The sequence below is a fragment of the Phoenix dactylifera genome, chromosome 3 (assembly GCF_009389715.1).
Source record: "Phoenix dactylifera cultivar Barhee BC4 chromosome 3, palm_55x_up_171113_PBpolish2nd_filt_p, whole genome shotgun sequence".
NCBI lineage: Eukaryota > Viridiplantae > Streptophyta > Magnoliopsida > Arecales > Arecaceae > Phoenix > Phoenix dactylifera.
The window spans coordinates 10,653,333-10,725,421 of record NC_052394.1 but is presented as its reverse complement, the minus strand read 5'-3'; the positions used below and the strand labels follow the sequence as shown (position 1 = coordinate 10,725,421).

At 41.6% G+C, this 72,089-nt stretch overlaps 3 protein-coding genes across 5 annotated transcripts; 2 read left to right on the top strand and 1 right to left on the bottom strand.

The window, feature by feature from the left end:
• Positions 1–25,585: 25,585 nt before the first annotated feature.
• Positions 25,586–36,369, top strand: LOC103698244 (GTP-binding protein OBGC, chloroplastic). Of its 3 annotated transcripts, XR_602698.4 has the most exons (8): positions 25,588–26,690; positions 27,368–27,641; positions 32,246–32,537; positions 33,404–33,563; positions 34,419–34,527; positions 34,763–34,887; positions 35,728–35,870; positions 35,958–36,369. XR_602698.4 is itself a non-coding variant. In XM_008780237.4 (7 exons), exons 1-6 carry the CDS (start codon positions 25,642–25,644, stop codon positions 34,856–34,858), a joined length of 1,980 nt encoding a protein of 659 aa, XP_008778459.1. In that variant the 5' UTR covers positions 25,588–25,641; the 3' UTR covers positions 34,859–34,887; positions 35,728–36,355. The 3 variants fall into 3 exon arrangements, 1 of the variants encoding a protein (XP_008778459.1); XM_008780237.4 differs by having other exon boundaries at positions 35,728–36,355; XR_602699.3 differs by lacking the exons at positions 34,763–34,887; positions 35,728–35,870; positions 35,958–36,369 and having other exon boundaries at positions 25,586–26,690; positions 32,246–32,555; positions 34,419–34,523.
• Positions 36,291–43,787, bottom strand: LOC103698243 (BTB/POZ domain-containing protein At1g03010). The gene is made up of 4 exons (XM_039124615.1): positions 42,366–43,787; positions 41,040–41,106; positions 39,690–40,880; positions 36,291–38,998 (listed from the first exon to the last, which is right to left on the bottom strand). The coding sequence occupies exons 1-4, from the start codon at positions 42,455–42,457 to the stop codon at positions 38,459–38,461; spliced, it is 1,890 nt and encodes a 629-aa protein (XP_038980543.1). The 5' UTR covers positions 42,458–43,787; the 3' UTR covers positions 36,291–38,458.
• Positions 43,788–63,819: 20,032 nt separating this feature from the next.
• LOC103716042 (bidirectional sugar transporter SWEET14-like) lies at positions 63,820–67,699 on the top strand. Its single transcript, XM_008803887.3, has 6 exons — positions 63,820–63,977; positions 64,444–64,480; positions 64,592–64,799; positions 66,171–66,332; positions 66,997–67,116; positions 67,212–67,699. The coding sequence occupies exons 1-6, from the start codon at positions 63,926–63,928 to the stop codon at positions 67,443–67,445; spliced, it is 813 nt and encodes a 270-aa protein (XP_008802109.1). The 5' UTR covers positions 63,820–63,925; the 3' UTR covers positions 67,446–67,699.
• Positions 67,700–72,089: the final 4,390 nt, after the last annotated feature.

The window sequence follows — 72,089 nt, the reverse complement described above, 5'->3', positions numbered from 1 at the left end:
GGTAACATTACTGCAAACCCTCACGAGACAACACTCGTCCACTAGGATAACCTAGGGGTTTAACGGCTTGTTGCACGTGCTAAGTGCAATCGTGATGCCCTATGAAAGTGGGTACATATCTTAGTTTTGTATCTTTAGCTTCAATAAAAAGTCATAGTTTAAACCACACCTTTTGCACTCTCATTTTTTTCATTTGTCCGTTAATTGCTAAGAGACTAGCAATAAGCTAGTTGGGGGGTGTGATGAGAGCACAAAAGTGCGATTTACACATCACTTAAATTAATATTATTGCTAATAAATAATGATTAAAAGTGTTGCATTAATATTATATTTTTGTGGTGCAAAGGTTATTGTAAATCAAGAGTTTAAATGCGCATTTTGTATAGTTTGGGATAAGGCATGGCTCCAAGCCTAATGATGTTAGGAGCATAATTGAATCTGGTCAAGCACATTTGCACCGGAGCTACACATGTCTACATGCCATAGCCTCTTCCCGTGACACATGCCAAAGATCCTGCTGCAGCCCTCATCCGTTACCATCTTCAGCATACCGCGAGCTCCCGGATTCGTGATTTGATCTCAGAGGCTTCCAAGCGTCCGCTCCTCCTCGAGTCCATTCACAACCCGATCAACGCTCCCATGCTTCAGCCCGTAATCATCTCCTCCTTTCACCAGCATCGGATCCGGCCGTTTCCAGCATTCCGTGAATCCTCCCAGCGGCCGTCCGGAAGAGATCACGCGCCTTCCTTCCGCGTGCGCCTCCTTCTGATCTCACGAGACAAACCTTGGGAGTCCACTGCAGCTGTGAGAAATTGCACTTACAGTGAAAGTTCAGCAAGAGCATGCCGATGGGAGACGCTAAGATCAGCAATGACCTTCTGATGCTCCTCTTGTTGTTTCTCTTGAGGGAGTTTGACTGAGGCTAGAGCCTCTACCAATTGAAAAAAGGACGTACCTTCGACCATGGGGACTGACCGACTCTGATACCAAATGTTATGATCCAGAGATGAAAATAATGATAAGCTGGGTTACTTCGAGGGAACCCAAGTCCTCCAAGTTGACAATCTAATTTTTTGGCTGAATAATTCTACCAATTTCTCATTGATAATGCATATAAATAAAAGAACAAAATAGAACAATAATAGAGGGCATAACTACCACACACACAAACTAAACATACGGCCTGGAACATGCTCCTAATCTGAAGCCATACAACTAAACACATAACCTATATAATTAGCTACTATCCCACGACATTGACCTACCTGTCTAACTGAAATTGACTAAATCAATAGCTGACTCGGAACACATAAACTTCTATTGCTTCATGAGTAATAACAAACATAACAACATAACAAAAGCTGAAGGTAGTGAGCTGAGGTGGATTGGCCCTGTTACGGGGGAACTTAGCCACCATGCCCCACGTGACCGGCACGCGCGCCCAGGAAGACTACGGCTGCCCCTTGATCCAGCAATCCGACCTCGGGTCGGATATCTTCGGCTCCGCAGCCCGACCTCGAGTCGGCTGCCCCTTGATCCAGCGATCCGACCCCAAGTCGGCAAACTCCTGACAACAACAGACTGTTCCCCTGAGGCACGCCGCGGCCCCCTGCTCCACTACTCCCTGCAACGGCCGTATCCGGCGCTGTCCCACGATCCCCTGTAACAGCCGTACAAAGCGGAGCTCCACTACGCCCTGCCATAGCCGTACCCAGCGCTGCCCCACGACGCCCTGTAACGACCATGTCAGTGGCAACCCCATCGCGCCACACGATGACCAATCCCCGGAAAAACCCTCCAGCCTGATATATATGCGGCTGGGGGGGAAGGGGGAGGGTAAGCAAGATTTTCCAGAGTATCATCTTACCTGCTACATCTCCTTCTCCTTCGATCTCCCCTAACTTGATCGTCGGAGGGCCCCCACTACCCCGGTGGTGGTGCGAGGCTTGCTTGCAGGTTTTCCGGCGGAAGGTGGAGCGCAACCGAAGTAATTCCAAGGGAACCCCGTTCACACCGCTGTGCCAATCGTTCTTGGTTTGGACCCCCAGCAACAGTTGGCGCTAGAAGGAGGGGCACCGGATCTCAGAGCGATCGTAATGGCACGGCGAGGTGGTCGTGGAGCTTCCAATGCTTCCGGTCGCGGGGCCTCTCGCGCCTCTGGCCGGAGGGCCGCTGCATCTCCAACACACTCTCAGCAACACTCTACCTCCCCACCGCCCGTTCAGACGGTCGAAGCCGCCCAGTTCGACCAGCTAACCCAGCAGGTTCGCACCCTCACGGAGGCGGTGCAGAATCTGCAGGGTGCGATGTCCCGGGCGCCGCAGCGGGTTCAGGAGCCGCCGCTGCCTGAGCGTTCGCCTGTCCTCCTCAACCCGCGCTCCTTCCTCTCCCATGGGGAAGAGCGCCGGCGCGAGGAGGATTCTCGAGCACGCTCCATTCTGCCGGGACCTTCCTGCCGGAGCTGCGCGGGGTCCGAGAGGCGGGCCCGGGCGCGTTCCCAGACCCCCCAGTCCTCGAGGAACCCGCGCTCCAGTCGGTCCCCCTCTCGCCGCCCCTTGTCTCCCACCCACCGGTCGCGCTCCCTGGACCGGCGGGTAGACGATCTCCACCGACAACTCCAGGTCCTGAAGGGCCATTCCAAAGATCCCTTCGCCCACTTAGAGATCTCCTCCCAGCCGGCGCTTGCCTCGAGGATCCTGCGGACCCCGAATCCGCCGGGGTTCAAAATGCCGGCGATCGAACCCTATGACGGGGCGGCGCACCCGCGGGATCACGTCGAGAGTTTCAGGACCCTTATGCTCCTCCACGGAGCATCAGATCCCCTTCTCTGCAAGGCTTTCCCGGCAACCCTCCGTGGCCCGGCGAGGGCATGGTTCGCCGGGCTGGAGGCTGACTCAATCCGGTCCTTCGACCAGTTCACTCGCCTCTTCGTCACTCATTTCGCCGTCAGTAGCCGGCGGCGACTGGTCTCCGACTCCCTCTTTGATGTCTGGCAAAACGAGGGAGAAAGCCTGCGGGATTATCTTACCCGCTTCAACAGGGCTACGCTGGAGGTCCGGAACCTGAGTCAGGAAGTAGCTCTTTCAGCCCTGAAGCGTGGCTTCCGGAAGGGCAGACTCACCTTCTCCCTGGACAAACGCCTGCCGCGGAGCTTCCCAGAGCTGTTGTCCCGGGCGAACCAGTATGCGGACGCCGAGGAGGCGGCCGCCCACGCCGAGGAGGCGGCCGCCCACCGGAGCAAGGAGGCCGCCGAGATCCCTCCAAAGCTTGGGAAGAAAAGGTGAAAAGAGGCACGCCAGAGGAGGAGCCCGACGCCCCAGCGTCGGCGCAGAAGCCCGTCGCCGGCGAAGAACCACGGCGCCCCACGCCCTCGTTCTCCGCCCCGACGTTTCAACCGGTACACCCCTCTCCTGACTCCCCGGGCCCAGATCCTTATGGAGATCAAGGGGCGGGAGGACCTCCCGGCCCCTAGACAGATGCGGAAGATCCCTGGGAAGAGGCCCTCCCGGGCGTACTGTGAGTACCACCGAGACCACGGCCACGACACAGAAGACTGCTTCCAGCTTCGGGACGAGATCGAGGCTCTCATCCGCCGGGGGCGTCTCGGTCGATATGTGAGCGACCGACGTCCCCCCGCAGACCCGCGTCCGGCCGACCCGGCTCCTCCGGAGCCTCGGGAGCAGAATCGACCCGTCGCGGGTGTGATCCACACTATCACTGGGGGCTGCCCCCGGCCCGTGAGGAACGCAGGGGGCTCGACGGAGGCGTCAGGTGCGGCCGTCGCAAAGAAGCAGAGGGTCGGCAATGTAATCACCTTTTGTGATGAGGACGTAAAGGGGGTTCAGACCCCCCACGATGACGCCATGGTGATCTCCCTCACTATGGCAAACTATGATGTAAGGCGTGTTCTTGTGGATAGTGGAAGCTCAGCTGATATCTTGTTTTACGAGGCCTTCCAAAAGCTGGGCTTGCCCAGACAATTGTTGCACAAAATATCCACCCCCCTCATAGGATTCACCGGTGACGCTGTCCCGGTGGAAGGTGTCGTTGAGCTGCCTGTGACTGCGGGCGTCGCACCCGCAGAAGCCACGGTGCGACTCGGGTTCTTGGTCGTCCGTGTTCCCTCGGCCTACAACGCTATCCTCGGACGACCCGGGCTGAACGCCCTTCGCGCGGTGGTCTCCACGTACCACTTGCTCATGCGGTTCCCCACGACGGCCGGGATCGGGGAGGTCCGAGGTGACCAACCGACCGCACGGCAATGTTTCCTAGCGACCCTCAAAGGGAAGAAGCCCGCAGAAGCCCTAAGCGTCGAGTCCCTTGATGCCAGAGACGAGGTGGCCTTGCGGCAGGGGGAGCCGGCCGAGGGAGTGATCGAAGTTCCCCTCGAGGAAGGCCACCGGGACCGGGCGGTCCGGGTCGGCGCCAATCTCGACCCGGGAGCTCGGGCCCGGTTGGTGGAATTCCTCCGAGCCAATGCCGATGTATTTGCCTGGTCGGCGGCCGATGTACCTGGGATCGACCCGGAGGTCATTTCTCACGCCCTCAACGTCGACCCGACCCACCGGCCAGTGAAGCAGAAGAAGAGACACTGTGCCCCGGATCGGATCCGGGTGGTCGACCAGGAGGTAGACAAGCTATTGGAGGCAGGATTCATAAGGGAGGTGAGTTACCCCGAGTGGCTGGTAAATGTCGTACTTGTCCGGAAGGCGAGCGGGAAGTGGAGGATGTGCGTCGACTATACCGACCTGAACAAGGCGTGCCCTAAGGATAGCTTTCCGCTTCCGCGGATAGACCAACTGGTCGACGCGACTTCCGGATATCAGCTGCTGTCTTTCATGGATGCCTTCTCCGGTTACAACCAGATAATGATGGCCCCACAGGACGAGGAGAAAACTGCCTTTATAACAGACCGGGGGCTGTACTGCTACAAGGTAATGCCCTTCGGTCTGAAGAATGCTGGCGCCACTTACCAGCGCCTCGTCAACAAAATCTTCAAAGAGCAAATCGGCCGGAACATGGAGGTGTACGTGGACGATATGCTGGTAAAGAGCCGCCAGGCAGACCAGCACATCGTGGATCTGGAGGAAACTTTCACCACCTTGCGGAAGTTTCGCATGAAGCTGAACCCAGCGAAGTGCGCCTTTGGCGCTTCGGCCGGGAGGTTCCTCGGTTTCATTGTCAACCAGCGGGGTATCGAAGCCAACCCGGACAAAATCAAGGCTATCCAAGGTATGTCCCCTCCGACCAAAGTGAAGGAGGTTCAGGAGCTCGCTGGAAGGGTCGCCGCGCTCGGACGATTTGTGGCAAAATCGGCCGAACGCTGCCAACCATTCTTCAAGGTGTTGAAACGCCCGAAAGACTTCCTCTGGACGGCCGAATGTCAAGCAGCGTTCGACCAGCTCAAGGAATACCTGGCGTCTCCTCCCCTGCTGTCCAAGCCGCAAGAAGGGGAGATGCTCTACCTCTATCTGGCGGTCTCCCCAACCGCGGTCAGTGCGGTGCTGGTTCGGAAAGAGGCAAAGCTCCAGAAGCCCGTGTACTACATCAGCCGGATCCTACGGGATGCCGAGGCGCGGTATACGAAGGCTGAAAAGATCGCCTTCGCGCTGCTGACCGCGACCAGGAGGCTCCGCCCCTATTTCCAGGCCCATTCTGTCACCCTCTTAACTGATCAACCACTACGACAGATCCTCAGCAACCCCGAGAATGCGGGACGGCTGGTGAAGTGGGCAGTAGAACTCGGTGAGTTCGACATCCGCTACCAGCCTCGACCCGCCATTAAGGCCCAGGTGCTCGCGGACTTCCTCGCTGAGTACACGGTGCAGGAGGCGGAACCTAGACCGCCGGAAACGCCCAGCCTCGACCTCCCGACCTGGACGCTTCACATCGATGGGTCGTCGAACCCCGAGGGTGGAGGGGCCGGGCTGGTCCTTACCAGTCCTGATGGAGTGATAGCCGAGTATGCCTTGAGGTTTGGATTTTCAGTGACCAACAACGAGGCGGAGTACGAGGCCCTAGTCGCGGGACTCAAACTCACCGGGGAGCTCGGCATCCGGCGTTTGAAGGTCTTCACCGACTCCCAGCTGGTGGTCGGGCAGGTCCGTGGGGAGTTCGAGACCCGGAGCCCAACCATGCGGAACTACGTCCGGAAGGTGCAAGCACTCATTCCCGACCTCGGCAGCGTCGACCTCCAGCAGGTCCCCAGAAGCGAAAATGCCAGGGCCGACAGGTTGTCCCGCTTGGTGGGCGCAGAGGCGCACAACTTGTCGAGGGCAATCTACCTGGAGACCCTGGATGCCCCAAGCATCGGCGAGGCTGGAGCGGTGATGGCGATTGATCCGGAGCCGTCTTGGATGGACCCGCTCGTCGCCTACCTCGCCGAAGGGATCCTCCCTGAAGACGAAGATCAAGCTCGGCGACTTGTCAGGAAGTCCGCCCACTACGTACTCTATGAAGGGAGGCTGTATCGGACCTCGTTTACCGCCCCCCTCTTAAGGTGCCTCCGCCCCTCGGAGGCGGCCTACGTCCTCGGCGAAGTCCATGAGGGCGTCTGCGGATCGCACTCGGGGGCTAGGTCCTTGGCGCACAAGATCATGAGGCAAGGCTATTATTGGCCTACCTTGTTGGAGGACTCAAAGGATCACGTACGGAAATGCGACGCCTGCCAGTGCCACGCCAACGTCCAGAGAGTCCCTTCTGTCCCCTTGGCACCAATCACCGCACCCTGGCCCTTCGCACAGTGGGGAATGGAAATCCTCGGACCATTCCCCGTCGCTTCCGCCCAGCAGAAATTCTTGATTGTTGCAATCGACTACTTCACCAAGTGGGTGGAGGCAGAGCCGCTGGCCACTATCACGGAGGCGCAAGTCCGGAAGTTCGTGAAGAAAAACATCATTGTCCGATTTGGGGTACCCCGGGTCCTCATCTCGGATAATGGTCGACAGTTCGACAACAAGCATTTCCGTGACTTCTGCGAGGAGTTCGGGATCGAGCATCGGTTCACATCTGTGTCGCATCCCCAAACCAACGGCGAGGCCGAGGTGACAAATCGGACAATCCTCCAAGGAATTAAGGCGCGAATCGGTCGGACGAGGCAAGCTTGGGTCGAAGAACTCGAGAACGTCCTTTGGGCGTATCGGACCGCGCATCGGACCCCTACCGGGGAGACGCCTTTCAGCCTAACCTATGGCACGGAAGCGGTTGTCCCCGTGGAGCTCGGACTCCCCTCGCCCCGGGTGGCCGCGCACCGACCCGAGGCCAATTCGGAGCAACTCCGAGGGAACCTGGACCTCTTGGAAGAAGCGAGGGAAATGGTGCAGGTTCGGATGGCGATGTATCAGCGGAGGGTGGCCCGATATTATAACTCCAAGGTCCGACCAAAACTTTTCAGAATCGGAGATCTGGTGCTAAGGCGAGCCAAAGCATCTCAACCCACGAAAGGTGGAAAGCTGGCGCCAAATTGGGAAGGCCCGTATAGGGTTCGCTGGGTAAACCGACCTGGCTCCTACCAGTTGGAGGCCCTAGATAGTCGAGAAATTCCAAGGAGCTGGAATTCCGCTAACCTGCGGGTATATTACCAGTAGAAAGACAAAGCCAGAAAGACAGTTCAAAAAAAATATATAGTTCTTTTCATTTCAATAATTTCTGGTTACAATGGCGTGTTCGTGTGATTACAAAGAATTCCCAGAGGGGGATTGGGGAGTAAAGAAAGTAAGGAAGAGGTGGGGACTCCGTGGAGCTGAAGATCCGGGATCCCGAACCCTCCACCCGAAGCAGCTGCAATCCCACCGGACGTGGGTGCTTCCCCCCGGAGGCGCCATCGACGCCTCACGCAAAAGACGAAAAGCCGGCGCGGACGAAGAAGAAGTTCACACTGCTCCTAGAGGAACGCCACCTCCAAGGGATATTCCGGTCCTCCCCAGGAGAAGGGGAGGAAAGGAATACAAGGAAGAAGAGCGCGAGGAGGCGTGATCCCGGATGAAACGCCTAGAGCGGAGTTCCACCGGGGAGAATCTTCCCGTTGATCCCAGATGAAACGGCTAGTTGGTGGAAGTCGCGAGGGGCGCGCCTCCCGTTCCTCCGGCAGGGATTTCTCAGCCACGCGCCGGAGAGGAGGTCCACGATCCATGGCAACCTGAACAGCTCCGGCTTGGCAGGCTCCACCGCACCTGCGCTTATATTTATAGCCAAACTGTGGCCCCCCGGTCGTTCCCATGCGGGTGGCTCCAATAAATGCGGGCACATCGAATCCGGAGCCGTTCCGGCTCTCGAGGCTTATCCCCCCACGATCTCCTAAGCGTCGTTCTCCTTAATTGCATTCTTCGTGCAGGACACTCCGGGCGGCGTGTATCCCGCGGCCCACGTATCTCCGCACGCGCCCAGGCCGCATCCGCCTCGAAGAACGCGCGTATCGCAGCCGCTTAACTGGCACTCCTCGCAAGCAGCAACTGGCCGGTCCGATTTCCTAGGTAACGCCTCAATTAGCATTTAATGGCCTTCTGGTGTTCTCCAGGCGACGCTTCGAGAGGAGGAGAAACACGATCGCAGCTGGCCACGGAGAAACCCCGTCGAGCGGCAAGTGATAGGCGCGCGACCAACGAGCGGAATTCCCCGAGGCTCGGCCCTCAGATGCCAGGCTAACCCGATGATCATTCCAGGAGCAGACTAGCCTGAAGCCCCGACCGGTCGCTTCGGCTTGCGCCAGCCTTGGCCGACCAACGAGCGGAATTCTCCGAGGCTCGGCCCTCGGATGCCAGGCTAACCCGATGACCATCCCGGGAGCAGACTAGCCTGAAGCCCCGACCGGTCGCCTCGGCTTGCGCCAGCCTTGGCCGACCAACGAGCGAAATTCTCCGAGGCTCGGCCCTCGGATGCCAGGCTAACCCGATGACCATCCCGGGAGCAGACTAGCCTGAAGCCCCGACCGGTCGCCTCGGCTTGCGCCAGCCTTGGCCGACCAACGAGCGGAATTTCTCGAGGCTCGGCCCTCGGATGCCAGGCTAACCCGATGACCATCCCGGGAGCAGACTAACCTGAAGCCCCGACCGGTCGCCTCGGCTTGCGCCAGCCTTGGCCGACCAACGAGCGAAACTCCCCGAGGCTCGGCCCTCGGATGCCAGGCTAACCCGATGACCATCCCGGGAGCAGACTAGCCTGAAGCCCCGACCGGTCGCCTCGGCTTGCGCCAGCCTTGGCCGACCAACGAGCGGAATTCCCCGAGGCTCGGCCCTCGGATGCCAGGCTAACCCGATGACCATCCCGGGAGCAGACTAGCCTGAAGCCCCGACCGGTCGCCTCGGCTTGCGCCAGCCTTGGCCGACCAACGAGCGGAATTCTCCGAGGCTCGACCCTCGGATGCCAGGCTAACCCGATGACCATCCCGGGAGCAGACTAGCCTGAAGCCCCGACCGGTCGCCTCGGCTTGCGCCAGCCTTGGCCGACCAACGAGCGGAATTCCCCGAGGCTCGGCCCTCAGATGCCAGGCTAACCCGATGACCATCCCGGGAGCAGACTAGCCTGAAGCCCCGACCGGTCGCCTCGGCTTGCGCCAGCCTTGGCCGACCAACGAGCGGAATTTCCTGAGGCTCGGCCCTCGGATGCCAGGCTAACCCGATGATCATCCCGGGAGCAGACTAGCCTGAAGCCCCGACCGGTCGCCTCGGCTTGCGCCAGCCTTGGCCGACCAGCGGAGGAACTTCAAGAGTCAGGAGTCGGCGAGACGCTACCAGGAGTTAAAAAGAGGAAGGACGAAAGTGAAATGAGGAAACACTTTGTTTGCATTAACTTTCGTTGCATCAGGGCCGAGACCCATACAACATGGCAAAACGCCAACATACAAAGAAAAGAACAAAGAAAAGTACAGAGAGTCAGCTTGGAGGAACCCCTGGGTCTGGAACGGCGAGCACGTCCGCGAAGGGTAGGGAGACGGTTGGAGAATCGGCAGGCAATGGCATCGGAGGGGAGTCGAGCAGGGAGACCCCACTCAGGTCAATTCCGGGGTATTTAGCGGACACCCTTGCCAGGCCTTCATCGAAGCCTAAGGCAAAGGAGTCGGACCCCGCGTCCGACATGTCACGGATGAACTCGGCGGACTGACGATAGGCCTGTACCGCCTGACGCCCGATTTCCGCGCTCTTCTCGGCCAGCGCCGCCTCCGCTCGCTCCGTAATCTGAGCCTTCGCTTCCATGACCTTCGCCACAATCCAGTCGTCCGCCTCGGAGAAGACCCTCAGCAGAACGGCTCCGAGAGCGTCAAAGGAGGAGCGAACGAACAGTCCGACGGCAACGGCAGCAGCACAAGGGAGAAACTCGAGGATGCCTGTAAAGAGAAAGGCGGACGGGGGAAGGGCCCCCGGTTAAATAGGCGGAAAGGCGGGTGACGCCTCGGTGACGCCAGAGGACGCCTGGCTGCCGAAGGATCGTTCACGCCCCAAAGGCGAATCGACGCCATTAAGGAAGGATGTCCGCCGAAATCCGCAGACCGCCAGATCAGCGACAACCGCCATACGCCATAAAGAAGGTGGGGAGCTCGGAGCGCGCGCGCCTTTCCGAGGGATGGCGGCAATCTCGAAGCGTCACTCCCTTCACCCGTTCCCCTCCTGGTTCCAGGCTCGGAAGTGGGGGGCTACTGTTACGGGGGAACTTAGCCACCATGCCCCACGTAACCGGCACGCGTGCCCAAGAAGACTACGGCTGCCCCTTGATCCAGCAATTCGACCTCGGGTCGGATATCTTCGGCTCCGCAGCCCGACCCCGAGTCGGCTGCCCCTTGATCCAGCAATCCGACCTCGGGTCGGATATCTTCGGCTCCGCAGCCCGACCCCGAGTCGGCTGCCCCTTGATCCAGCAATCCGACCTCGGGTCGGATATCTTCGGCTCCGCAGCCCGACCCCGAGTCGGCTGCCCCTTGATCCAGCGATCCGACCCCGAGTCGGCAAACTCCTGACAACAACAGACTGTTCCCCTGAGGCACGCCGCGGCCCCCTGCTCCACTACTCCCTGCAACGGCCGTATCCGGCGCTGTCCCACGATCCCCTGTAACAGCCGTACAAAGCGGAGCTCCACTACGCCCTGCCATAGCCGTACCCAGCGCTGCCCCACGACGCCCTGTAACGACCATGTCAGTGGCAACCCCATCGCGCCACACGATGACCAATCCCCGGAAAAACCCTCCAGCCTGATATATATGCGGCTGGGGGGGGAAGGGGGAGGGTAAGCAAGATTTTCCAGAGTATCATCTTACCTGCTACCTCTCCTTCTCCTTCGATCTCCCCTAACTTGATCGTCGGAGGGCCCCCACTACCCCGGTGGTGGTGCGAGGCTTGCTTGCAGGTTTTCCGGCGGAAGGTGGAGCGCAACCGAAGTAATTCCAAGGGAACCCCGTTCACACCGCTGTGCCAATCGTTCTTGGTTTGGACCCCCAGCAACAGGCCCATAACGCAATCATGGCCAAGATCACCTCTAATCATCTCGACCAACACCTGCACGGACACAGGCGATCCACCCGATCGAAGCTCGCCCAATCCGGTAGTCGATGGCGGCAAAATCACAGAGAAAGAGACCGCTATTTCGGTCAAATTTTTGGTGATTTGCTGGCCTAATAGAGTATGAACAATGGCTAGAAGATCGAAAAAGAAAGAGAAGAAGGCATAGAACTCTCTCTCCTCAGTCCGGCGAGGCGGTCTGGTAGCTTCTCCAACGAGAATCCAAGGTAGATAGTTCTGAAAGAGGAGCTTGGAACCGACGACAATTCTCGAGGGTTTTTTATCTGTTTAATAGAGGAGGAGGGGAAGACTTAAATGGATGGAAAACTTATCTCTTGAGGTCTTTGGATCACCCTAAAACGCTGGGGTTCCGACACGTCAGGGAAGGTTGGGGTCTTCTTTTCCACCACTCTCACATTTGGTCGACGACGATCGGTCGACCCTGATCACTGGTTAATGGACCTAGCCTCTTCAGGCCAGCCTAATAGCCCATGTAAAAGTTGAGCCTTTACATTAACCCTCTTTTTTTTCTCTTCTCAATGCAAGCATGTATTTGTAGGCTACAACAAGGAGACAACTGGACCATTTGATGATGTGGTACAGTTTCGATTGTTCGATGGAGCCAAGTCGCATAACATATAGACTGACAAAATTGGTAGATCTAGCTAGGCTAAAATCTCCAAGTTTTCCAATGTATGATGCTGCTACGACAAATTAAGCTATTAATTATTTTCTCCTAGTTCACTAGTACATGAATGAAAGTCTCTCTAATGGTTGAAGTTATTCAATGTGGTAGAGTCTAAATTCTACAACAAATTATACCTTATACCACGTGCACCACATCAGAGGTGTTCCACAATAACAAAACAAGATAAGGCTAGCGGGACGGTAATCCGAGATGAGCATGTAATGAATGGAGCCCACAGAAATGAGACGAGATGATTGGTGTGGTGCCACGGTCATGTGTTACATGTGGTGTAGGGTATAAGTAGAAAGATATCATAGCCTTAATAGTCATAATGGTCAAAACATCAGAAATCAAATGTATGATCGCGTCTGAGTTCACCAAATTTATAATAGATGTTGACCTAATCTTTTCAATTTATGCATGTTTTATTTGCTGAAAACTTACAAAGGTAGCGACTCAAGATGAATCAGTTATAGCGAAGGCAACACTTCTTCGGTGTGACTATGGCTTATATATCAACTATGTCCGTATCATTTCTACTCTGGAGCAATGGTCAAAATAAATCAGGCCCAATGGACTTAGATCTCCTGGCTGGTACCTCGCTTCTTTGTGCTTGTGCTTGAAAGTTCTCCCAAGTTCTTATTGAGATTTAACAAGTTTTGAAGTTTATAGAATTTTCTTCTTGATTGTTCTTCTCTTTCTTGTTGATCTTTTCTTATTTTGGAATGGGCAGCAGAAGGGAGTAGGGGAGGCTGGATCTTCTCTGCTGGTGCTCCATGACAGCAGTTCGTCGAAGATGTAATAACTGCTTTGTGCTCTTCTTTTCATATCTGACACTGAATCATCCTTTTTCTTGTTCCTTGACTCTCATTTTCTTCATCCTTCTTTATTTCATTTGAGAAAGATCATGGAACTTATGTTTACTTTTAAAATTACTCAATAAGATCCATATCCACTTTTTTTTGACAATGTTGACATACATTGTGAGCAAAAGCTTAATTTTAATACCATATGATGTAATGTTGAGGTCTTGCTATTATAGAAGGCCACAGAAAAAAGTTTTTTTTTCCTTTTCTTTTCTCTTTTTCTTTTAGAAAGATGAGTTAGATATGAAATTAAATATGGAAACTTTTGTCACAAATATATGAGCACAACATGGCTGTGTTGGAAACTGAAATTGTCTGATTTGCAGTATTATCGCTTATCAAGAACTGTAAAAATTTGCAAGTCATACATCAAATTCTTTGTTGAAAAAAAAAGGATCATATCAAACATCAAAAAAAAAAAAAAAGAAAGAAAAGAAGGAAACAAATGTTTCAAATATAGGTACTCGGACCTTCGAAGTGCGACAACTCAACTTTATATGATTGCACAAGCATACTAAGAGAGTTGGAACAAGAAAAAATGGAGGAAAAACTTCAAATATAGACTCAAAACAAATGACGATGACTCAATAGCTAAAAAGATGCTGATAATGCTAAAGAAATGGAGCATAACACTCTATAATATTCTGATCCAACTATCCAAGCCACCAGGCAAATAGATCATGCCCACCTGCATGCCATACTTTGCGAGATCTAGCAACACGACGGCCGCATGGGTGGAGTTGCAGCTGGTGATCCTACAGATGGTGTAGGCCACATAGAACATCGACGAGTACATCTTGATCCTCCCAGGCTCGTACTGGGCCTGGGTGAGCAATGGCCTCGATGAAGAGCCACCATTCAACAGCAGAGTTGTTGGCAAAAAAACTAAGGTTTCGACTCGCGATCTTCTCAACTCTCAAGTCTAAGGCTCCTGGTTGCTGATGAGGAGAGAGGGAGGCAGCGTAGGAAAGGAGTTACTGGGGGAGGCAGTAGTAGAAGAGAGAGGGAAGGGGAAGGAGAGAGTAGAGAAAGGATAGAGAGAGCAGGGAAGGGAGAGTGAGGGAGAGGGGAAAGAGAGAGAGGGGGAGGGAGAGTGGCAAGATTTCACCTCTCTTTTCCTTTTTTTTTTATTTCTAACTTTTATTTTTCTGTAGCAAAATGAGGTAGAGAAGGGTTCATGAGGGACGCTAGATACTTTAAGATGTGAGCTCATCCTGTGGTTGGGGAGGTGACCAGACCAATCCCCTAATCTCGTGATCGGCATACATATACGTACATATGTGCATGTCTATATGTATGTGTGTGTGTCTATATATATATATATATATATATATATATATATATATATATATATATATATATGTATGTATGTATGTATGTCTGTCTGTCTGTATGTGTATATTTATATGTGTCTATATAATAAATGAATAGGAGAGAGAAACTATACTCTCCTAAAATCAAATGTTAATTAAATGAAAAGGAGAAAAAAAAAGGGTCTTCGACCTACTTTTTCACTCAATTTTTGATGCTTAATTTAGATTGATGTAAGCAAGGAGCAACCATGCTTGCCTAAGTGCCAACCATCAAAATACCCAACTTTAAGTTGTTTTGACCCCTTAATTAAATTAAATTATTGAATTAGAATCCCACCATTGTCCAGAAATTTCAAATATGAACACAAATTTGATCATGTGAAATTAGGTTGGCCAAGTAATACTTTCTCAAGTGAAAACTAACATTGATTAAACTGGGACCAATTCTAATCTAAATTTTTAAACCTAAGAATAATTCATATAGATCAAAATTAGATTAGATGAGTTAATTTAACTTGACCGAGTTTCTAGTTGAAAAGCAACCTATATTTATAAAAAGGTCAAACTTTATACTCTATATGACCCAAAATATTCAAGTTTAGAAACTGCCATTTTTAATTTCTTTCTAAGTAACTCATGCAATAGACATGCTCATAAGATAAATTTGATGATTGGTTATAACATATTTCGTGTGACTTTTCTTATTAAATTACGTTCTTGCAAATTATTCACATACACAATTTTTTTTGAAATCACAAATAATATTACACAGTCTAAAAAATATTTTAGTTGATATATCAATATTTCTTGAGATGTTGGAAGAAACTGAAATCTTCAATTAGTTTCGCTCATTTTTGTAAATAAACTACAATAACCACGAAACGGAAGAGTAGAGGAGGAAGCTATAAGAGAGGGAAAAGGATGAGGGTAGGCATCATTGGGTGTTTGGCGGAAGGAGTGCAAGAGGGGAGGTGAGTATATTTCTCTCTTTTCTTTCCATTCTGTATGCGTTTGCCCTCTTGACATTTGGCCATTTCCACTGGGCAATATCTAGCGGGCTTACAAGGTATTCTCCAACAAAGCTTAGAGGAGGCCACCAAGGTGGTAGCCTAGTGGTACTGGGCAGCAATTCTAACCACAAGGTCTCAAGTTCGAATCGCTGCGGCGACGATTAAATTGTGGACCGGAGCTCACTACTTTGGCCACTGCTTGGACTTCTGGTGTAGGACCGCTCTTGAACCCTAGTAGCCGGAGTGGTGCCGGGTGTGACGTACTCACACGTGGGACTCGAGCCAGAGCTCAGAGGAGTAGCTGAGCCGGGCCCACGGGTGGAGAGGGTATGAGTAAATCCGGTCGGGGTGCCCAACACACGGCCATTTCTGCCCGCATCGAACATTCTCCTGGTGGGGCGGGGGCCCAGTGGGGGCTGCTACGCGGGGGTGGGCTTGTCCCTTCCTCCCCCCTACCCCTTTTCTTTAGCAAAAAAAAAAAAAAAACAAAGCTTAGAGGAGAAGAGGGGCGATTATGTCCACCAGCAAATCCAAGAAGGGAGTGAAGCAACACGGCAGGGCAAAGCTCCTTGTTTTTTCATATTGTGTCACATCTTTTTCTTAAATAAATATTTATTTAAATTTCACAATACCAAACCTCTGGCATTAATTTTATTAACCAAGAAGCAATTCAAATGGGGAACATATCTGTAATTATTGGGTCCAGATGGGCCGACCTGGATCGTAGTCGGTGGCCCATCTGGAGATCCAAGCGATGGTAACCTCGGGAGAGAAGCTGTTGAGACAGTTATAACCGCTCAATAGTGGCCAATCTCCCTCCGCCTTCCTTCCAATGAGGCTATAAATGCCATGGATTCCTCAGTGAGGGACTTCATTAACCACCCTTCACTGCCTCTTACCCTCTCTTCCTTCTTTGCAAAGGAGCTGGATCGGGAGCAGCGGCGCCGGAGGAGGAGGGATCTCTAGCTCGTCACCGCACTGCGCCGCCGGAGCAGACACAATAGTTGGCTAGGAAAGCTTCACAGCTCCTCGGAGATAGGTAAACCCTTAACCTTTCCTTCCATTCATGATTTACATGCCGTTAGCTTAGATCTAATCTAGCTAGGAGATAATTAACAGAGAAAGAAGGGTAGGAAGAAGATGTAGTGGAGGGAAGGGAAAGATCTCACCCATGAGCGGCCGTCATCTCGAAGAGCCTTCCCTTCCACTCGATTATGTATTTGCCTTCTATTAAAACCCTAGATCTAAAAATCCTAAAATGCATACCTACCTTCTGATTCATGGAAGGGTCCTCGGCTCGTGCAAATCCGATTCCCATGGGTGGAACCGGTTTGATCTTAGCAGGAGGTGATCGGAGAAGGAGAAGAAGAGGATCTCTATCCTCTGGCTGTGGATGCCGCCGGCTCGGGGCACTGTGGACACCATCGGGCCGACCGCGAGCGTCGGCCGCGTGCTACACGAGCACCACCGGCTTCGGCCGGTTCCTTCTTCTCGGTGGATGCCCCGAGCTCTCATCTCCTCATTGGCCAGTCGGGCCGTGGCTACTGCAGGCCGAACCGTGGCCGCCGTAGGCGCCGCCGATCACCCGCAACGTCGTCGGCTTTGGTTCGACCCCTTCCGAGCTCACCTCCTTGCTTCATGGGAGAAGAGGAGAAGAGGAGGAGGAGATTGGGAAGGGAAGAAGAAAGGAGAAGAGAAGAAGAAAAAGAAGAAGAGAGAAGAGGGCTCGCGAAAGAAGAGGAAAGAAGAAAAGAAAACGAAGAAAAGATGGAAAAGAAAAGAAGAAAGAAGAAAAGAAAAAGAAAATGTTGTGGGTTGAAATGGGCCAGATTCCGGGGTGGGCTTCAAATAAATTTGGCTTTAGAAGCCTGAGGCTGGGTTGGGCCCTGGTCCGAGCCTAGTGTTCTTAAAACTAAACTATCTGGGCCTGAAGAGCTCAAATTTTAATATAGGGACTAAATTGAATATAGTTTGAGGCTAGGTTTCTTTTAAATTAATTAGAATTGATAAGGTTTAATTATAAATTAACTAATTATGTTTCTGGGCCTGAATACAAATGGGCCCAGTATTGAATCAGGCCAAGGGCCTGATCCAGAAACTAATTAAACATCAGGCCTGAAAGCAAATGGGCCCAGACCTGAACCAGAGGACAATTGGGTCTAAACTAGAAATAGAATTGGCTCAGACCTGAACTAGAAGCTAAACCAGACCTGAACCAATAATTGAATCAAATCTGAGCCAGAAAATTGATTAGACCTAAACCAGAAGTTGGGTCAGACCCGAACCAGAAGGTGAACCAGACCCGAACCGAAAATTTAATTAAATCCGAACTAGGAAGTAGATTAGACCAGAACAAGAAATTGAATTGGGCCATGGGCCTGAACCAGAAATTGAATTAGGCTATGGATCCGATAATAAAATTGAGTCCTATGGATGGGCTATAAATGACTTTAAGATTATAAATAAATAGAAATTAATTGTGCAAGTGACATGTAATTTAATGATCATGCTAGGTATTAGAGAATTGGTATTTGGTGAGCAAATTAAGGTAAGTAACCCTAATATAATCTTATATTTTATCAAATACATATGACTATTTGATTATGACATGGTATATGATTATTTATGTTCACACAAAATTAGGATCAAGCATGTGTTAGCAAGTGTTGCATGATTTTAAATAAATGACATTCATCATGATTATCATGCTATGTATATAAATTTATGATGATATAGAAGTTGCACGAAAATTATATCTTTCAGCATGATCATGAATTTTATTCATCATGATGTCATTATTCACTTTCTAATGTATCTATAAGATAAAATTTATGAAAAGCATGATATGGTTTATGAACCCTCAGATTGCTATGTACGGCCTTTGCCAGCGGGTTATAATAACTCGGCATACGGCCCTCGCCAGCGGGTTATAATAGCTCGACATACAGCCCTCGCTAGTGGGTTATAATAGCTTGGTATAGACCTTGCCAACGAAAAATAATAGTTAGCAAAGATTATGGCCCTCGCCAGCAGGTTATAGTAGCTCGGCATATGGCCCTCGCCAATGGGTTATAATAGTGACTATAGTTGCACTATCATCTGAGGACACGGATTTTAAAGCATGAATAATGACAAGGACGGATTTCCAAGCATGAATAATGACAAGTACGGATTTCAAAGCATGAATAATGACAAGTACGGATTTCAAAGTATGAATAATGACAAGTACAGATTTCAAAACATGAATAATGACGAGTACGGTTTCAAAGTATGGGATAATGATAAAAATTTTATGATGCATAATCATATTTATGAAGTTGCATGAATGAACATGCATAGTTTTATGACTGGTTTAATTATATATTGTATGAAGTACTTACTTTGTTACAACTGTTAGTTTCTTAAAATAATGCATTAGCATGCAAAACATTATGCTTGATCTGATAAGATTGTGCATGGTTACTTACTGAACTTTATAGCTCACACCAATTTATTTATGTTCTTACAGATAAATAGAAGTTGCTAGGAGCAAGAAGTGTGACATGATTTAGGGTTATGGAAAAAATGAAATATTAAATGTTGATATTTTTAGACGCTCTGTAATCAATCCTTAATGATGAAATATTTGATGAGATTCATTAATGAAATTATTCATAATTGATTTGAAATTTTGAAGTGACTGCGTGTTATTGTATGCTTAAGTTTGCAATAACACGGTCATGTCATGATTCGAATTTAGGGCGTGACAATATCCTTGCTGAGGAATCAAGAATCTCTGATAAATGAAAACACCTAAAAATCACGGAAGCTTCTTAACAAAAGTAATAACTAATAAAACTCAGTATGAATGACCTCTTCCAGCCCACTTGATGGTCGGCCTAGCTTAAGTGACCCAAAATCCAGCCCAAATTTAGTCCGGATCTGACATCCATGCCAAGCCTCATTTATTGGGCTGGAGGGTGCCTTGGCATGGTATATGGGGTAGAGGCCAGACACTCCAACTTTGAAAAAGGGATGAAGAAAAGTCACAACATCCAATTGCATCCTCTCAGAATGCCCGAAATAGGCCCCTGCACCCAGTCTATTTGGGTAGAGCGTATGATGTCGATGGCCCGAGGTAGAGCACTCAATGGGCTAGGGTTGCCCCCATTTCACTTTACCAACCCCAGGGAAACTCCGAATAAAAACGAGTTTCGTTCTAATGCTTCGAAATAATATTCCAAAGCCTTTGTATGCTCCCCGTTGCTTGTGTATTTCTAGTACTATCAAATTTTCTCTTGTTTTTCAACTCCAAACTTCACTTTGATATGCTAAATTCAACCAAATACTCTCAAATAACCAAAATTAGAATTAGTCAATTTATTTTTTCAAGCTTATGATAATTGAGATTTTGCTTCAGGCTGAATGATGCTAAACCATCTAAGATAACTTATATTAGAAGATTAGTGCCAGAGAAAAGGATCGTGATGCTTAGCAAGGACACTTGCCTTGGCAACTTAATGAGAACTAGAAAATTTATTATCATTCACAAAAGGACTGGAAGGTAAGTAGCTATCAAAACATAGATAGCTGCTATAGAGGCATCCCAACTAGGAAGTTAAACAAATCTTGCGCCCCTCTTTTATAGAGGACCGAGGATAAATAAAGGATTTTTGCAAATTTATTTCATAGCAGTTGATCCTGCCTAATTGAAAATAATTACCTTGTTAGCAAATCAATCCTCTTTGAAAGTTAAGCCTTCAGGCTACAAATGTGTATTTTTAGTATTAGAAACAAAATCACTAGATTCGCCAAAATGAAGAGAAGATAGTGTTGAATACTCGAATCATGGGTTTCCAATGGACAGATACCTACTTTCTGCCATGTCTACTCTATGTAAACCATGGATATTGCCCATGCATGTCCAATTTACAGAGATCGATGCCTAGCCAATGCTGGTGATAATCTTGGATTTGTCTGAGCTACACCTTAGCACGCGAGATAGCACTGATACATGGAATTCTATGAAAATATCTCCAAAAACATGGGTCATTCTATTGACCTAAATATTTTAGGCATGTCATAAAAATGTAATAATTAAGAAATACTGCCAATTTTATCACCATAATTTTTAGCAAACTATATCTTTGCTAATGATAGCATCTAAAAAAACAAAATTTGGTGCTTTTATAAGAGCACTGGATCTCAAGTCTATCCAAATATTATGAACTCCATCCAAATATTCGGCACTGGATTTTGACTTATTTATCCAATCTTGTCTATTCTATTAGAATACTGATTGAACTGCAACTTATCTAAAAAAAATAAACAAAATTAGGATATGAAAACATCATCAATCTTTATTACTTTTTACCGATTAATTAATCAAGATTAGAACTTCTTGCTCAAAAAGATATTAAAAATACAGAAGAAAAGCCAAGATTATTTCTCCTCGGCGGAATAATAGCTATCATTAATTAAATAAAGCATCATATATAGAGTCATTTGATGAGGATTATCTTCAGAATTGAAAAATTAAAGAAACAGTTAGATTACCATCCCTAAGACCAAAAGCAGTAAAATAATATATATTAATACAACGCAACAATGAAAGAAATAATGGATAAAAAATAGCCATTAAGCATGATAACTAACATGCAACTTGTCTCCAATCAATTAAGCTACAAAAAGCAATAGAAATAATAATTCTTTGTAGATTCTCATTATTAGAATAGTTGGTTTGTCTTCATAGTTCATGCCAACAAATATTACACAGGTAGGTACATCGATCTACAAGAGAAGTTACTTGCGAAAGCAATAACAAAAAAAATTAAATTTAGCATCCTTGACAGTCAAGTGGCTTGATGTGACTATAAAAACTTCCTTCAAAAATCCTACATAGAGAAGAATTAATATTCTGGCTAGTTAGACCACAACACTGCAGATATCCTAACATAAGTGCCCTTTTGTGATTGAATATACTTCTTTCAAACATCCTACGCAGGGTAGAGCTAATATCATAGTTAGATCAATAAATGAGTAACAAACATGCATCTAATGACTATGACAGCAACATACCACCTATTACAACTAATAGGTAAATTCAGCTTCAGATGGTACTCACGATCCCTAAATTGCATAATAATACTTTATTGGATAACAAAATTCAATTTTCAACATATGAAATGAAAGAAACCTCGGGCGGAGGCAGAGCTCGATCGGAAGTTGGGGTCAGTCGGTCGACGCTTGAGAGGGGGGAGGAGGAGAAAGATACCTCGGGCGGAGGTGGAGCTTGATCAGGGCTTAGGGACGGTAGGTCAGCGCCAAAGAGGAGGGATGAGGAGAAAGATACCTCCGGGCGAGGCGGAGCTCGATCAGGGGATGAGTTGGTCAGTCGGCGCTAAAGAGGAGGGATGAGGAGATCAATCGGGGCTTGGGGTCGGTCGGTGGGCGCCCGAGAGAAGGAAAAGAGGGCTAGAGCTGTGGGAAATGAGAGCTTTAGGTCTGGCGCTAGGGTTTTGTTTCTAAGGAGAGTTGGCCTCTGACAACGCTTATAAGCGTCATCTTAGGTCTAGACCTCTGACGACACTTATAAGCGTTGTCTTAGGCACCACTTTCGGCTTCCAACAATGCTTGAAAGCATCATCTAAAGTGGAGGCCTCCGATGACATTTATAAGCGTCGTCTTAGGGTGGAGGCCTCCGACGATGCTTATAAACATCGTCTTAGGTCCCAAGGCTGCAGGGCTAACGACGCTTTTAAGCGTCGTTTGCTCCATTCCCTTCTTTGTTCTTGGTCTCCGATGATGCTAATAAGCGTTGTGCTTTCCACGATGCTTTCTAGCATCGTCATATTTTCATATCTGCCGACGCTACTTTGAAGCGTCGGCAAATTTTGGCATCGGAGCCAAATTTACCGACGCTTCTAACTAGCGTTGGCATCTATATATCGGCATTCCCTACTTTTGCTATAGTATTATTGGAATACCAAATAGATACACCATATTCAAAGAGGAGTTTTTTTTATATAATTTTGAATAGTGGAGAATGCTAAGACTCGTTGGAGTTTTAACCTTCCACCTTTATTTTTCTAAACATCACTAAGATTAATTTCCTTGCAGAAGTATAGGATAGTTGCTGAATGTTATTGCAGTTCACTTTATGGAAGAACAGCTTTCACCTCCTTTCTATACCAAATACTTGAAATATTATAAGTTCAACTTAGTCATAACATATCGATAGTTCCATACATAATGCAGAAATAAACATTATTGCTTGCCCTCCCAACATCCCAACCCATAAACTTATACTCATTCGGCAAGGAAAATTTTTAGGCAGCTAAAGTTTACCCAAAGTACCAACAAGCAACACCACAAGATATGCAACACTTAATTTCCAATCACAATGACCATGTAACCAGGAGTGGCCTAATGCATTTGGGGGCTTAAGGCAAACTTACTAAAAGAAGCATTTTTTCTTTCTATTTTGTCTTTAAGGCCTTCTTTGCAGTGGGCTGAGGAGGACTTTTTTTCTTTCTATTTTGTCTTTGAGGCCTTCCCTACGGTGAGCCTTCTTTGGATCGGGGCCTTAGGCGACCGTCTCAGTTGCCTAAGGGTTGAGCCGGCCCTGCATATAACAAGCTTGTTATTGGAAGTTACTATACAGGAGAAGGCATGAACTGATCTATATGTGCTAACTCAATATGAGAGGACCACAAATGGAAGGTCTAGAATCTCACACAAGGAAGAACTAGATGGCTCATACTAGGGTTTTCCACAAGGCTGTCAGACTGCCAAGGCAAACCAGGCGGAACCATGGAACAACGGCAGGTAGATGGGAGCTTGGTTGCATAGATTCATTTTCTTAGTGGTGTCGGACAATGTACAATGACATGATATCTAAACCGTTAGTATAATTGGACCACACTTCTCTTCTTCTAATGTACGTCAATATAAATTTGGGACTCCATGACGATGTGAAGGCTTGAAAATCATCATGACTTGCACAACTTTTCAGTGATCTGTACTTACTGGCAATCAAAGAAAATGTATCAATGGCTTCTTAGTGGAGTTGGAAAAACTTCAATGGCATATTCGAGTGCAAGGTCTGCTCTCTGTTCAGCAAATGGAACAATTGCAAAGTTTGACTACTCTCTTCTCCCACACCCGCCCTACTAGAATTGTAGACACTCCAATGTGAAATCTTACCGGCAATGGTACCTTCTCAGTAGATTCCTTTTATAAATTCATTAATAAAGATGGGCTTCTTTGTCCTTATTATAAAGTCATTTGGAGAGCTGCTATCCCTAAGAAGATTAAAGTTTTCCTTTGGCTAGCTTTGAAGAACAAATTGCATAGAGAGGAGGTACTTGCAAGACAAGGATGGCCAATGAGCTCAAGTTGCCCGCTTTGTGGAGGTAATGAGAAATCTATCTTATTATCTCTTTCTTTGATGCCCTTTCACCTAAAGCATTTGGACCACCTTCAAATCTTGCCTCAAAATTAGAGGATGGCCAACCGACGTGCATCCATTTTGGGTCACTTGGAGGAGGAAAACAATCCAGCCGGCATGGAGAAGAGCTTGGGACCAACATTTGATCGCCTTGTTTGACATATTTGGTTGGAGAGGAATGGTAGGATTTTTCTTTGGTGTCAGGACTCTTATCTCCTCGATCATGCAATGAACCTTACATACCTTCCTTTTTTAGGCACACCTTGGATTTGACAAGATTAAAGGGCATAGCAAGATTTGAAGAAGTCTTTCTTCCTTAGTGGCTAATCATTAAGTTTACATCCTCCTAATCAGGATGCATCTTTGTACATTCTTTTCCTCTTCCTTGTATTCGTAAATTTGGAGGGAAGTGCTCCTCTTCCTTCTTTTCCCCTAAAAAAAAAGGAACAATATTAATGAATTAAGATGTTTCAAATGCCATGCTCTAAACTAGAATAGTAATAATAGAGAGGGGGACCTAACCAAAAATAATATGCATGTTCCAAAGTTTTTTTTTTTTTTCCTAGCAACAAAAAAAGAAACCATATATACTGCCAATATTGAACAATACAAACAAAACTTAATTTCCAATCAAAATGACTACATGACAAGCTTGGTGCCGGAAGTTACCTTAAAAAAAAAGGCTCGCATTAATTTATCAGTGTTAATACAATATGAGAGGACTCCAAAAAAAAGAAACCCACATGAAACGACTAAGAGGACGATAGCAAGTAGGGACGGAGGAGAGTAGCAGAGAGAGTGGCGGACAGTGAGGATGGAGGAGGGCAATGGCCGATAGGGATGGAGAAGGGCCAATTCCCCCATGGCACACCCAGAATATGGAGCCAGAAATTGCAGAGGAGCAGGATCCGAAGCGGTGGCTGCTACAAGAATGGAATATTCCAAAGCATTCGCTTCTGGAAGAATTTGAACTAATTGTGCCACAGTCGAGCGTTTCTGTCCAATCGCTACATAGACACAAGTGGGCTTGTTTGTTCTATTGAAATACTGAATCGAGTGAAGCCGTGTTGCGTAACAAGACACGACTATAGGTCGCCAACGCCTAGAAGTACAAGTGGTCGCCCTACCGGTCACTCTCAAACTCACTACTTGGGTGACGGTTCCTATCCCACTCGTCGGTTTATTTATTTATGATTGAGCTAACTGACTGAAACCTTTCCACTGCGGCAAGGTTAGACTAAACAGTTGGTCAGGCAGAAAGATCAGACTCAGTTCGGTATTCCTGACCAATAGGGTCCTTGACTCTGAGGATGTTGGTAACCCGCAAGGATGGAGGGCTACGAGGATGGCGGCTGCTACAAGGACTGAGAAGAGGACTTAAGATTCAAAATCAGTCTCTTACTCAAAATAACTAGCAGTGGACTTTATATATATATATATATATATATATATATATAAAGATGCAGGGACTGACGCTCTTCAGAGAAATGATTGTATTTTTTATGCGAAAGAAGGATCCATCATCCTCCATAAGAATCCACTGTTGGATCGTGCAATGGCCGCTTCAACATACATGAAGGGGGATGGTTGAAGTAGGTTGGAGCTTGTTTAATTCTTTTAATTGTTTTATTTGGCAGACATGAGATAAGCTATAATTGGCCCAGTCCGTATGGTACTGACGGACCGGGTCTGGGAATAATTCCTCGTTTGCTCGACCCATCCCAATTCCCAAATCCACTTTTAGCCTAGACCATTTGTGCAGGCCACGTAGCATTAGTCCCTCAAAATAAAATTCCAAACGACTTCCACGATCCCATCCTCCCACACTCTCTCTCCCACTTCTAAGGGATATGGCGTCTGCCGCCTTATCTCTCTCCGCTCTCTGCCCTCTCTCCGCCGGTGCACGCCCGAAACCCCAAAACCCTAGAAAATCCACCGTCCCCAATAACTCAAAATCGAGCCCCAATCTCAAATCCCGGCCCGGCTCCGGCCGCTCCTCCCTCCCGCCGGTCTATCGCTCCGGCGGCGGCGAGGCCACGACCTACACCCGCCTCCCTCCCAAGGACGACTTCTCCCTCGATCCCTCGCTCGTTCTCTCCCCTGGAACTTCCGGCGAGATCAAGCTCTATGAGTCCTCCGTTCCGGCGTTAGAATCGGCAAATAAGAAGCCTTTAATAGATCACAGCGACGGAGGCATAAAAAGGAACAAGAAAGGTTGGAGCTATATTGAAGATATTGATGAAGAAGATGAAGAATTCTCGGATTTTGATTCGGAGGACGATGAGATCGTTCTGGACTCGGGGTTTGATGGTAGCGAAGAGGGAAAGGCCTCATCTTTAGAGTTTGAGGCTGAGTCGGATGGGGAATTGGAGGGTTATTTTGATGGAGACGAGGAAGTTAAGGAAGGGGAGATGAAGGAGAAGGGGGTTCCGGCTGTAATGAGGTGCTTTGATAGGGCGAAGATATATGTGAAGGCTGGGAATGGAGGGAATGGGGTTGTGGCGTTCCGGCGAGAGAAATATGTTCCCTACGGCGGTCCATCCGGTGGAGATGGAGGGAGGGGAGGAGATGTCTATGTGGTGGTTGATGGGGCGATGAATTCTTTGCTCCCGTTTCGGAAAACTGTGCACTTTAGGGCAGGGAGAGGTGGGCATGGGCAGGGGAGGAAGCAGGCCGGAGCCAAGGGGGAGGATGTGGTGGTGATGGTGGCTCCTGGGACTGTGATAAGAAAGGCGATGAAAGGAGGGGTGGAGGGGGAACTGTTGCTGGAGTTGGTGCACCCTGGGCAGAGGGCACTGCTCTTGCCTGGTGGGCGAGGCGGGAGAGGAAATGCCTCCTTCAAGTCGGGGACTAACAAGGTTCCAAAGATCGCGGAGAATGGAGAAGAGGGTGCTGAAATGTGAGTTCCTTTTCTTTTGCCACCAAATACTATTTGACTTTTTCATGGTTTATTCGATTTGCTTTTGTTTTTTATGATCACATTTGTGTACTAGTGGTCTTTGTTAAATGTTAGGATTTTGATGTAGTTTTTGTTGAATCATATAATTTGGCCAACTAAATAAAACTGTTATGTCTCATGATTGATAATGGGGCCATATTTGTTAGGTTGATGGCATGCAGCTCGTGCTGTGTACCAATGTCAAATTGGTCCCATGTGCCATTGTTTGATATAAGAATTTGAAATTGGATAAGAGGAAGCCAAATTATGGCATTGTATGCAGCAAAAATATAAAACAGCAAATGACTGTTAAAAGGCATTCTTTGGTTTCTAAAAAGGAATTTCAGAACCAAATTCCTTAAATCTTCTTCTTCTTCTTCTTCTTCTTCTTCTTGATCTTTATATGGTTTGATATTTCTGTATCTTACCTTTGCAACTGATAAAAATTAATCTCCTTTTATATCTTCTTAGATCAAATTCTGGCAAGTAAGGTTGAAAGAGTAATTCAAATATTTCTTCTAGTTGTGGTTACAATATTATCAATCCATTATTTTTAGTCTATAAGAGACCCTTATTTGATATCAGTAATTATTCATTTCAGATAATTTGATTAATCAATCAAAAGTTTGTTTTGTCAGGTGGTTGGATTTGGAGCTAAAGCTGGTTGCTGATGTTGGAATTGTGGGTGCTCCAAATGCTGGGAAAAGCACTCTTTTGAGTGCTATAAGCGCTGCTCAGCCAACAATAGCAAATTATCCTTTTACAACTTTACTTCCAAATCTGGGAGTTGTTTCATTGGATTATGATGCCACCATGGTTGTTGCAGATCTGCCAGGTTTGCTTGAAGGTGCACATCGGGGCTTTGGTTTAGGTCACGAGTTTTTAAGACATACCGAACGATGTTCCGTCTTGGTACATAATCTTTCATGTCAAATCAATACCTTTGATACAATATTGCATATTCAAATGAATAAGAATTGTTACAATGACTAGTTGAGTTCCTAAATATTATGTGAGTCATTATGTTAGCTTTTTTGGCATCCATCTGTCCTATCTTGTAGGCTTATTCTCCTTTAATTATGTGTAGATTTGCTGCTGCATTTGCTGGGATTGTACAAGCCAAGTCATCACTTATAGATATTGGTTACCCTAACTACATGGCAAAGCTTATGATTGTGAGCTTACCATATGCATGGCAACATTGGTTTCAAAAATGACATTGTTTCCTTTACCTCAGAAATTTTAACATTTAGTGAAACTGTGGACCTTTCGCATTAGGTGCTAGTTTTGTATGGTGAGAATTCTTGTTTTTCAGCTTCTGGTCCATTAGTAGCCTGGAAAGCCTAATTTCGAAAGCCTCAGCCTAGAAGCGTCTTCCTAAAACCTCAAATAGTCCAGGAAGCGATGTGCCTATCTCGAAAGCCCAAAAGCTCACCTTCTTTGGAATTTTTGGTTACCTTCTTCACCTTGAATTTGGTTATTCAAGTTATAATTTTTGTCATCAGATACAAACTTATTTAACACAGTGAAACTATAATGTTTCTCATTAGTACTAGTTTTTCATGTTGAGAACTCTTATTACTCTTGCTTTTGTGTGTATACCATTTGGAATTTCCGTTACTTTCTGCTACCTTGATTTGGTTCTACTTTCTGTTTGTCATCAGATAAATTTAGCCAACATGATGTATAAAATATTCCATTTAATGAATAAAATGTTATCTAGTAATTCAGGTTTTACAAGAGGCCTTGTCTGGTCTTAGATGGACATAGTGAAAATTATGCGATAGATTGAGCTACCAGCATTATTTTGTACTGACAATTATCTTTATCTGATGGCCCTTACATATTTTTATTAAACTAGCGAGTTGGGCACATCACAGTCAAGGAAGACAGATGGTAAATAAATTAAGAATATAATTATAAATAATCAAATTATATTAAATATGATATAAATATAAAATAAGAAAGCAATAAATTTCATGCACAAAATCAAAGTTAAGGAGGAAGTTGAGAGATATGGGCTTGGATTGGAGAGAAAGTATCTCCAGAAAAAATAAATTTGAAATTAGTGTAGTAGTAGACATATTTGGAGAGAGAGTGCTCCTAAATGGTTTAAATTTAAAATTAATAGGAGGACCAATTGAATTGGAGAGATAATAATCTTGTAGTTAACTAACAGAAAGAAAAATATAACATATTGTTTTTTATATTTACTCATTCTGATCACTTTTTAATCTAGGACTTGTTGTTGATTGTTCCTCTTTTACTTTGCCATTCCTTATGAATTAGGATAGATTCTAGAAACCCATGGAGGTTTGAAGATTGGCTGAGACTCTGAAATCAAAACACCAAGCTATCTGAATTCTGGTCCAGTAGTAGATGAGCATTTTACCCACCTTAAACTTAGATTCTGGTAGTGAATATATTTGTAAACATTGCAACAAATATATTCCAAAGAAATTTAGAGGCAAATAAACTTTTTGACATAAGTTGGAGTATTCATAAACTTCAAATCTTATAGGCATCAAAATCATATGTTAAATTGCCATCGAAATATTATATAATATATTAGGCTATAGGAATTTTTTTTTTTTGCATCATATTTTTTTTTGAAGAATGCAACTTGATGGTCTCAATGCATAGTCATCAAGACGATACATTTAAACCCACATAGTACAAAATGATTTGAAATAATGCCTAATTTTTCACCATTTCATTTATTTCCTATGTTTTCTAATTTTTTTCCTCCTTGAACTGTTTGTCACTGAGGCATTATCAACCAGCTTAGAAATGAGCGTTCAGGCCTTCCTTCTAAACTAAAAAGCAGATTGAAAAGGCCTTTACAGTATCGTAATTCTGTGTGAGAATTGTTAAATTTGGTTGTTATAATTTCAACAGGAACTAAAACCATCAAAATTGTTGAAACCAAAATCAAACTGAAAATATTTTTTGAACCTTGCCCATGAAATTTAATTGGGTTTGGAGCTGAAGAATTATATCCATCCATCATTACAAGAAATTTCACTGTAGGTTACTAAAAAACAAGAGGAGATATATATGGGGATGATAGATCATGTGCATAGAAGGTGCAAAACCTGCTAACTAGAGAGAATGGATAAATTTGAATGGAGGTATCATGAGGTGATTGTATCATATATAAGATCATCATTTATGGGCCACATGAAAAGGGAAAAAAGGAGCGAGAAAGAGAGAGAAAAGGAGATGCTAATTGGATTGTTTCTTCAGTTTTCTTTATTCGTAGGGACTCCTGAGTTCTGTAGGAGATGTGAAAGAGGAAAAATCAGGAAGGCTTTGGAGGCTGGTTGATCTGTTATGTACACTTCCCATAGCCTCCTCCTCCCTTAATTAAAGACTCCAGATACGGAAGGGATTTTGGCTGCAAAAGCCTCTCCCTTATATATACAGATACATATACATGTATAGATGCATGCATACATGCACCAATATGTAAAGCAGAGGATACATGTTAACAATTTTCGATATCACAGCTGTTGGAGTGAATCATCGGAAGATTGGAAATTAGGTGGTTCACATCTAGCTTAAGGTAAAACTTGTCCAAAATAACCCTATGTGTTTATTCAGGCCCTTGGTCCTACAATGTGCTAGAATTGTCAAATTTGAGCGCAGTGGATATGGTTTTTTAGGAATTCAATGAATTGATATGAGGTTGTAAAAACTTGAATATTAAGTGATTTTCTTTTAGAGTAGATTCCCTAAACCAGAGCTATGCAATTAGTGAACTAGCGGGTGGTATGGCTATAAAGCCTTGTGACTATGGTCATTGATATAAAGGACACCAGGTAAAGAGGTAGTCTCTCTCTCTCTCTCTTACGTGCACACACAAAGATAGAGGAAGAGAGAAACATATACTTTCACCAGAAAGCCCTACAGGCTACAGCTGCTACACCCTCTAAAAGGGAAGCTTGTCCTTTCATTTAGTGCCAAAGATCTATCCTATAGGACTGAAAATGTCAAAATATCATAATTAAAGAAGTGTCAGATTTTCAGTTAAAAGTACCATTTAGACTGCCATGTGTAATGACTCCGCAGACATCACTTAAATGCCATATCAAGCTTAGGTAATTGCTAGATACAATCTATGATACAATGAATGGAATCAGATATGCTTCATCTTCTTTATGTGTGCAAAGCTTGAGGGGAGCATTTGTCACCATCCGCTTTGGCTAAGTTAAAATTTGATGAGCTTTTTCCCAAGTTAGGTGGAAGGAGAGGCTTAAAAGCCCATGTAATTGAACTTTCACATTTCTATGCACCACTTAGACTTGGAAATAATGATATATTGTCATGCTTAGACCCACTAGCCAGAATTGTCAAATTGCAATTATAGGTACCCAGTCAAAGACCCAGTTACTGACTGTAATTATGAAGGCATCCAGCTGGAAGTCTTAGTTCGAAATTCTGATACTTAAAATTAAAAGATGAAACTATCATTTCTTATGCAGAGTTTTTTTTTTTTTTTTTGAAAAAATATTTCTTATGCAGATTTGCCTGCTTGGAAGTCCACCCATGATCATTTTCCTGGGCTTTGTTATTGGAGTTGGTATTGTGTAATCATTTTTGGATAAATAGATTTAAAACTATCTAAACATGAATGTGAGGTTGAACAGGGAACCATAGACATTAATGTGTGGGGTTGACATTAGATAGGTTGTGTGATCTCTCAGTCAATCCAAAATTTTGAAGGATGATGTGGTTGAGCATTTTATCTTTTGAAAGAGTTATAGGGAATTTAGTCTTTTTTAGTAGTTATTTTGCTGGTGTACTTGGCATCTTTGCTGAAGTTATTGAATGTGGTCTATTCATCTCATTAAAATTCTATCACTTGAAACATGGTATCAGATAGTCCTGCTCTGAAAGATAAACTGAAAACATATAAGTATAAGAAGAAAGAAAGAAGAAGGTTTTTTTGTTCATTGAAAATCAAGAAACCCTGTGAAATTTGTTAAATGATTGTTAGTGCGGTAGCATGAATCTTATACTGTAGGAAAACTGCAGAAAATAGCAGATAGTGTTGTTCTGCATGAATTAAGCTTAATTTATTATAGATAAACGAGTACATAAGCTGACTGCAAGGCCTTGGTGTTATATCTGTTATCCATTTCTGTCATTCTGCTTTATGCCTATTCTTGTGCGCTTTGCTTTTGCTGGGTTACTTATTCCGAGTCTGCATGTAAACCAGATAGAATTTTTGCATAAAAGTTTTATTGCATCCTGTCTTGTTTCCAATGTTTCAGTTTAACACTCTTAAATATTGCCCTCTTCTAGTGACATGCCTTGTGAGGTCATTCAATACTGTCAATCATCTTATTGGAACTCCTTGTGCCCATTTTTTGAGGAACCTGAATTTCCTAAATTGAATTCTAAATGCAGGATAAATAATGTATTAAGATAATTCTTTTTTTGTTTTTGTAATTCTTTTTAGCTTATCATACCTTTGTAAGTGATCTAAGAAAACTTTACGTGTTGGAACTTAGGTGCATGTTGTTGATGGTTCTGGGCAGCAGCCAGAGTATGAATTTGATGCAGTTCGGTTGGAACTGGAACTATTTAGCCCAGAGCTGGCAGAAAAGCCTTACATTGTTGTATACAATAAAATGGATCTTCCAGAAGCATATGAGAGATGGAATTTGTTCGAGGAACATCTACAAGCTTGTGGCATTCATCCTTTCTGCATCAGTGCTATGAACAGACAGGGGACACATGATGTTGTTCATGCTGCGTATGAACTTTTACAGAAAGAAAGGGAGGCAAGGAAGAAACCTGAAGGTCATTGATCTGTAATAAGTAAATTGACTTAATCTTATAATTTATTTGCATAATTACCTGTCAATCATGTAGGCAGCTTGATTTGCATACTTTATTAGCTAGCTACAATGCTGATGAGACTTATTTGTTTCTCTTGTCAATATCCATATTATTAAATTCATGCTCTACCGTTTTAATAAGTCTAGATTTGGAACACTGTTTCACTCAAGCTACTAAATCTAATTGAAAACTTGCAGGCCAGCTAGGTTGTTGGCTTAAGAATATCAGAACAAGTTTTATCTTGGGCCTCTTTTCAACTAATTTAATGACTCTCATAAATCTCTTTATGCACAAGAGGAAAAAGAATTAGTGCATGAGTTTTTTCCCCTTCTGGTTTGTGGAAAGGATTTTTTTTTTGTGTGTGTGTTGTGGGGGCTGGTGGTAAGGGTGAAAGGCAGTTGTTCATTGGCCTCGTCATAAACTGCTTCATTACTTAAGGTGCTGTTGTTCTTGTATTTGTTCTTGAAAGTACAATCCACATATCAAATGCTGGAATCTTATGCCCTACCTTGGACTATTCAATATCAGTATTTTCTGCCATTTAGTAGTTGAATTTAGTTAAGAACAAATGCTAAAACCTGAGGTTTTAAATAAATGCTGAGATGATACATAAGTTACTTATTTGAAGTATGTTATACTTTTTGCTGCTCTTTGTCAGAGAGCTTTGTATGGCAGCTTCTAGAATTTGATTTGTTATTTATTTCTTCATGTTTTTTCTGTAAATTTAAGGTCAAGTTGCTCCTTAGAAGTTGGTTGGTGATCTTATTCATAATTTGTGATTTTTTGTCTAATCATTTTATTGATAGTTCCATATATCCCTGCTGCAGAGTGGATGAATGCGGTAAATCTGAATCATGTTGCGGACACGATACAAAAGCAACGACGCTCTTCAATGAATGATTTTGAAATCTTTCATGATAGCAGTTCCAATGCATGGCATGTAGTTGGAGCTGGAATACAACGTTTTGTTCAAATGACAAATTGGCAGTATGTCTTCTCCTCCTTCACACTTATATTTTGTTCTATTTCTATTGTTGCAATTTTAGCCATTTTTTTATCTATTATTGTGCCTATTATCTTCTGTATTAGAATTAATTCTTTTCATGGTATTGTATCTACAATATTGTATCTATTGCTTCCAAGAGATACATAATGAACAATTAATCATTGAAATTATCCTTCAATTTCTTTGTCCAGAATGTTTGTTATTATTGTTCTTATTAGCAAATCAAATTTGACTCGAAAATGAATTGTCTATGTATGTTGAGCATATTCATGTTATGATGCTCATCAGAAAATACTGGTATCTGTTTAAGCATTTTACCACATGGTGATGGACTCATTTTCTTATAACGAACATGCTGGTCATATAGCTGTGTTTTATATGTTCTGCAGATAATATAAGGAAAATGTGAAAAATTAGATATGAAAATTTAAAAAAAAAAGATAAAGAACGCAATGAGGATTGATCAACTTAGAGAAACAGTTAATAAAAGGAACAAATTTGATAAATTGTTTAAAATAACCTTCATGAACCAAAAACGTAGATGAGGACAAAGATCTCTGGTAGGGCTTGTCAACCTGCTCTTCTTTTGCAAGTGCACTATCTTGCTCCATGGCTGGCTCCTATTAATATTTTTGTAGGCAAATTGTGTATGTTTCTGCTTTGGCTATAGATTATGATCAGGTCAACTATAACATGTTAAATTTGGTTGGATTTGCTTATTTATCAAACCTGGATCTTTATGCAAGAAATAATGCTGGCTTTATATTCATTTTATTTTATTTTTTTCTACTTGATTGATATTTTTTTTATACTGAACTGAAAACTTGTTGGAGTAGGTATACAGAATCTTTGAGAAGGTTCCAACATGCTTTGGAGGCATGTGGTGTGAACAAATCTTTAATTAAGCATGGAGTTAAAGAGGGTGACACAGTGATTGTGGGGGAGGTATGCTTGTAGTCCCTATTGTACTTGTTCTTAAGCTAAGCAGTAGTTGTTCACAACAGCTAATTATCTTTTCTTGTCGTATAGTTCTTTCCTTTATTTCAGGTTGCATTTACATTTCACCACTTTTTGGATTTTGGAGTCTTCTGAAGTCAGCAAATTTATATTTAATCCACATTAGTACCATAGTTCCTATGAAAATTGTACTGTCTAAGAAATGTCATTTAATTTCTACCAGATGGAGATGGTGTGGCATGATGAAAATGAAAATATTGGCTCATCAAGCACAAGAAAACAGACAACTGGGTCTATCAAATGGCCGGACCTAGGTTAGAAGAAGGGTGTTCAAGAAAATTCAAACCGGTGAGAAAAGATATCTTCTTTTCAATTGATTATTATCCTATAAACTTGAGCATGGATTGATCTTCAAAATAAGCAACTAATTCAATCCACTGCATGTGACGAATTTTATATATCTACGTAGTTCTTTATAGTACATGACAATGAGACCCATCATTAGTTGATTTTTGAACCAAGCAACCTAGATCATTTTGTGGTTTTATGTTTGAACTTTTTATTACTCCCCCTCCTAAAGTCGTGCAACTTTTCGTGCTAGACAAAGCCCCTTTGCTTTGTTAAACAAATTAACAGATTCTCCTTAATTTCCATGAGCCTGACTGGATCTTCTTCTAACTCCATGCGGCACCATACAAGCGATATCCTCATGTAATAAACTAAAGAAGTTTCCTCTTTTTTTTTTCAATTATCTCAACCTTTTTATGATTATTTTCTATTATCCTTATTTGTGGGGCATTGTGATCCAAAACTTTTCTATTTGCTAATTTATAAATACTAAGGTAGTGACACGCGCAAAAATGAATTAAATTGGAATGTCTTGCTTCATGTTGGATTCATGGAAAAGGAAGTGTGGTTGGAAGAAATCATCATCAAGAAATACTGGATCACTGGATTTGTTTCCAGGTTTTTTGGATTATGGAGATGTAAATATACATGCATAAGATTCTTGCTGTTATACGATAGTCCGAAAGTATGATCATTTTCCATTGATTATCTCATTTCTGGATAAAAATTGAAATCTGCAGTTGCCAAAATTTTTAATTTGAAAATCATCCGAAACACAAAAGAGTACTGTATAATGATTTCTTTTGATTATTAAAATGAGAAGAGATGTTCCTTTTTTAGCTTGCCTGGATCAATGGGCTTCAGATGTAGGGAGCTGGTGAATCGAACCAAGACAGGTATATCAGTTGTGGATGGCTGCTTTCAGATCTTGAGTAAACCTGCAAGACAGCATGTTATCAATTGAAACTGCACTCAAACTCCAGGTAAATCAGATGCTTTCTCTTAGTCTTAATCCACAGCACCTAGAGATGTCTAAACTGTTGAACGGCTCACTTGTTTTGTATTTAAAGTTATATTTGAGGCAGGCTCAGTAGTGTGACATTTGCTTGCTAAAGTTGATGGCTTCAAGATTGGCTATTTAGTCTGAGGGGTTGAATTACGAGTGGACAGTAACAGATAAATGTGTCTTGATGCATCTTGAATTGGCTGTTTGATCATCATGCCAAGCTTTACCCTTCATCGCTAGTTTGCTGGCTCTATTTTTTTTATATATACTGAGAAGACAACTTGGTTCTTTTGCTCCGTGTTTCCTTTGGAGGTAATCTAATTATCCTCAACTTATATGTGTAATTGTGTAAATAATTTTCTTTCGCTTGTTTAGCTTTTAGTATTGATCCTTTGTATTTTTTGTACTTCTCTTTTAATTAATTGGGTGGGCTTTGCCCTCACCTCTCATCAAAGAGAAAAATGTTATATTTGTAATCGTCAATCCATAACATTATGAAGTAGCATGACAAAAATGGCTGGGACGAAAATGGTCATGGTTCTAAAGTAATTCTGCTCGTCCGGGACCTCCTTTTTAGCTTTTCTTCCTTCTCTTCATAATTCTCTCTGTTCTACTTGAATTTCTTGACAACCAAAGAATTGTGAACCTAGAAAAAATAATCTTGCATATGCAATTGGGATACTAGGCTCCGGATTCTGTGTACATTTTCAGTGAGATGTCTCTTTTGAAAAGTCTTGAAAAAAAAAGTTTCATATGCAAATAAACAACTCTATACAGTATGAAGGTGCCCAAAGGCAGACACGCTGAGGAGCATGGCCAACTTCCTGCGAAAATTGTCAGATCTGACGCTGTATCTCGATTTCTTTGGAAAAAAATATTTGGGTTCGAGGTTCTAAAATCTAAAGTTTGAAGGCACCAAGTGCAGATAAAACTACTCGAGTGCCTCACCAAGCTTTGCCTCGTAATCTCATTGGCCCCACCATCTCTATCTTCTCCGGTATCCCACCTGCCTCGTTCCTAACCTTGCTGGCTCCATACCCAGCGCCTTATCTCTGTCCCATCTCTCTTCTCTCTCTGCTCCACCTAGCCTCGCCTCCTAATCTTGGCAACCTAGTACGACCACCTATCTCCTCTTTGGCGTCCCATGCAACCTCATTTCCTACTGGCACCACTCTTGCATCATTATCTCCCTTCTCTTCTTTTTTTTGATAAACCAGATTTATTAAACCAATCTTGTATAAATATATATGTGGGAATTGAAAACTAAAATATTCAAAAACTCAGAGAGAACATCTATCGCAGCCATCCACAAAGTAGATCCAGTATGAAGATGGTTCATGAGATTCAAAGATGTTGAGAGCATGGTGAGGCTAGTCGATCAACGCTCAATCAGGACAACAATCTAATGGTGAAGATTCCAACCCTCGACTTCAACTCTCACCCTATTCCCTAAGTCAGCCTGCACCCTAATCTAGCCCTCATGCACCATCTTAACTAGTGAGTTGATCCTGCACAACTCAACCCATCTGCAATTCTCTCTGTATGAATTTTGAACTGCAGGTTGAGTGGCATCCACCAAATAGTCCCTGAAAGTGATCTTTAGTAGACCTTTCTTTTTATGCAATAACATTAAATTGTTGATTGCAAGTTTTATCTTTCCCAATGCTAGATTAGCTCAGCTGGTTAGACCTTAACCACAAGGTCGAAGGTTTAAACCCTTCACCGTCCAAATACTCGTTTGTTTTTAGTTCTTTTTTTTTTTTGTCGCATGTTTTCCCTTTCTATTTCTTATAACTGACATTTTTTTGTTAAGAACATGAAAAAAAGAGGATTTTCAAATTCAAGCAAGTCCGAATGCCTCTGCCTCAGCATCACTTGGGAGGTCGTTTATTGTTGAGGTAAGACTTCAGTCTTGAAGAAGGATATGAGTGTGATGATTATAGCATGCTTCAGAATTCGTGAAAGATTAGTGCCGAAAATGTAATTCTGTTATACCTATGTTATCACTCAGAAAGAGGAATTCAAAAGGTTAGAGGGATAAGCTGGAATAAACAAATAAAGAATGTTACATAGCTTGATATTTTTTTTATCACATATAGGACCAGAAATGCACTTTATCTTCTGTATCTCATCATAGCTGGATCCCTTCAACAATTACTTAACCAAAATTACTGCGAATTACCCTGATTCCGTTTCGTTACATATGTTCTTTCCTGAAACAATTGATGTCCATTTCATGAATATCTTTGATCAGCTAGCATTTTCTTCGTCAGAGTTAGGGATGTTTCATATTTGCAGCAAACTAAATCTGTTTTTCCAAAAAAGTTACAAGTATTTATATATTCTTCCAACCATCACACAGACGATTATCATCAAAGATACTGCAAAATGATATTTACTTTGTACAATGGAACATGTCTTTCGGATTCAGAATCGATTACATTTTTAGAGTGTTAGCAGAAAACAGAAAAGAAATTTCATGCAAAACAAATATTTATCCTCAACTATATGGAAATCAACACAACCACAAGTTTACACACTCAAAAATCCATGACACTCATAGCCTCAAGAAATGGAGTGGCGCCGCCTCTTCTGAAACAGAAACCGGGCATCTGAAGCAGCCTTTGCGCGAATAGGTTTGACATCCTTCATACGAAACAGTGTATTCAGCTTGCTTAGCTTTTTGGTGAATGACCTGAGTAATTTATTAGCAGGATTTGCCCGAACAAGCTCCTGCTTCATCGAGGCATGATCTTTTTCTAAATCAGTCAGCCTCATCCTCATTCTTGCAACCTCAAGCTTCAGTTCCCTGTTCTCTCTCCTCACTGATGCATAATTATCCCTTGGGGAGATGGCACCACTCCCCACTCCACTGCCTGATCTTTGAGGATATTGACCATGCACCAAACCAAAGAAGAACTGATCATGGTTTCCATTCATGGCATTTCGAAGCCTGATCTGCTCATAGTACAAGACTTGTACTGCCATTTGCACAGGTAGCCGCTCATTTTGAGCTGCATGGCTGCATGCATCTTGAGACAGCTTCTGGCAATCTATGGTTTTGCACAGGCGGTAGCGTTCTGATTCCTTGATGTTGGGATGAACCTGAAAGTTAGGCCATAATCAAATATTTTAAATTCTTTTGACGGAAAAATATTTTAAATTCATCAATATGGTCATTGCTTGCTATCAGGGCAACGGTCAAACCATATAAAGAAAAATCATAACCAACAAGCCTTGTTTTATTTCTTTGGCAAGACCTTATTATGACTTGAGTTCTTCGCTAATGTAAATTAGTTTTTTCCAAGGGTCAATCCGGATAAAAGTTTCCAACCTTGCAACTTTAACCTCCAAGCCATGTCGCCTCTATATTGCATCGAAAATTTTCATGAAATTTAAGTGGTAAAAGGATTGCAGAAAAGCACATGGAATATTTAGAACAAGTGATAAGAACTGAGATTTTGGAACAGAGAAAATTAGCCCTATTATCAAATCAAGGATTTCTAGGAAGCTCAAGACTTCGGATTTCTGATTACTGATGATGGTCTGCAAGTTTTATGGTTGTAGAATTAGAACATCAGGGATTAAGAAAATAAGTGTTTGTTGTTAGAACAGCAGATTGATTCAGTTCTGATATATTCCGATGGAATTAAGCTAACAATTGAAGCAGAGAAACTAAGCTCACATACATGTGGGCAGCGAGAGTTTGAGCATTATTAGGCTTGTTCAAGGAAACTTAAGTATCCAGATTTGCTATTATGTGAATAAGATGACTGAGTGATGTGAAGAATGTTACCTTTAGGAAGATATCAACAGCTCTATACAGACCATCATTAACGACTCGAGCATGATCTGGGAGTAGCTCAGCCAGCGCGATAAACTTTGATGGCGTCAAGTTAGAATCCAGTGCAATTTCTGCGAGATAACTATCCATGAGCTTTGATACCTTGAGTATGGAGCTTTGTTTTGGAGAACTTGGACTGTCAAACTCATAGCAGCCATCCCTGTCCTCTCTCAGCTGAGACCCATCATCCTCTTCGTCATCCAAATTCACAAAGACGGAAAAGATCCTCGATACTGAATCATTGTCATACAACAAATGATGCCCATTGTGAGAGTTGGATGGGATTAGTATGTCTTCAAGAATAGCTTGGTCTAGCTGCAAACCAATTCTTCTTTCCAAATCTGCTTTGCAGATGGTGGATGAAGAGGCCATCGTTGCGGTCTTCAAAAGACCTGAAAGAAATGCCATCGGAACCGGGGACTTTCTTGATTGGGTTGGAAGTAGGCTGACTATGGCTTCTACAATAACCTTTTGTTTCTTCTGTGTTTCTGCATCTGAGAAGCTCCCCTTTGATGTTTGAATGTCTCTAACCAAGAGGTTTTGGAGAGAGTTGTGGGCATAATTGATCAAGATCCTGCTAATGCTATCCTGTTTGAGACCCTTTGATTTCATTGCAGAGAGGACTCTCTGAAAGAAATCTAGGCTTAGCACTGCTAATGCCTTTCCCCACCAGTCTGATGGGGGCTCTACCTCTACTGTCATTGGTTTAAGGGGTAAGTTATGCTCAAGTTTGGACAAGCCAGATGTCAGCTGCTCTTTACAGACATTGGTTGCAATTGCTGTTATGATTCGGTTGACCAAATTAATCTCTTCTGCTAGTGGAAGGAGGTTCTCACAACGGTGGAGAACAGATATAGAATTTGCAATGTTTGGGATGACTGTTTCCTTTATGTAGATTTCAGTCCGTAGTTCCAAGTTTTTGTCTGCGAATTCTTCGGTCATTTGTAGATAGTGAGCTGCACATCGCAGCATGGCCACGTTTGAGAGTGTGATTTCTATGCTCACACCATAGCAGAACTTGGCAGCTAGTTCGAAAGCTTCTGCTCCACCTGGTGTGCCTTGGAGATTTATGCGCGTCACCTTTGAATCTTTTGCTTCAGATAAAAGCTTTCGAATCTTTCCACACCGAGAGACCAGAGGGAACTGCAGAGAACAATGTGGTAAGCATTGAGCAACAACACTAACAATTTAGCATTAAAATTTGGCAGTACCTACAGTTTCATTTTTCCCTTAATAAACCTTCAAAACTGAATATCTTGATTCCAAAGACAGAAGAGAAGAATTACTATGACTTATTCTCACCTTGTGGAGTGCAAAGCTCGATGTTCCAACTTCAACTGTGAGATCACTAGAAACATCTGAAAGGGGCCTGAAGGTGGATGAACAGATATATGAAATTAGAACTAGTAGAATGAATCATTTGACAATTGTATGGCTGACAAACTAGATTTTGCTATGATGGTGAAGTTGGTTATTTGAAGAGGCAAGACTCAAATAAAACCATTTTTTGGCACATGATTCCAACCAAATCTACATTAGATTCTGATAAAAATAGAATGTTCCATCAAGATCTTGTATGTACAAAGGTAAAGTACATTCAAGATTTCTCCTTGCCTATTGATCAAGTGATATGGTGAAGATCAATTCAGTGACAAAAAAATGCATGGTTGTACTAGTTATAAATTTTAGCATCATTGTATTTTTTAAAGGCAAGGGAGGGAAATCCACACTAATTCATTGTTTTGTCTAACCATTTCTTTCAAAACAATCTTGTCGAACTCTTGCTTTATGTCTCATCCATATACTACTTTGATGGATTTTCATAATGCTATGAACTGCTGTCTGTATGTAGGATGCTAACGGTGCCGCACATCGGTGCAGGTTGCTTGCAGAGTTTGTGACAACAAAATATGTGAAGGAAAATTGGTTTCTGATTTTCCATAAAACTCCTCCTGAATTTGGGGGAAATCTTGCGTAATGATTGACTTCTTGATATAATTAATTAAATTCTGTCTAATAAGTGTCTTTTTTTCTGCTCTCTCTCTTTCTCTCTCTCTCTCTCTAAGCCTCTGGAAGTGCTGGAAGATTTAAATCACTGAATGTAATCCATGAGATGTAGCATGCCGCTTGTACTTTTTAACCATTTGATGGGTGGTTTAGGAGATGAAACACAATATATTAGTTGGCTGAGATATCAGATCACTTAGTAATTTGTAATAAATCTCTGATAGCAAATGCACTTTTTATATTGACTTATTTACCTTTGACATTTAACACTGTCAGTAAAACAATGTTTCCTTGCTGTTGTATCCTCAAAAGATAGAAACACACACATACACACACAAAATCATCTCATCACACAACTTATGGAGAGAACTATGCCCACTTTTTTAAAAAAGAAAAATAACGAAAAGAGAGAACTATTTCACTGAAAAAAAGAGATCATGGAGTAGAAATTCCCTCTAACAGCCTTTCTTAATGTAAACAAGTCCATGAACCAAATTACACCTGGGATACTAACTAAATTATATACCAGAACAAACAACTCAATTGTAGGAAAACTCAATATTTAGTACTTGGAAAACTATTAATGACTTTAAGAAGTTAAGAAGAAGAAGATAGTGTTACCATTCGGTGGCATGCCGGGTGCTTAAACTTGATCGAAATGTTCTCTTTCCTGAAACATTCTGCTTCAATTCAGTAACAGTAGCAACCCCCATCTCTCTCTCTCTCTCTCAATAGGAAGGCAGAGTGCTGCTATAAATTCTGATGCAAATGGACGGAAAGAGGGGTTGAAGGTTCACGCTTTCAGGAGTGTAATGTGTATGTGGAGGGAAGCGTGACTCTTATGAGAGGGTGTGGGGTTAGAATTTGGATAAAAGCTGTTGAGTTTGATGAGAGAAAAAAGTTCTTACAACAGTTGGGTACTTGATGGGGAGGCTTCTTTTGCTGCCTCATCCTTTTACATAGAAGAATTGGTAGAAAGGTAAAAGTTATAATACCAACCTTGGCAAAGAACCCCCTTTATTAACTTATATTGGAGACTAACTCCTTGTTTAGTCACTTGCTAAGAAGCTTCCTCTTATGAAGGCCAAGTCATTTCTGGTAATGCCAAATGATGCATGATAAATGGTGGCATGTGCTATCAATCTGCTTAACAAGGCTTAGGAACTAGATAGTAGCCAGTGGAAGTAAATGAAGTTTCAGGGATGCTTTTTTTTTTTAATCAAGTTCAGGTTGCGATTTCTTTTTCCCTTCTATGTGCAAATAAGCTTAGTTTTGTCATTTAATGATCAATTGTTGATTTGACTTTGATTTCATCTCTTCTCCTCATCTTATTGAAATCTTTGAAGTTCAGCATTTTTTTTTGATAATTAATCCTTAAATGCTAGACATAGATGTCCCATAGCTCCTAATTGTAAGTTAGCTCAATGCTTCCACACCATGCACATCATCTCACTAATTGTTTCCACATTTCCCTTTGAACTTGCAATAACTTAAAGAGTACAGAAACATCCTAAAAAAATTTAAACCTGTGATCTCCCAAATAGAACAAGCTACCAACCAGTTAGGCTAAGCCATTGTCGGTTTCACTTTCTAAGCTCTCTTTTGCTTCAAAATAGATATGATTTTCTTTGTATTTTTTAATCCTATTTTTTTATTTTTTCCATATAATATGAATATTCTACCTTAGGTTTCAGACCGTAAGTAAATCGAATGGTTTGTTTATTTGTTTGTTTGATTTAGTGTGATGGAGAGGAGAAAAATAAGAGAAAATAACACACACAAGGCAAGCTAATCTTAATGGATAGTCTTTTTTTTTTTTTTGTGAATAATTTTTGAGCCCAATAGTGACAATGTCACAACCATTTCATCAGATGGAGAGTGGAGTTTTCAGTTAAGGAAAGAAGAAAGATTGGGGTTTCATAGAAATAGAAATAGGTTAGAGGTGTTGATTATCAAAAGTTGAATGATTTATATGTAGATTCAAAGTTTATTAGGGAGTTAGAATTCAAAGAACTAATGGAATAAAAGAAGATAAAAGAAGGGACAGCTATGCCTTTCTTCCATCTTTCAGGCCTAAAGTGGGGGTTGGGCTTAGTGGGGGGCTTGGGGGGCCTTTCATGACATCTAATTGATTACTAATTGATACATGTTGGTCATGGTATGCAGGATTCCTGTGGGGTTTCTGGTGCTTTTTTGAGAAAAGCTATCATAATTCATGACTAAGCCTATGGATATAAAAACTTCAAAGGTGATAAAAAAGAGAGTGAGGCATGAAAGAAAAAGTAAAGCTAACCTTAAACAACAAAATTGGGTTCACTTTAGAGCTAATTTTCTGGAAAGTTTAGCAGGCTATCATTGAAGTGCACCAGAATTAGTTTTGTTGTGGGGGCAGGTATTGTACATTAGACCCTTTCCCTACACTACTTAGACAGTGTTGATCAATGGCACACCGGTAACGTAACATATTACCCTGCAGAAATTGATTGGAACCAACTGATGGTGATCGGAAGACTGCGAGGGGTTGGCGGAAGTTGGTAGCATGGTCTTTGATAGGTGAGACAGGAGCAGGAAATGGTCTCCATTGTCACAATTAGTGTGACCAAAGAAGCTGATTTGGAGGAAGGAGGGGGGACAGGGGTTCATGACAGGGTGTGTGTGTAAATATTCCACAAGACATGGGTGGGGAAGAGGTGATGGAATCATTGGGATAGAGGAACATAGTGGCCCTCATAATGGCGGACCAAAAAGAGACATGATGATAGTTTGGCCTCATAGTTTGTTACTCTTTTATTTATGGTTTGATTTTGCTCGTATGATTGCACATCAAGTAAAAGGCTGAAGATGATCTAGCTCTTATATTAGCATGTAGATGTTTTTTGGCAATGTAGGGCTACAAGATTATAAAGTAATGAACCTTATTTTACTCTTATGTGAAGTCCTTCAAGTTCTAAATTTGACACTAGACTTACAGATAACACATTCCATTGGATGCGCGGACCATTGATTGCTACTCATTTGAGATCCTTGAACCTCCAACAATTGATAGGGGGCTCGTTGGTCCATAGAAGTGCAATGTATGCATACATAAAAAGGATTAGTATTTGGAGTGTTGGGCAAATACAATCAAGAAATAAGGATGTCGCGGACTTCTTTTCCCGGTTTGTGTAATTAAATGGAATATCACTCACCAAGTAATAATAATCTCTATCATCTACTTAAGCAATTAATAAGCAAAATAATCAAGCAATCTAGAGAAACATAATTTTTAATGTAAAAAATCCTTCGATGTGAAGGAAAAAATTATGGGACCTAGGCCATCCAAAATCTTCAACTATTTAGAATAATGGGATTACAGTAGGTCCTCTCTAGTTCAACTAGAGGCCATACAAACATCATCAAGATTGAATCTTGCCTTTCACAATAAGAACATTCATCACCAATAAGGTGGATTTCAACAATGAACAACAAAAATAGAAAATAGATCTCACCAAGTGTTGATGCTTGAAATAATCAGTGGAGAAGATTTTTTAAAAATCCAAACCATTTAGTCTATAACTCTCATTGCCGGAAACAACATACTAAAATTTCAGCCAAATATGAATAAAATCAACTGTCTGATCATTTGACAAAGTAGCACCCATTTTTTTCTCTTCCTCTCCATTTTCTTCTTGTTTTTCTTTTCTATTTTCCATAGTCCGTGTTACTCAGTTTTCCAGGGTTACTATACTACTAGGCCTAGCTATTTTGGAAAACAAAAACACTGCCACACTATCTTATCCCCTTTTTTTAATTTTTAAATGAGATGGATTTCACATGAGGAGGGGCCACACCAACAAATCTCCCCCTCTGACTCTTCTCTTCAGCCTTCAACTTGAACACCCACTTATTCTTAAGTGTTCTATTACCCTTGGGTAGTTTTATCAACTCAAATATGTAGCTCTTATGCAAGGATTTTATCTCCTCTTACATAGCTTTTAACCACTCTCATTTTTGTTTATGATTTATAGCCTCTTGGTAGCATTCTCGTTCCCCCCCATCAATGATTATCACATACTCATGAGGAGAATATCTCTAGGAAGGTTGGTGCTCTCTAGTAAATCTTTTTAACTAAGGCTCAACTAGTGGTTCTGGAGGGGCTTGCTCAACATGCTCATCTAGCACATCATTGTCAGGTGCGAGCTCATCAACTATATTACCATCATCTTTCTATACATTTTTTATAATGTCTTCATTCATCATGGTTGGAGGCACTATACCTAGATCAATATAATTTTTAGTAATAGACTTCAGCTTTTCAACTTTTTCAAAATTTAATAGTCTAGTCTTCTAGAAACACAACATCTCTGCTTCTAATAATTTTTTTATCAACTGGATCCCATAATCTGTAACCAAACTCTTCATGTGCATAACCCAAGAAGGTAAACTATTTAGACTTGCCATCAATGTTGGATCTCTTATCTTTAGTAATATGAATAAATGTCCTACTGTCAAACACTCTTAAGTGATCATATGATACATCTTTTCCAATCCATACTCTTTTTGGTACATCACCTTTAAGAGGAATTGAAGGAGAAAGATGGGTCAAATCCACTACAATTCTCATTGCTTCACCCCAAAAGGATTTAGACAATTTAGCATGAGAAAACATACACCGAACTCTTTCACAAATAGTACGATTCATTCTCTCAACAATTCTATTATGTTGAGGTGTTTTAGGAATGGTTTTCTTAAGCCTAATACTATGATCTTGACAATATTCTTAAATGGACCCCTTTATTCACTACCATTATCTGCTCGAATATACTTCAGTTGTATTTGATTTCTCTTTCAACACTAGCATGAAAATGCTTAAATACATCGGGCATCTAGTCTTTAAATTTTAAAGCAAATGTCCATACTTTTTTAGAATGATCATTAATAAAAGTAACAAAATATATAACACCACTAAGAGTTATAACATCCATAGTGCAAATATTAGTGTGAATTAAATCCAAAATATATGATCTTCTATATGGAGGGGATTTATGAAATACAACTCTATATTGTTTACCAAATAAACAATGAGTACAAGTCTTTAGGAACGTATCTTTTATAGAAAGGATTTTTTTTAGCGAGAATGTTAAGTCCCTTCTCACTCTCGTGTCCAAGCCACTTATGTCATAATAATTAAATAGTAAAGTCTTCAACTTCATTCACCTCTCCATTGCATAATTTTGCTTGCATCATTTAAAATGTGCATAATTTTTTTTCTCGTTGCTACCACTAGAGAACCTGGTAAGCTTCCATTTTTCTTTATCGAAGTGGTTATAGTAACCTTCATCATTAAGTACTCTAGTAGACAATCAAGTGGAGGTAGATATCTGGAACATTATCTCATATTTTTCAGCAATAGTTGACATCCAATGTCGGTTTGCAAGCAAACATCTTCCATGCCCATAATTTTAGTTACTCCATCATTTTTTACTTGACACTGCAAAGATTACCACTAGTGTAGGATGTGAAAAAGTCCCACCGAGATTTACACAAGCATTATCACAAATAATAACGATATCACCATCAGATGCAACAACAGTTGTATTTTTTTTCTTCCTTTTTTTCTATACCTCTCTCTCTTGATTTCTCTCTTTTAAATTTTCTGCACTCTTTTTTCATGTGCTTTGGCTCGCCACAATGAAAACATTTGATCTCTTTTCTAAATTTGGATCTTCTTCTTGACTTATCATGATAGTTAAAATTGTGCAAAATTCTAATTTTACTTCTCCCTCGCTTTTTTTTAACCAATGGCTCTAACTGTGTAGTCATACCATATTCTCTTCTTCTAGTCTCCTCATTAAGCATATTATCATTTACCATTCACAATATTACCATACCATTAGGAGATGAATTATTAAGTAATACAATCAGAGTTTTCCAATTATCAAGAAAGGAACTAAGCAACAACAATGCTTACAATTCATCATCTAGAATATTTTCATAGTATTTAGCTAAATTTTGCGCCTTATACTTCATATTCACAAGCTTTTTGATCATGAATGCCTTGTTCTGTGCAATCTTTTGCTCATTGAGACTCTTTAATTTCTTCCATAAACTATGGTCATTAATCTCCATAGCAACATGATGAAAAACACAATCATCTATCTACTATCTGATTAATCCAACTGTCTTTCTATTCATTTTCTCCCACACTTGCCGAGTTTTGTCACTTGGTTTGGCACTATATCCTTCAATGGGATCATACAAATCTTTGCAAATAGTAAATCTTTCATTCGGGGCTTCCAAATTAAATAATTGAAATATGTGAGTTTAAGCACACTGCCACCTAAATGCTCTTCTATAATCAATACAAGAAAAATTCAACCACTAGCAACCTTGCTCTGATACCACTTTGATGGAAAAATGTAATCAAGAAATAATGATGCCCCAAACTTCTTTTTTCTCTTTGTGTAATTTATATGGAATATCACTCACCAAGCAACAACAATGTCTACCATCTACTCAAGAAATTAACAAGTAAGATAATCAAGCAATCCACAAACAATAGACAATACAATTTTTAACATGAAAAATTCTTCGATGTGAAGAAGAAAACCATAGGATCTAGTCCAGTCAAAATCTTCCACTATGTAGAATAATGAGATTACAGTAGGTCCTCTCTAGTTTAACTAAAGGCTACACAAATATCATCAAGATTAAATCTTGGCTTCCACAACAAAAACATTTATCATCAATAAAGCGGATTTCAACAATGAATAACAAAAATAGAGAATAGATCTCACCACATGTTAATGCTTGAAATAATCAATGGAGACGGCTTTTCAAAGATCCAAACCGTTCAATCTGTAGCTCTCAATGTCGGAGACAACATACTAAAATTTCAGCCAAATCTAAATAAAATTAACTATCCGATTATCTAACAAAATAGCATCATTTTTTTTTCTCTTCTTTTTCCCCGTTCCCTTCTTGTTTTCTTTTATGGGTCCCGTAGTTTACTCAGTTTCCCATCAGGCCAAATTATTTTGAAAAACAAAAAACCTGCCATGTCATCTGACCTTTTTTTTTTCCAATTTTCCAATGAGGTGGGTCCAACATGAGGAGGGACCACACAAACAAATACCACAACAATAAACCAATATAAAATTATGGGAAGATTTATATCCCGTCTAGATAGAGAATATGAGAAATTTTGTTTCAAGGCAAAACTAATACCACAACATAAACACGATATAAAATTATATCCATGAGACTGCTCTTGACATTCATCACCCTCCCAACTGAGGCCATTTCCGCATGTTAATTTGCAAAAATATATAATCTTGTGTTTTGACATGTACCAGCTTAGTACATGAAATTTGACAATTTTTGTTACTTTTTTTTTTTGAGAAGAGTTGTCCTCGACTACATAATTTAGGAACCTAACCATTCCTTGTAATCCACCTCGATATACCAGCAGGCACGGTATCTCCTTCGAAGGAGGAAAAGACGACAGTAACCTGCACAACTCTACAAACACCACATTGAAAAATGTCACATTTGATGAGATGAATCAGCCAGCATAATGACTGTCTTCTTTTCATTTATGGATTGGATAATTGATGGATACCAAAATGACTTATTGCTACATGCTCCATTGTTAGGAGTGTTTCTCATGTCATTTGACCCTTATTGTAGAAAGATATGGAAAGTGCAAAATATGCTGAACTTTTCAATATTGACACACAAGCCTTGCATAGAATCTGGGCAGCACATAGCAGAATAATTGATCTGAACTGTTTGATCATTGTTGACCCCCTAATGGATTTTGATGAATACAAAACACTAGAGTATAATTTCATTTATCTTAACAATTTAATTGAGGAATTCATGTGCTTTATTAAGAATATTGTTAAGAAATGTCTAGGCAAGTTTCCATAATTTTTATGAATTTATTAAAGAAGTTTTGAGATGAAGAAAACAGATCAGGGAAAGCCGAGACGTCTCCTGATAGTCTCAGAGATGTCTCTGGCACAAACAGGAAGAACTGGCACGTTGGAAGACGTCCCCGGCACCTGCCGAGTCGTCCCCGCGATAGCGGAGTCGACTCTCTCAGTAGCGGAGTCGACTCTCTCAGTGGCGGCAGAAAGACAGTTTTTCAAGAGATATGCGCGAGACGTCCCCACCGTACGCGGAGTCGTCCCCGCAAGTAAAAAGCAGACTTCCCGAGTCGTCCCCAAGATAGCGGAGACGGCTCTCTCAGGGTTTTCCAGAGAATGATTTTTTCGGTGATAAGGCAGCGGAGACGTCCCCTGAAAGAGCGGAGTCGACTCTCTCAGGGAATTCCAGAAGACATGTTTTTCTGAGATAAAGAAGCGGAGTCGTCCCCGAGGGAGAGGAGTCGTCCCCATGCAGAAAGTGCAAACAAGCCGAGACGTCCCCGTAAAGCGCCGAGTCGACCCCAAACAACGTAAAAAGTAAAATCTTGTAGCCGAGACGTCTCTCGTTGAAGCGGAGACGTCTCCGGAGCGCCTGGGACGCGACTGACAACTTTTTGCAGGTTGTTTTGAATTTCAAATCTCTCTAACTTTATCTCTAACGGCTATATTTGCTTTTTGGTCTATAAAAGGGACCACGTAAGTGCTTCTCAACAACTCTTCACAAACCCAAAAGCTAGATCATTTAAGAGAGAAGCAAGAGAGAGAAGTTCAAGGAAGTGAGTGCATTCAAGTGAAGAAGTCAAGTGCTTTCAAGCTTCCCAAGTGATTTCAAGCTCAACCACTCTCGCGCGCTCGGGATTCAAAGCTCACACTCAAACCTACGCGATCCACATCGGAAGAATCACCATTTCCTACGCTTCCAACGGCAAAAGGATTCTTCCGGGTTCTATTGTTCATCATTGTCTTATTTGCTTATTTAGAGCTTTTTTAATCCTTTGTAAAATCTTCTATTGTGGTGCTTGTTCCAGTCAAGGGACTTGGAACAAGGAAAAGGCGTCCCAAGCCTAAGTGTAATTGGGGGTTTTAGGGTTTGTTGTTAGCCCGGTGTAAAACAACGAGTTGGGTAGTGAACTCGCAAAACTACCGTACTGTAATCGTGGATTATAGTGGAAATTCCCAACGGTGCTTTGGGGAGTGGATGTAGGAGCGGTGGAGGCTCCGAACCACTATAAAAGCTTGTGTTTGCGATTGCTTGTCTTCATAGCTTTATTTTTGTTTAGCTCATACATTTGTGAGTTCTATTTTTAAACAGTCAAAAATTTTTAAAACACCCAATTCACCCCCCTCTTGGGTGATCATCTCTGGGCAACAAGTGGTATCAGAGCGGGTGCTCTGTGTATTTCTTAAAAGACCTAACCGTCTTAGCCAAAGATCTAGATGGCAACACCCTTTAACAATGTTCCTGCCGAGGAGCAAGCAACCAATAGACCTCCACTCTTCAATGGGACAAATTATACCTATTGGAAGACTAGAATGAGAATCTTCATTCAAGCACAAGACTATGCCTTGTGGAGGGTTATAGTCAAGGGACCACAAGAACCATCACACGTAGTTAATGGCATTCGAGTTCCCAAACCTGAGGAGGATTGGGATGAGAATGATGATAGGATGGCTCAACTCAATTCTAGAGCCATGAACTCATTATTTTGTTCTTTAGATGTAAATGAGTTCAATAGAGTCTCTACATGTAGTTCCGCTAAGGAAATATGGGATAGGCTTGAAGTTACCCACGAGGGTACAAATCAAGTCAAAGAGTCTAAAGTGAACATTCTAGTTCACAAGTATGAGTTGTTTAAGATGGAACCCAATGAAACCATCACATGCATGTTTACACGCTTTACCGATATAATTAATGGTCTAAAGAGTTTGGGTAAATCTTATACTAACCCGGAACTTGTGAGTAAAATTCTCAGGTCTTTGCCAAAAGCATGGGAAGCAAAGGTCACGGCGATCGTAGAAGCCAAAGACCTCAACACCTTGGGACTAGAACAACTTTTGGGCTCATTAATGACGCATGAGCTCACGATGAGGCAACATGGGATGATAGTGACACATCATCCTCCGAGGAAGAGAAGGAAGAGACCGCCAATTTATGCTTCATGGCGTTCGAAGACGACGAGGTATGTCAAAACCCAACTATAAATTTTACTTTAGAAGAATTATATGAAGCTTTTCAAGAACTTATGGGTGATTGTAGTATGTTAGGAGCAAAAAATAAAGAATTAAAAGCCTCCAATCAAAAACTGAAGGAAGATATTGAAAACCTATTAATTGAAAAGGAGAGCGTTAAAAATATTAACACTACTAACCTAGAAATCAAAAATTCAAAACTTAGCATTGAAAATGAAAAGGCAAAAACACTAATTAAGGAATTAAATCTAAAAATAAAATCCCTACTCGATAATAATACCTCACTTGCACAAAATGTTGAATCTCTTAAAAAAGATAAGGAAGAACTAGTTAAAGAAAATTTGAATCTTAAGAATGAGGTATATAAGTGCAAACCAATTGTTGAAAGATTCACACAAAGCTCTGAAAAATTAAATCTTATTCTTTCAAATCAAAGAGCTGTTTTCAATAAAGCCGGATTAGGATATAAAACTAACAAACAACAAAAATATCTAAAGAATTTTTTTGTAAAAGCAAAAAATGTAAAAACTGAAAAACCTACATGCTTTCATTGTGGAAAGAATGGACATAAAGCCTACTCTTGTATTCAAAGAAAGATCCAAACTAACAAGAGTACATTTGTGAAAGCTAAAAACATAACTAAAGTATGGGTGCCTAAGGGAACCAACCACACTAACCAAGAAGGACCCAAGAAAACTTGGGTACCTAAGAGCTTCACATGATCATTTTGCAGGTATGCCTTGCAGCCGGAAATAAAAAGAGAATGTGGTATCTTGATAGTGGTTGCTCAAGGCATATGACCGGTGACAAGAGTCTCTTCGTCACCTTGAAATCAAAAGAAGGAGGAGTAGTCACATTTGGAGATAATGCTAAAGGCCGAATCATTGGTGTTGGTAAAATCTCCATATCACCCTCCTCATTTATTGATAATGTATTGTTAGTTAACGGGCTAAAACATAACTTATTAAGTATAAGTCAATTTTGTGACAAGGGCTTTAAAGTGTCATTTGAATCATCACTATGCATAATTAGTAGTCCAATTGACAATGAGATCATACTCACAGGACATAGGCATGGAAATGTTTACATGGTAGATCTTGATGATCTCACCATGAAGGATGGCCAATGTCTTGTAGCCATGAATCCCAAAGTCAATGAAATTAGTTGGTTATGGCATCGTAGGTTAGGGCATGCTAGCATGGATCTAATCTCTAAATTAATTACAAAGGATCTAGTTAAAGGACTACCAAAAATAGACTTTGAAAAGAATAAAATTTGTGCTGCATGTCAATTAGGAAAACAAACAAGAAACTCTTTCAAGTCTAAGAACATAGTCTCAACAACAAAACCCTTGGAACTAATTCACATGGACTTGTTTGGACCCACTAGAACTGCTAGTCTAGGGGGTAAGAAATTTGGTCTTGTAATTGTTGATGATTTTTCACGTTTTACATGGGTTTCATTTCTTGCACATAAAGATGAGTCCTTTCCCGCTTTTATCAAGTTTCATAATAGAGTTTCGAATGAACTCAATCTTAAACTAAAAGCAATTAGGAGTGATCATGGTACCGAGTTTGAAAATCAGCACTTTGAAAAGTTTTGTGACGAAAATGGTATCAATCATAATTTCTCGGCACCTAGGACACCCCAACAAAATGGGGTGGTAGAGAGGAAGAATCGCACACTAGCAGATATGGCTCGTACCATGTTGTGCGAATCGGATCTACCAAAATATTTCTGGGCTGAAGCAATAAATACTGCATGTCACATTTTGAACCGTGCATTAGTTAGGTCCATCTTGAAGAAAACACCTTATGAGTTAATAAAAGGTAAGAAACCAAATATAAGCTATTTTCATGTTTTCGGTTGTCGATGCTTTATTTTAAATAATGGAAAGGACAATCTAAGCAAATTTAGTGCTAAATCAGATGAGGGGATCTTCTTAGGTTATTCCTCATCTAGTAGAGCATACAGGGTCTTCAATAAGAGAACTCTCGTTGTTGAAGAATCCATTCATGTTGTTTTTGATGAAGCTAATGGAGATTCTTCTAGAAAAGAAGAAGATGGTGATGCAGGTATACTTGAAGACCGAATGAAGGAATTCTCCATACAAGACAAACAACATGAGGATGAGATCAAAGAAGATACAAATCAACAAGATGAAGAAGATCAACCTCCATCAAGAAATCAAGATCTTCCTAAGGAATGGAGGTATGCACATGGTCATCCAAAGGATCTAATCCTTGGTGATCCTTCACAAGGTATAAGAACTATATCCTCTCTAAGAAATACTAGTAATTATCTTGCTTTCGTTTCACAAATAGAGCCTAAATCACTAGAAGAAGCTGAAAAAGATGATAATTGGATGAATGCTATGCAAGAGGAATTAAACCAATTTGAAAGAAATGAAGTTTGGACTTTAATGAAAAGACCCCCTAATGTTTCAATTATAGGCACCAAGTGGGTGTATAGAAATAAACTAGATGAAGATGGAATAGTAATAAGAAACAAAGCTAGGCTAGTGGCCAAAGGATATAATCAGGAGGAAGGAATAGATTTTGATGAAACTTTTGCTCCTGTTGCTAGGTTAGAGGCTATTAGACTACTTTTGGCATATGCATGCTTCATGGATTTTAAACTCTATCAAATGGATGTAAAAAGTGCTTTTTTAAATGGCTATATAATGGAGGAAGTTTATGTAGGACAACCTCCAGGTTTTGAAAATCACTTACATCCAGATTATGTGTATAAATTGCATAAAGCATTGTATGGACTTAAGCAAGCCCCTAGGGCATGGTATGAAAGATTAAGTAATTTTCTAATTGAAAACAAATTTAAGAGAGGAAATGTAGACAAAACCCTCTTTATTAAAAGAAAAGAAAATAACTTATTGCTTGTACAAATTTATGTGGATGATATAATTTTTGGTGCTACTAATGATAGTCTTTGTCAAGAGTTTGCCAAGCTTATGCAGGGAGAATTTGAAATGAGCATGATGGGTGATCTCAACTTCTTCCTTGGGCTACAAGTAAAACAATCAGAGGAAGGCATCTTCATCAGTCAGTCCAAATACATCAAGGAAATGTTGGAAAAATTCAAGATGAAGGATGCAAAGGAAATCAGCACACCCATGGGCTCAAGTTGCAAGCTTGACAAAGATGAAAAAGGTAAAAGTATAGACTGCAAATTGTACAGAGGTATGATAGGCTCTCTACTTTACCTTACTGCTAGTAGACCAGATATATTATTCAGTGTTTGTATGTGTGCTAGATACCAAGCATGTCCTAAGGAATCACACTTGCAAGCTGTTAAAAGAATTTTTAGATATCTAGTAGGGACATCTAATGTAGGCTTATGGTATTCTAAACAATCTGACATAAATTTAATTGCTTATTCCGATGCTGATTTTGCCGGGTGCAAACTCGACAGAAAAAGCACAAGTGGCACATGTCAATTTTTGGGTGCTAATTTGGTTTCTTGGTTTAGCAAGAAACAAAATTCAGTTGCCTTGTCCACAGCTGAGGCTGAGTACATAGCAGCTGGAAGCTGTTGTGCCCAAGTTCTTTGGATTAAGCAACAACTTGAAGACTTCGGTATCAAAATGGATAATATACCAATTAAGTGTGATAATACAAGTGCAATTAATTTAACAAAAAATCCTGTTCAACACTCTAAGTCAAAGCATATAGAGATTAGGCATCATTTTATTAGGGATCATGTGCTGAAAAATGATGTGATGATTGAATATATATGCACTGAAAATCAATTGGCCGATATCTTTACAAAGCCCCTTTGTAAAGATAGATTCAACTTCTTAAGGAATGCCTTGAGCTTGTATGATCCTAGCAAAGAATTGAACTTGTATTGCATTGCTTTGCTACTCAAACTAGTAATCCACCTCAAGGTGAACATAAGTGAAAAACATGAATTCACCTAAGCTAAATGACGAACTGTTTGACTTTCCGGAGGATGGTTACCCTCCCTTGGACTCTTCATGGAGATATTTTCAGAGCCTATTTCATAGGTATTCGAAATTTGGTCAAACATTCCTCATTTCAATATTAATAATTCAAAAATCATTATCAAATTATTATAGGATGTATTATTAAGGGGGAGGATCACAAACAAATTCACTCTGAGTTTGTCAAAAGAGATCATGTTGATTAGGATGATTAAACAAAAATTGGGAAAAGATAGAATTCAGTCTGAAATTTTTCAGTGCCGGAGACGTCTCTGGCAAATCGCAGAGACGTCCCCCCAGGCGAGACGTCTCGCCTTAGTCGCGGAGACGTCTCGGGGACCGAACTAGGTCTTTTAAAATAAGTGAAACAGCTCGAGCCGACCCGAGCTATCTTCTCTCATCCCCGACCAAAATCAAAAACCCTAGCCTCCGCTTGTTCTCCATCACAAACCCTAGCCTCCTTCTCCACATTTCCCTAGGATTTCCACTCAATGGCACCCAAAAGAGCTAGGAGGACCGGTGGAAGGCGACCTAGGGCAGCGGCCGACGGTGAGGAACGGAGGGAAGAACCTTCCGCGCCGTCTCCTCCGGTTGCTCCGCCAACCACGACCATCTCCTGTGCAAATCGCACAGTCACAACCGGTAGGTACATAGATTTTGCCTTTTTAGATAATGAGGGGTTCTCTATTGGAGAGAGACTCCGAGCCCAAGGGTGGGAGCACCTTTGCACCCTCAATACCTCGACCTACCCCGGCCTAGTTAGAGAACTTTTTAGCAATATGGCATTAGGGGACTTAGGGTACACTGCATATGTCCGGGGGACATTAGTAGAAATCAATGAGGATGTCCTATCCACTGTTTTACAAATCCCTAAGGACGGTGAGGCTCCAACCTCACATCCCCAAAGGGAAATAGCCCTAAATTTAATTTTAGGAAGAGAGGACTGCGGCCCTCTTGATGTTGTCAATTCCCAAGACCTAAATGCAGAGATGAGATTACTTCTAAGTATTGTCAACAGGGTCTTGTTTCCTAAAACCGGCCGCTTCGATTTTGTTTCGGAGCGAGACCTAGTTGTTATGCATCATATCCTACTAGGGATTCCTCTAAACCTCCCTAGACTTATGTTAAACTATATTGCACTATGTCATAGGTATTCTAGGTTTAGTATATCCTATGGCATGATCTTTACCTTAGTATTCAAACACTTTAAGGTTCACATTCCCGAAAATGAACCTGCAAAGCCCTTGAGAAACACCGACTATTACAATGAGGGCACAATGAGAAGAATGGAGTTTCATAAGATAGATGGATCTTGGGTCAAAGTTCCAAAAAGAAAAGCACAAATCCTAGAGCCTGAGATCCCACATCACGAGTCTGACCACCACTCTCCTCCACCTAGCCACATGGATATCCCTGATATACCCTCCAGCTCAGCTGGACCTTCCACATCCATGCCACCACCTCCTCCAGTCAGTGGGCCTTCCTCCCTATCAGAGGATCAGATGCACACCTTAGCATCTGTCATTTGCCAGCAGATGAGGGAGGAGATGAGATCCATGATCTCCACTGAGTTGGCCCCCATCAGAGCTTCACATGAAGGGCTTCTACAAGAGCTGAAGGAAGTTAGAGCTCAAATTGAAGCTACAACGCAAGAAATAATTGGTGTGGGTGCCACCCAAACCTGCAGGACAATTGAGCTCAAGGACAGCTTGAAGACCATTTCCAAGAGTCTCAAAGAGTTGACAAGCCCAGGAGGCAACGTGGGCACCTTGGTTGCCCAACTCAGAGGAAGAATTGAAATGGCAACCATAGAATTTGAAGCACTTATGGCAGCCTTCCACAAGTCACAGGGAGATCAATTTAAGACCCTAATGGATTCCATCAATGCATTCATAGATGCAGTTTGTAGGGTTTACGAGCAACGTCGCCGATGAGGACATCTTGTAGGATCTTCTTTTTGTAAACCCTAGGCTATTTTGAAACACTTCTTGTATTAAGAAATCAATACTTGTAATGATTTCTTCTCTTGACTATGTACTGACTTCAAAGGTTCACAATGATACATGAATACAATCTCTTTTGAAAACTTTGTGTACATTGCCAACTCTGTGTATATGTTTCTGTGAGTGTGTATGTGATTTTGTGATGTGCCATAAAAATCTTATCACATACCTTGAGTGTTCAAATTTGATACAAAGAAACAATGCACATAAAACAGGGGGAGCACATCTTGTGATAACAACGTTAAACAAAAAGATGAGTCTAAAATGAATTCCAAAACTAAGGGGGAGTGATATGAATGACTGAATTCATTAATAGAAATGACTTGGACAGGGGGAGCACAACTTGAATATCCTTGAGTGGTTCATGGAAATATGCTGAATCTTACTAGGAAGTATGCTTTAAGCACCTACAGATAATTTGTCCCCTTCATTGTTGATGACAAAAAGGGGAGTAGATATATAGATAAGGGGAGTAGAACCAATATGGATACATTGGAATGCAAAATACAAAATTCATGATTAAAAGTTGAATTAGAAGAGATAAAATTGAAGAATATTGGCTTTAAGATAATTGCCCTTCTGGAAAAGAAAGGGGGAGTCAAAAAGAACTTAGCTTTCAATTATCTTTAGCATCAATATTTCATTTCACATTGTATCTAGTTCTAATCAAAACATTATACCTGTACATCTGAGCAAATACTGTGTATATGTTTAAATTTCGAATTTTGCATATACTCAGTGTTTTGTCATCATCAAAAAGGGGGAGATTGTTGACCCCCTAATGGATTTTGATGAATACAAAACACTAGAGTATAATTTCATTTATCTTAACAATTTAATTGAGGAATTCATGTGCTTTATTAAGAATATTGTTAAGAAATGTCTAGGCAAGTTCCCATAATTTTTATGAATTTATTAAAGAAGTTTTGAGATGAAGAAAACAGATCAGGAAAAGCCGAGACGTCTCCTGATAGTCTCAGAGACGTCTCTGGCACAAACAGGAAGAACTGGCACGTTGGGAGACGTCCCCGGCACCTGCCAAGTCGTCCCCGCGATAGCGAAGTCGACTCTCTCAGTAGCGGAGTCGACTCTCTCAGTGGCGGCAGAAAGACAGTTTTTCAAGAGATATGCGCGAGACGTCCCCACCGTACGCGGAGTCGTCCCCGCAAGTAAAAAGCAGACTTCCCGAGTCGTCCCCAAGATAGCGGAGACGGCTCTCTCAGGGTTTTCCAGAGAATGATTTTTTCGGTGATAAGGCAGCGGAGACGTCCCCTGAAAGAGCGGAGTCGACTCTCTCAGGGAATTCCAGAAGACATGTTTTTCTGAGATAAAGAAGCGGAGTCGTCCCCGAGGGAGAGGAGTCGTCCCCATGCAGAAAGTGCAAACAAGCCGAGACGTCCCCGTAAAGCGCCGAGTCGACCCCAAACAACGTAAAAAGTAAAATCTTGTAGCCGAGACGTCTCTCGTTGAAGCGAAGACGTCTCCGGAGCGCCTGGGACGCGACTGACAACTTTTTGCAGGTTGTTTTGAATTTCAAATCTCTCTAACTTTATCTCTAACGGCTATATTTGCTTTTTGGTCTATAAAAGGGACCACGTAAGTGCTTCTCAACAACTCTTCACAAACCCAAAAGCTAGATCATTTAAGAGAGAAGCAAGAGAGAGAAGTTCAAGGAAGTGAGTGCATTCAAGTGAAGAAGTCAAGTGCTTTCAAGCTTCCCAAGCGATTTCAAGCTCAACCACTCTCGCGCGCTTGGGATTCAAAGCTCACACTCAAACCTACGCGATCCACATCGGAAGAATCACCATTTCCTACGCTTCCAACGGCAAAAGGATTCTTCCGGGTTCTATTGTTCATCATTGTCTTATTTGCTTATTTAGAGCTTTTTTAATCCTTTGTAAAATCTTCTATTGTGGTGCTTGTTCCAGTCAAGGGACTTGGAACAAGGGAAAGGCGTCCCAAGCCTAAGTGTAATTGGGGGTTTTAGGGTTTGTTGTTAGCCCGGTGTAAAACAACGAGTTGGGTAGTGAACTCGCAAAACTACCGTACTGTAATCGTGGATTATAGTAGAAATTCCCAACGGTGCTTTGAGGAGTGGATGTAGGAGCGGTGGAGGCTCCGAACCACTATAAAAGCTTGTGTTTGCGATTGCTTGTCTTCATAGCTTTATTTTTGTTTAGCTCATACATTTGTGAGTTCTATTTTTAAACAGTCAAAAGTTTTTAAAACACCCAATTCACCCCCCTCTTGGGTGACCATCTCTGGGCAACAATCATGCATCCAAATATAATAAAGTATGGATCAATACGTGGAGTTTAAAGCTTGCATCAAAGCATTGCTAATAACTCATGCCCATTCTGAAATTATACCAATAAGAAGAAAGTGGGGGAAAAGTGCTTATACAACTCCAAAATGTTTATGATTCAAATGCAGCATTCATACCCTTTTTGTGTGTGATCCAAATTATCTTTGCTTGAAGCTACACCTCTTTACCAAGTTATGGCAAGAGAAGTCTCATCAGAGCTTGACAAACACCCAAACACCACAATGGAATACATATTAAATTCATTAGATCCTGCTGTATTAATTGATTCGAAGGCAAGTGATTAAATGCAATACCTCTACCTCAAGACACTCATGACAAGTAAATAATAAAAGAGAGAGTTTGCAAGAGCACGCTATATGTCATGCAAACCATAGCAGCATGCCGGCCTCCATTAACATTGATATGATGATCTACAGGGTCGTTAGATTAGATTCACAGAGACTACATGGCACAATTGTGCAATGAGGTACCTCCTTTCAAAGGATCCTAAAACTGATCATGTTTAATCCACATACACCCTTGAAGTTACTAGGGACTACTTAACTTGATACCTATACCCTTCACCAATTCTCAAAGCAATATTTTTCTGTCATCAGTGCTAAAAAAATATGGGCTATATCTGGAGTACATGTATTCATGGTAACACCAAGGACTGAGAGAGAGAGGGAGAGAGAGAGTTGTACATATAAGCTCGGACTCATATTGGCCCTCCTCTTCCCCTGCCATTGCTGACCGCTGGTGGACTGTCGAGTCCCACCGCTTGATCAGTGGCCGACTGAGCTTGAGCTTTTTATCTTCGTCATCAGCTTCGTGGCTGGCAGCCCCTCCTTTCTCCTCTCTTGGGTGCTAGAGGCCGATGGGTGGGCCCACAACCTACCTTGTGGCAATGCCATAGGTTATGGAAGAGAGGTCTCAATCATCTGCTCTTGATTTTTCTCTCCTCTTTTTCTCTCTCTTCCCTTGATGTCATCTGTACCATTAGATTCATGTGATCTCCTTGATGTCGCCTCCACCGTTTGATCCCTCAATGATCCCTTACTGATTGATCCTTTTCTGACCTCGACAGATCGAGCCATTACTGGCTTGAACCATGATATTATCTCCTTATATCAGACCCCAAAACCCTAATCTTGCTACTTGCCACTCAGACTTGATTGAATTTGGGATGCCATACACCACCACCTTGCTAGCCTTATCCTACATCCCTCTTATTATTTTATTTACTCCTTAACTTGGTGATCTCAATTTTATAGGGACGCAATCATTCGGGTAGAAAGCTGTCTAGTATAGGTTCTACACTCGATCTCTTGGGTTGCGGTAAAAATCTTGATTTCCCTTGGGTAATTTAATTTAGAAAAATTAATTTAAATGAGTGGAGATTATAGAAAAGCATAGGGTCTCAGGTCAATATTGTTGGATGGTTTGATACCTTATTTATGATAATTATTGAAATCAAATTTATTGGAAATTGTTAAGGGTATACTTGCACTGATAGGTGCATTACTGGATCTATTGTTGGCTCATGTAAGAATCCCCTTATATGTCCACCTGTTATTACTTTGCATGGATATGCCTTCTATATCAATTATTGTAAGCGCATATTATTGAGGAGAAATTATTCTGAGTTTGCATGTATCATGATATGGTTATGTTTTAAATAGATCAAAACCTAGTACAATATAGAGATTAATCAAAAAAGGGAATTGGACTAGCCACATTACAGTATGGATGGCCTCATCATGGCCAGAAACTTGGCATTATGAATAGCCTCATCATGGGCAGAAATGCGGCATTGTGGATAATCCAACATAGGTAGGAACATGGCATTATAGATAGCCTTGCCATCAGCATGAATATGATATATACTTTGGTTTGCTAGTCACGAGCTGGAGCATAGCCCTAGCTAGTTCAATACCAAAAAGATGATTGGACATTCCGAGATTGTTACTAGGTCTAACATGGTTAATATGATACTAAAATATTCATCATTGACATAAATTGTTATTTCTGGTGTTATTCATTATTCATGTATTGATTTTGTTGGCTAGCATCTGGATTTTGGACTATTGAACAGATTTTGGTACGAGCATATTATCTTAATGGTTCCTTTTTGGTTTTATAATGTATGTGTGCGCATGTGGAGATTTCTTACTAAGTTTATTAACTAATACCAATTTTTTGTTGACTTTTCATAGCCGTAGGATGCATAGTATATGATGGAAATTGGTCCTGCTGTGAATGATAGATGAAAGAATGTTCTGATACCACTAGATGACCAATAATGTGTACTTGGACTGTTTTCATGTTGTTATTCAATATTATTGTTGCTTGATCTATATTGGAAAATGAATTATGTTGTGAAAATTGTTCATGAGTAGACCTTGCATAGTCTCTAGGGCTATACTCCATGAAGTATGCAGCTATATCAATCGTCAACCCAGGTGTTGGGTTTGGGACTTGATCATTTGGATCCCATATGTACTGATGTAAGTGCATGGATTAATGCATAAGTATGATCCTATTCTCCATCCCTTACCGCCATATGAAGTGGATGCAAATATAAATAAGGGTGATCCATGCACTCAAAGTGGTGCCTGATCCTCGGGTATAATCAAATTGCTATCAAAAATAGTCCTTTTAGTTATCCTTGCAGCACTATCTTGTATTTTCTTCACTAGCTTTCAAAAAAATGATCTCAGTGAACACCCAGGCCACGTTGCTTATATCTTCACAGCTTTTAGTGCTTTTTCTTTGTTTTGTTTTTGCTTAAAGAACTATAAGTGCTCTCCACCTACTAAACCGGGTCTTAGAAGAAGATATTTCTTGTTGGACTCTAGCTAAGGGAGTATGATAGACTTCAAATCCAATCATAGACTTACAAGAAGGACATACCTGCCAAAAAGGAGCACTACTTCAAGTATACAGCGAACAAATGTATACAAGATTTGTCCTGATAAGCACTACTACTTTCGCCTCTCCTTTCTCCACTCAATTTCCTATCCTACCTGGCAGTCAAGGTCTGGTGCAATAGATGAGGGATAGGTGTGTGTCATTAAAATATTGGACCAGTTAATAAGCACTATATCAAACTAGGAAATGGAGAGAAGAATATAGCGGCCGGTGCACCTAATTAGCATTTCTCATGCAAGTTAGATGGCCTGCACCATGGGACTACAGGAGGTTCCATTGATTGGGTGGCTTTAGTACATTAGATGGGGGTTGGTGGCAATGTTCTCTCCATGTGATGATGCATGACATCTCCCTACCAGTGATCAATTGACCTACAAATAACGTGCAAGCTTCATGCACTTACGTAACCTGAAATGGCCAGCATCTGACTTAAATAGAGATACAAGTTAGGCTTGCCATGCAAAGCGTGTGGACACACCATACTGAAGCTATAAATGAGGTGATATCAAAAACTTGGATCGATCCGCCAGAGAGATGGACCAGTTGATTTGATGCAAGTTATTTATGATTTGATTTGGCTGCAATGCCCTTACGAGGGACACGTACCTAGACTGTCACTAGACTCCAGGTGTACCAAATTTATTTGGCCTATATAATTGAGGTTGGCAAGAGTAAAAGGGAGGCCGTGTCCCTCCTAATTGATCGCAGAACAGACATTGCATGAGCCATTCTGACTACCTTTATTGTTTGTATAGGGGTATATAACAGAGCCAGGTTAGGGTGGATTCGCACTCACACAGCCATGCTATTGCCTCTGTATCATTAGATTCTCTTTGTTCTTTCATTTTCTTGAAAGATCAAGAAAAGCCCCCAGCCCAGAGATGCTAGTAATTACTATTGAAAATCCACCGGCTTTTGGAGTTGGTCTTCTAGGTGGTCCTCTTTCCTCTCTCTCTCTCTCTCTCTCTCTCACACACACACATGCACGCGCGCACGATCACCACGAACAGCATTATTATCACCATTATTTAGCAATTTTGGTTTTTGTTTAAAGGAATGGCTAATCTTGTTTTAAATTATCGAGTATGTGAGTCATCAATATTTTGGCCGATCACTGTATTATTTATACATTGGCTCGAATATTAGGTTATCTTGGAATATTTCAAAAATCTTTTAGCCCTCATCTTGAACATAATAAAGTAATAAAAAGGATAGCCCGAGCATGAGGCTCCTGCCATTATGGAATCTGAGGAACGTTAGAATTGTATACCAAGCTTCAATATTCACCAACAGATCGCATCCAATGTTTAATGCGCACGAACCTTATAAAATCAAGATATGTTGCGATACAACCCTCCTAAGTTTCTAGCAACTAAACTTTGTTGGTTTTCTTTCACAGGTAACATCATATCATTCTTGGTGGTCCTAGCCCCCATGTATGCTCTTCTCGATATTTACTATTTATTATATTTTTGTTTGGTTTTTTTTTTCCATTGTCACTTGATCATGTTGCTGAACTTTTCTCTCTCTACCCTTTTTTTGGGCAGGCCAACATTTTATAGGGTGTACAAGAGGAAATCGACGGAGTCGTTCCAATCAATACCATATGTGGTGGCATTATTCAGTGCCCAGCTGTGGCTTTATTATGGCCTCCTCACCAAGGATGTGCTGTTGCTCACCATCAACTCTGCTACATGCCTCATCGAATGTATCTACTTATCAATATACCTCACTTATGCTCCCAAGAAAGCCATGGTACGTTGAAGCCTCTCTTCTAGCAAGAGCTCGATAATACTGCTCAAACTATCTAAAGAAACGGGAATAAAAGGTGACCACTCCACGTTTAGGCTTTACTAAGAAAATAAAATAAATAGTAATAATAACATATTTGGGCTTTGAGGTAGCAAGAAAAAGCATCAATGGACGGATTCGGGATGTATCTTTCGTGCGAAAGAATGGTTTACCTCTCATGCAATGTCAACTGTTGGATCGTGCCATGACCACTTCGAGAGCTGTGCAGATGGATAAAAGAAAAATAGAGTGCCTATAGCCATTGATGTTGCGAAAGATGATTAATCATTCTTGCATGGACACAAGTTGACAGGCCAAGCAACGTGACTCCAGAAAACCAGTCTAGGGTTTCCGGCCCTAATGATCGATGGAGCCAGGATGAAAAGGCCGATACAAATGAACGGTGGCCCAGTTTGGCCCAGCCGGGCCTGAAAAGTTATCTAACATCAGCATTCCTGGATGATTGAGGCCTTGACTCTAAATCAATGATGAAGTATCACTTTTAAATTATGTGCCTTAAGCAAGTTTTACAACATCTGGAGACTAAAATGTCTAAAAACTAAATCACATAATTTTTCAAATCATGGCACTATCTTGATGTCCTTCACCATTTAGACATTCATATCCAAATTAGACTACGTCCATGTGTCTCATATTTACATCAAAATCACTTGTTTAGATTTTCAGTTTATGTGACCCATAGCACATTGTAGCGTACCTGCAATATCAGTGTCTTTCATTTTGTGCCTACTTGATATATATATATATACACCTAAACATCAATATCTGACGAATAGATATTTGATTTTTATCATGTGAAGTATTGTAAATCATAATGAATAATGCAGATCTTCAACTTACAAGCCATGCATTTGTTCAATGAATAGAATTTGAGACTTCAAACTTTTTGGAAGGATTGGTTAGTAAAACTCAATCTAGCAGCTGAAATGTTCTTCCTCTAATTTTTTTCTTCATATAAATTTCATCAATTAGATTAACAATGATATGGAACAGATAGATAAAATAATTTTATGTACCCCTCTTGCAAGATTTAAATTATCTTTTCAGTGTCATTAATACCTCCAAATAGAATATATGTATAAAACCACATTTTGTCACCTAAAATTAATGACAATCATACAAAATATCACATTTTCTTGGTAGTCAAACTGCAGTCGTGAATCTTTTCACTTGCTAATTTACGATCAGACAGCACTATGAACTTTATTTCTTTTTATATGCATATCAGCTTAAAAGTAAAATCACTTTCTTTCTTCCATGCTCCTGCATGAATTATTGAATACAATAGCTAATGATGAAAAGAAGTTTTTGCAGGCTTTCACATTAAAGTTAATATTCTTATTCAATGTGGGGTTGTACGGATCCCTAGTTCTTTTCTCTCTAATATTCGTGAAGGGAAGGTGGCGATTCCAAACTGTTGGATGGATTTGTGCGACCTTTGCCGTCAGCGTATTTGTGGCTCCTCTGAGCATCATTGTGAGTAAGCCCATGTTATGATTGAACCACGTACTGACTGTCATATGTACAAAAACATTTGCAAAGATAATACTAATAAACAACAACACTAGCAAATGATTGTAATCATCGTCGGCATGAAATAACATTAAAAATGATGACTATTTTGTTAGGTGACACCATCAGCACTATTAAAATAAAATGCCTCGATTCAGGCTGCTAAGATCGGTAGAGATTTAACCAAAGTTTGCCATGCTAAGGTGTACTGCACAAGACCATATTGATACTAAACCGAGACTCGGATGGGGGACATACTAAGTTTTAGTATGCCAAACCATCTCTGTACCGAGTGTACCATTACTATATATACCAGTATGATATTAGTATGGAATTTGGTATCGAGATGGCGAATCTAGATTCAACCCTTTTTTGGTGATGTGTCCTCTCAGTCTGTATTGCTTGTGGATAGCAGCAGTCAATCACCAATCTTTCATACATATATATTGCATCTTTCATTTATTTCGAACAAATTTACCAGACCTTGATTGCAAGGGACACCCTGAGGAAGAATGTTGCAAGCTGTCTGAACTAACAATTAGCAGCCAACAAGATGACAACCATATAACTTGCTTCTGAGATCAGTGTATCGAACTAGCATCTTACTTCTGTCAAACATTTGTTGCAGAAACTAGTAATAAAAACTAGAAGTGTGGAGTACATGCCATTTCCATTGTCCTTCTTCCTTACTCTCAATGCAGTAGCATGGTTCTGTTATGGCCTTCTCTTGAAGAATATCTTTGTGGCAGTAAGTTTCCATCTCACACCAATCCATGCATTGCTTAGATTGCACCTTATATTTCATTGTTTGCTTACCATGTTATTCTTGAATGATTGAATCAGTTACCCAATGTGGTGGGCTTCGTGTTCGGAATGGCGCAAATGATAATTTACTTCATTTACATGAATGCCAATAAGGATGAACCAAAACCAGAAGTTACCAACCAGGACATGGAAGCGATGCCTGCAGCTACTTTGAATTCAGATGTAGAACTGGCTGACAAGAAGAGCATTTCTGAAAAACCCACTGAAGCGAGTGAGCATCTAGTGCCTGATCCTGGTAAATCTGAGGCATAAAGTTATAGCGAGCAGTATAGTTATCATGTCCAATCACATTGAGAGTCTTCCCCTGAAACTCTGTAACTGAGGATATAGTATAGAACCTTGCCAACATAGCAGTATTACATCATTTGCTAGTACATGCAAAGGAAATAAATGCCTCTATGACCTGCTTGCCTTGATGCCTTCATACCATCTCCTAGAATAAAACAACATGCAATGTAACTATATCTGCATGCAAGTAATAAAAAATTTTTTTGCTTGTTTTGACATTATGGTTTGGAGCTTCAAACAGTTTAATAAATTTTATAATTTAGAAGCCAGGCACCATTAAATTGTCCGCAACAATCAAGTGTGGTTTTTCATGTTGGAAAACTTCCAATACCAGCAGTTTGCAGTCATGGCTGACATAGTAATACTTGATGGTAGGTTTACAACTATTGATGTTTATGCTAAGTGGTTGATCTTGATCTACACATTTTCCATTTTATAGAAAAATGGGAAGGTGCACGAACATTATAAGAGCATTCTTTTCCTTCTTCTTCTCAAAAAATATAAAAGATTCTATTTGTTATAAATGGACAATAAGTCTCACAGAGTTCCAACCGTCTTTCTCACCTTTTTTCCAGTATGGACGTACGCAAATTTTTAGTTTTTATAGACCTGTTTTCCATGAACATTTTGTCATGAAGGCACTGAAAGCAAATGGGAAGTTTAATGAAGAGTAATTTTGATATGGATTGCTAACAATTGTCATAGGGAATCAACCTCCATCATCTTGATGCAAAAATTGATCATGAATTTGGGAGAGTTGATCTATGTTGGGAAGTGTTACCTTTCCCTCTAGGCAAGCTATAGATAATATTCACAAGCTCGCTGCATAATAACAACCAACAACTCAATAGAAGTGGCAAAACCAAGCAACCAAGAAAGTAGACATGCCAACCATTTATGTGGAGAACCATTCAAAGAATGGAAAAATCATAGGGCGCCAATTAGGAATCCACTAATCAATGAAATCAAGCAACAAGAAAATTCTAAGGACACAAGAGAACTTCTACAAAAAAAATGTATCAACAAGTCAACCTACAAAGTTAATAGCCTACCCTCAAAGAGAGAAATCCTAACTTTTTAGAAGTATTAGACACCCTATAGGTGATATGAATGAAGAAAAACAAGCTCTTGTGCCTTGAACTTCAATCCAAGAAGAACTTTGTATTAAGACCTTGTTGTGTGAAGAAATTCGAAATCCCACATCTTTCCTCTTCTTTCTTTAAGTTGTCGCCCAACCTCAAGGCAAAAAACTGAATACCATAAACAATGGTCTCCTCTAGATATTTGAGAATATCACTGCCTAGAAGTTAATATCTCAGGGTGCAGGCATAAACTAATAGATCTATTGAACTTCATAAGTGATACTTGGATGTGTAAAAGTGACGTATTGTAGTGCACCAACAGTGCTACAATACCGGAAATTAGGATCTAGAAGCAATAAAACATCATAAAGAGAGTTCCTTACCAAAAGCAACGAGAGTAGCAGCTGGTTTGCACTTTAACATATCCGTATGAGAGAGCAAAGAAAGTACAAACCTTGACTACGTTGAGCAAATGTTCTCGTGCATGCGAAACTCCAATCCCAAGAAAGCAGTGAATACCACCGAGGTCATAGAGAACTGTGAGGAAAAATTGAAAAATCACTGATTGAATAGCAGGTGATGATGAACCGGTCAAAATAATTTCATCAACATATAGCAGAAGAATAATTATATTGGAGGAGATTCTCCATTAAATATTCAGGGATTAGCATGACTGCATCTAAAATCCATGGCAGCAAGAGCTGTCCAAAATTCCAAAACAAAGCTCAGGGTACTTGTCGCAGAATCGCATGATGCGACTCTGAAACATGTTTGGGATGATTAAGATCAAAAACAAATTGGTGGTTGAGCCCCAAAATTTTCTTCATTTAACTTTCCATATAACAAATTAAGTATTTTTCACATCCAACTGCCTTAATTTCCGATCATGGGTAACAATAATATATAAAATAATTCTTATGAAGGCCCGTTTGGGCTTGATCCACTTGACCGGCCCATGGTTGGCCCAACGAGCAGGCGACCCAGCAGCAGAAGACTACTTTCTCCTCTCTGACGTCTTCGGGAAGAAGTTAGAGTCCCAGGGTCATCGGGACCCTAGGGCTCCTCTATAAAACGTACTCCCCTCCCCTCTATGGCTCTCCATTAATGATGATCACACCTCCTTCTCTCTCTTTTCTCCCTTCGAAATTGCTGCATCCCGTTATTGTGTTCATTAGAAATCCGGCTGTGGTACTTGCCAAAGTAGGTAAGAGCCTTGGTACCCCCCTCTCTTCATCTTCCCTGATGATATGACCCCTATCGGCCAAAAAGACCGGAAATCGACCAAGAAACCCTCTATTTGCATCCCATGTTCACGTCCCCTATTCATGTCCCCTATTTTTATTGTTTTTCTCTCCTTTTCCAACCACTGCTGCCATCGGCATTCGTCACCAAGAGATTCAGCCCTTCCCTACAGCAGTCCTTGGCCGAAGCCAGATCCCTAGCCGCCGGCCCATAACTTATGTGGATTAGGAGACACTGCAGCACGGATCCATTGGAGCTGACCACAGGCTGATCATGATGTCTGTGAATAGATCTGAATTAATTTGAACCCTTAGTTTGACGAGGACATCAAGTCTTTAATGAAGGAAGTATGTGAGAATCCGTGCGAACGTATGTTTAGTCCCACATCGATTATTCACTAGGTAGATTTTAGGTACTTATATAGGATCAAGGAACACAAATAATACCTTCCAGCTAGCTATTTTGGGTGAAGTCTTGAGTTGTGACGGTAGAAGAATACCATATAGATGGTTGCTGGATAGAAGGACGCATGCATGGCGTCCACGTTCTTTTTATTCTTGAAAATCTATTACTTATGGACTTCATTATATACAACTTTACTTGCTTCCTCAACAACCCATAAGCATTTAGTGAAGCTAGTAAGGATACTCGAAGAGCCAAGTGCTAAAAAATAAGAGGCGGCCATGTGAAATCTAGAGCATTGAGTGACGAGTAATTCTTTGCTTTTTTTTTAAAAAAAAGTATATCTGCATTTCTATTTCAAATTTTTGAATGAGACTCAATTTATATGTTACCAAATTGTAGATATATGAGCAGGGTCGATTTGCACATGATGTAGGGGGAGACACTTGCACATTCGATGCAACTACCTCAACTTCACTGTAGGGGTTATGTAACTTGCTTTAATTGGAGTAAGCATAACCAAAGATTTGCGTTATCTCTTACTTACACTCCTGGTATAATATAGTGTCACTCATAGAGGATAAGTTCATCCAAGAAAATACCTAGGGCTCGTTTGGTTCGCGGGAAGTATTTTCCCTCCTAGGAATATGGTTCCTGGGAATCAAATTCCTAGGAAAAGGATACCTAGGAAAGTACTTTTGGCATGTTTGGTTAACCATGGGAAAGTGACAAATTTCCAAAGTGCTTATGTTTGGTTGACCATCCACTTTACTAGGAAAGTTATGTATAATTCCTATTATGCCCTTAATAAAAATTAGGTCTTTAATGCCTCTTTAATGTTTCTTTAATGCTGAAGGGTCTTTTTGGGAAAAAATAAAAAAGGAGTAATTCCCACCTCATGGGAAAGTAACTTTCCCATGTTTCTCATGGGAAAGACTTTCCCATAAAATGTGGGAATCATATTCCCATGGGAATACAACTTTCCCATCTCTCTCCTTTGAAAACTCCAACCAAACAAGAGGCATTTCATTACTTTCCCGTTGACCACACTTTCCCCCCTCCTTTTTCTGCGAACCAAACGAGCCCCTAGTAGAATCATGTTAATGCAAGACATGTTAATTTTGTCATGCCTGCACAAATTCCTACTTCTCATGTGTTTAATCATGCTAGAACTAATCCACAAGTGTACATATTTCTTTTATTATTTATTATTTTTGCATGTACTATGTAGATGCTTTAAACTAAATGATCAGGTATGCACAACATTCTAATAGTTGAATCACTTTCATCTACACTACCATTTTTCCATATAAACTAGAAGATACCCCCAACCAAGACATCACTGTTGGTATTTAGTAATCGTAATACCCAGCCAGCTAATAAAGAATTGGGCCTAGTCCACTTGGCTGGCTCTGACATAAGAGTTGGAGTAGGAGATGGAAAAAAATAATAGAGCCATGTTCTACTTGAAGTAAGAGGTAGTCTCCTCCTCCATCTCGATTTTCTATAGAAGGTAGGAAACCGAGCCTCCAATGACTATTTGAAGACCCCTACACCCCCTTTCGCCTCAAAATGACAGGTTTTACCGATTACCACTATTAGACCACCATTGGTTTCTTTCCCTTCTCCTCTTGACTTCCAACAGTTTTGACTCACGATGCTCACCGAAGATTTCAGTTGAGTGCTCACCAAAGTCTTAAGTCCTAAAAGGGATTGTCGAAATTATTTAAACCTATAGTTTGGTTTCGCTCGTAAGATAAGTAATGACCTACTTTTTTCAGATTTTTTATTTTTATAATATTATTTTTATATCAAACAAGTTGTTCATCGATTTATATGTGATTTTATAAATTTTATGAGATGGTGTTTAGAATGGAAAATA

Coding starts and splice junctions, on each gene's coding strand:
- LOC103716042 (XM_008803887.3), top strand. CDS start 63,926: ATGCTAGTAATTACTATTGAAAATCCACCGGCTTTTGGAGTTGGTCTT. Junction 64,481..64,591: donor TTGGTGGTCCTAGCCCCCAT/GTATGCTCTTCT, acceptor TTTTTTGGGCAG/GCCAACATTTTATAGGGTGT. Junction 64,800..66,170: donor ATGCTCCCAAGAAAGCCATG/GTACGTTGAAGC, acceptor AAGTTTTTGCAG/GCTTTCACATTAAAGTTAAT.
- LOC103698244 (XM_008780237.4), top strand. CDS start 25,642: ATGGCGTCTGCCGCCTTATCTCTCTCCGCTCTCTGCCCTCTCTCCGCC. Junction 32,538..33,403: donor GGCAAGGAAGAAACCTGAAG/GTCATTGATCTG, acceptor TCCCTGCTGCAG/AGTGGATGAATGCGGTAAAT. Junction 34,528..34,762: donor ACACAGTGATTGTGGGGGAG/GTATGCTTGTAG, acceptor AATTTCTACCAG/ATGGAGATGGTGTGGCATGA.
- LOC103698243 (XM_039124615.1), bottom strand. CDS start 42,457: ATGGGGGTTGCTACTGTTACTGAATTGAAGCAGAATGTTTCAGGAAAG. Junction 41,107..42,365: donor ACCCGGCATGCCACCGAATG/GTAACACTATCT, acceptor ATCCACCTTCAG/GCCCCTTTCAGATGTTTCTA. Junction 38,999..39,689: donor CTGTTGATATCTTCCTAAAG/GTAACATTCTTC, acceptor CCTAACTTTCAG/GTTCATCCCAACATCAAGGA.